At 33.9% G+C, this 72,089-nt stretch overlaps 3 protein-coding genes across 3 annotated transcripts; 2 read left to right on the forward strand and 1 right to left on the reverse strand.

Moving 5' to 3' along the window:
• Positions 1 to 584: 584 nt before the first annotated feature.
• LOC133172132 (uncharacterized) lies at positions 585 to 1,546 on the reverse strand. Its single transcript, XM_061306994.1, has 3 exons — positions 1,430 to 1,546; positions 859 to 985; positions 585 to 630 (listed from the first exon to the last, which is right to left on the reverse strand). Exons 1-3 carry the CDS (start codon positions 1,512 to 1,514, stop codon positions 606 to 608), a joined length of 237 nt encoding a protein of 78 aa, XP_061162978.1. The 5' UTR covers positions 1,515 to 1,546; the 3' UTR covers positions 585 to 605.
• A 20,568-nt stretch (positions 1,547 to 22,114) lies between these two features.
• On the forward strand, positions 22,115 to 23,370 carry LOC133196273 (uncharacterized). The gene is made up of 3 exons (XM_061332197.1): positions 22,115 to 22,601; positions 22,740 to 22,879; positions 22,972 to 23,370. Exons 1-3 carry the CDS (start codon positions 22,115 to 22,117, stop codon positions 23,368 to 23,370), a joined length of 1,026 nt encoding a protein of 341 aa, XP_061188181.1.
• Positions 23,371 to 24,938: 1,568 nt separating this feature from the next.
• Positions 24,939 to 25,424, forward strand: LOC133196298 (uncharacterized protein K02A2.6-like). The gene has a single exon (XM_061332209.1). The coding sequence runs from the start codon at positions 24,939 to 24,941 to the stop codon at positions 25,422 to 25,424; it is 486 nt and encodes a 161-aa protein (XP_061188193.1).
• Positions 25,425 to 72,089: the final 46,665 nt, after the last annotated feature.

The raw sequence follows: 72,089 nt of genomic DNA on the forward strand, positions 1-72,089 counted from the left end.
TTTGACTACGGAATGTTCCATGTGATGATCAATACATAGGTCTCACAGCGAGTGTGACCGGTCAACAGGGGATGCATACTCCTCCTAGGCACCTGATCCCACCTCTGGAATTTCCAGGGATCCGTGTTTATGCCCTGTTCACAGATTGATATTGTTTGCATTCTTAATGAGATCAATCACTTATCGTTATCTTTACCCTTTTGCATTAGATGCAGACCTACACTTATATAATTGATTATGAAATATATCGTTATGCTCCAAGTTATTTCTCGGCAACAAATTTTCAACTGCTTTTCCATACGCGTTGTAAGGACTGGAAAGAACAAGGAAGTATATTACTGAACTTTGTATAAAGATCGCAAGGATTCTCATTTCTCATAGTTGTTGAAACTTTTGTTTGAATAAATTTCGTTGGAATAGGCAGGTTCTGTTCAACAATGTAAGCAATACGATTGTAGTTTCAAGTATATGCATTTAATATGATGTATATGTCTGATTATTTTGGTGCATTTTCAAAATTTATTCTATGCTTTAATTTGTGTTTTACATGGCACCTGTCCAATTAAATAAAAACGAAAAATTCATTTATTTCTGAATTGTTTTATTTAACCGTTCAGAGATGAAATGAGTCTGCAAAAGAAAACAAATAAAATGTTATTCATATTTTCTTTTCAAAAGTCATTTTTAAAACACTGATATTTTACGACCCTGACTCTCAAATGTCAATAATATTCAAATGACATATCATTATGGTTTGATGAATTGAATTTGTTAGAGTATGTCAAATATTTGATGATGATAATACAAGGACAACATTCCCGTATATTCATTTCCCAATAGTAAGATAGAAAAACTCACGTTGAGCAAGCTGTGCCGCAAACGAGGCTTCCAAGACCAGCCACAACGCTCTTACAGAGTGTTTCACAGGCGCCCTGTTCCATGTCTGGGGTCACAAGGTGTTTGATTTGGTCAATCACATGATGTACTGAAGAATTATATTGTATTTGGTTAAACCATATTTCAATGTTCATTGAAGTTCTTTTCATAGGAACATTCATATAATGCTAGTATTTGAATTTTAATTGAAAAAAATACGACCAAGCAGTGCTACACGGTGTTTTTGGTGAAATGACAGTGTACGAACAACGTGCAACTCCATATGCATGGACTGTAACACAGACATCTCGCACCGTGTATTTTTCACCATTTGGTGCAAACATACTTTTAAAACAATAAATGTCAAATTCCTTTTTAGGTACAATATACATGAAATGCAATTCTTTGGATATTCATTGAAAGGTTCTTTCATATACAAAATCGTGTATTGTTTAGATATTCGGTGTCAAGAAATTTTTATTTAGGAATCAGGTATTTTAAATGGTCGGTGTAAAGGTATTTGTAATGTATAAAACAAGATTTTAATGCTTACAATCAAAGATAAATCTTTTGTCAACTTCAGAGGGGGCAGTGAACACCAAAGGGAGCAGACACAAGAGGAAAATAGCGACCTTCATGTTTTCTCTCTAGGGGACAATGCAGAATTGATGACTCTGTAAGCAAAATTATATATATATATATATATATATATATATATATATATATATATATATATATATATATATATATATATATATATATATATATAGCTTTGTGTGTGTGTGTTCATAACTTTCAATTTTAAAATCCATACCTGTAATATTATGAATTACTGATATAGGATCATATCTAGATTTTTAATAGTTTTAATTAATTAAATATATTCCAAGTTATCCAGAATTACAGAATTAGACATAAATATGAATTACTTTCAAGTTAGAAGACATATACTGTTATTTATGCTATTAAATTTTAGAAGACTGGTCTTGATAATAAGAAAATTTATAAATGAAAGTTTTCTTTAATTTTGAATTGATTTAATTAAGATCTTTTTTGAGATTCTTACCTTCGTAGTGAAATTTCTTAAGTTCCATCATACATGTAGTTGAAAAAACATATTTTTCAACTTAATTCGTTTATTATTGTGTTCAATTGGATTTTATCAGTAGATCGATTTTGTAAACATTTTAAGATTTAAAAAAAAAATTAAAGACTTCCAATGTACATTTTATCCAGTAATTGTTCTCAACACAACCAAAAACAAAATAAAACCCTTACCTTCTCTGAAGTCTAGGAATGACCTGATGTAGCCTGGGAGTTGACTGTTATATAATATGCCGGTATCTTATCTCTCTAGGTCAATTCATGAGATAATGAATGCCAATAGGTCAGTGGCCAAATTTACACGTTCCTATTTCCTCCTTTCTAAATAGATTCAATCGGTTTACATTCAGACAAGCCTTGCTCATCTCGTACCTATTGACCTATACTTGTTAGGAGGTGGCATTGAAAAGTTTTAGTTTTTATGTAAATAAATACAAAATTTATTATTTTATAACCGCCTGTCTTGATATATTCAAATCGATGTCAAATACGGGAAAACGGCCATAATGACAATTTTCATAAGTTTTGAGTTTTTCGTGGATTTTGATAAAGCAAATGTTAGGATTTGCAGTACCTCAACGCAAATGGCTATCGTCGACCAGAGCTTGCTAATTTCTTTGCTGTGTTTATGCATAACTCTGAGCATTAATAAACTTCTTTATTGCTTTTTCAATGTTATTTACAAGTCATTGCCATACTTTATGAATAAACCCCATCTTCCTGAAATATATCAAAATGTTTACCCTCAACCGTGGATGTTAATATATATCCCAACCCTTGTAATTAGTATTAGCTCCCTTGTTCACTTTTGTTCTGACATTTCCCTGGTTTTTACATCATTAAGTTCAATCTTCAACAAACTTGGGTAGAAGGTTTTACAAAACTAACATCTGTTAGAACGACACGGGTGGCGATCATGCGTGCTATTGGGTGACAGCCCAAAGCGGAGAAAAGACAAGCAAGGTGAGTTAACTTAAAATTTTCCATATGTAAAGACGCGTTAGTTAAAAAATTATATATAAAGGAAAGGAGCAATTACCAGGCAACCCCCGAAACGACATATAAAACTACTCTGTTTTCTCAAACACTCCTCCTCACTTTTCGGGGTATCAACGTTTTCGACTTTTGTCATAAAATTCTGTATTAAAAATTGATCATCATAGGGTTTCTTTCATTATACCTTAAGGTTTTCCATCCCTAATAAGACCTAATTCTCTATCCTTAAATATTCATCAAGTATATAATACTCTGATATTAGTTCAAAGCATTTTACAGTAGAAAAGGATTTACCAAGAGAAAGTTTCAAAAGTGTAATTAACTAAGCAGTAATTAATTAACAAAAATTGCATTGAAGACTATGGAGACAAGCGATTTTTTTTCCATAAAAATTCAAATAATAAGAATATCAATAAATACTGTGGTGGAAAGATGCATTAAATCATTAGAAATAGAATGACAATTGAAAACAATTTTTTACCGTATAGATTTTTTGAAATTGATTTTTATTACTTAAAAAAAAGAGGACTCTTCAACAAAGGTCAAGGACATAAATAAGGACATGTTCCATTTTTACATGCTAATAGTAATAAATGGGAATAATGTCTGAATATACTGAGTATTCCACCCGTACACATCTGTTGTGTATTCAATTTCATTGAATCTGAGGCTATTAGGGATGGAACACCTTAAATGGTTATGAAGTATTGGAATAGAATTTAGCTTCATTGGTACCTTGTAAGTCAATATATTTTAATTAGGCTTCAAACTCGATGTGCCACTCGGGGTGGCGGTTTCTGAGTCTCACAGGTTGGCAGCATGTCTTAGAAATAAAGATTATTTTCATATGTAGTTCTCGACTGGTCTAATTTCGGGGCAAAAAAGAACTATATCACGTAGTATTCCAAAGATTATGTCAGTGTATGATGTTATTTTGCTGTAAATTAAACAAAGCATGCTTAATGTCAGTTAGTAGGCGCAGTTGGAAGTATTTTCTTTAAACTAGTTTTAAAATCTTCCTCTTTCTCTTTTAATTCAATAGCAGTCGTTTCTTCTTTAAGAAATTTTCCTAAGCATGCACTGCATCTCTTAAGGTAGAGATTGACAGGTTGTCAACAAAAAAACTAACCATTGAAATTTTCTGAATTTTATATATGTTTGTGTTGAGTCTTTGTTCTAAATCTTATTAAAAATTCAAGGTAGGTTATCGGGCTAGTTTAAGAGAAATTTGATAATTTTGATATAGCCTTCATCACCCACTGAAGAGCTGAAAAAGCAGGGTAAAATAATATAAGAAGAAGATATGAAAAGGGCTATAAAATTTTTATTGATATATCAATTATTATTTGTCTTATATGAATTCAAACATCTGTCTATATGAATTAATATTTGACATCAATCTTAAAAGTATCAAGCATTGTAAGTGAAAAACAGAATTACATTCACCAAGATGCATGGTCAAATTACATTAAAATATTGCCTATTCATTGCTCAATGACTCACACTTCTGCTTCCACTGTGAAAAAATTACCCATCAAATTTCTTTTTTTATCGCATATTATAGTTAGTCAATAAGTATCTTAAATTTCAGGAAAAAATCATACTACATAATGGGGTTTAATTTCAACCTGTCACAAGTTTATTATCTTACACCTTACCCTACCCCCTTCCTTTACAAAGGATGCCCTTTTGAAGAATATGGTGACTAAGAGAGATTATCAAAGAATTCATCAAAATATTTTACAGAAAATGAGTAAATTCTTTGTAATATTCTTCTAAATTACATTTTATATCACAAAAGCAAATATTTATACATGTACATCCTATAGCTAGACACATGTTGCCCTGGTGGACCTTTTTGCACTTACATTCAAAAAGATATGAACTTTGAAATTCCTTTATATCGTTAAAATTGACTTTGATAGATTTATTATACATATGATTCTTGGATGAATTATCAATGACAATATCTTTTGACCAATTCTGTGCATAAATAAACTGGTCTTTTAATCTCCCTTTGACAACATTGGTATTAATTTCACTTTCCTTCAACAATTCCTTTTTCATTCCAAATACATGTATAAGAAAACCCAGTGATTATGAAGTTTTGTAAACGGAATCAATCCACAGTATGTTATTCTTGTTTTAAAGATATTCAAATAAAAGCATGAGTTATGTGTGTCACTGTTTAATGAAGACTGCCTGGTCATCAGTAGTCAGATATTAATACACTAAAGCATCACATGGTAAAAAGTACGGGGAAATAGAGAGTGATTCGGGTATCATTACTACATACAAAAATAATGTAATAATTTACATAAGAACACATAATATATTAAAGGTAATAATTTGTAACTTTAAAGTATAGATTTTACACACAGGTTCATAAAAGTTAGAGGAATCCCACCATAAACTGTATCTGATGTACAACTTTTAAACTCGGGATGTAGTTCAACAAAATAAAGTGAATACATTCAATAATATCTAAGTTTTTCTTGAAGTCCAAACTCCTCAAGTAATTTCAAGAAAATTGGAATTTCATTTGATACAACATTATGACCTGCAACTAGAAAAGGATGGTTTGATTTAAGAAAATCTAAGAAATATAACAATGCTTGATGAATGTTGATGCTACATGTACATTTATTACCATTAAGATTCATTTGGAAAAAGTAAGATAAACTTGTTATTTTGCTAGCTATAGCTTTTTGGCTTATTGGCTGACGAAGATCAATGTAAACATGTATGAATCTTTAATTGCCATCATATGCAGCCAGTTGTGTCATGTTTAAGGAACCAGACAATTCCATTGATTCTATGTCAATACAACAAAGGTGTTATTTTCAGAAGGAGCTCCGATGAGCGGAATTCATTCTGTATATTCAGATTTTGAAGCACATATCTAATGGGTGGGATACGTCTGTTCCTCTTTACTGTATCCTTCTGGTAGTTCTTTTTCTGAAATGAATAAATTATTTTAATATTTAAAGAACTAAAATATATGTATTACTTCTTTCTTACACTGCAAACATGGTATGACTATGTTTGTATTATGAATATAAAACATTTCTGTCAGATTATACTGTAGCAATACATTTTTTATATATGTATTCATCAAATTGTCATGAATCGTTTAATCAAATGCATATATAGTCGGAAATTGTTTGGAACAATGAAGTGTCTAAATAAAAAAAAAACTTGGTATATATAGATAAAGATTAAATATTTTAATTTCTCAATGTAGGTCACACTCTAAGGCCAAGATCATGGGGTTAAAAAAAGAAATAAACATGTGAAATACAAAGACCCAGCTCTAATTGTTCAAGAGTTAAGGCCAAAGGATAAAGTTTTTGTGGAAAAAAAAGTACATGTACCTGTCCATGACACATTTTCAATGCGAAACAATACATATAGCAACTAGCAACATACTGTACGTGTACTTAAAAAAGCAGGCTTCATATTTTAATGGCTTTGGTGCAGACAACAATGCGCTAATTCATGAATACTGCTAAGAAATCATTTATAAATACAATATACAGCAGGGACTTATATAGCGCGAATTCATGATTTTGCCAACAATTCCACACCCAGTAATTGCGCAAAATTTTAAATACGCCAATTTATGTACATGTACAGTAACTATTATATGTAGAATTAAAATACACTTTTTACATCATTCTTATTCCATGGTTTTTAATCCAGTTTTGTTCCTAATTACCTTATTGACATAATTCCAATATTCTTTTGTAACACTGCAGATGACGCTTGATTAGCCAAGGATCATGTATGTCCATAAGATCTGTAACATGAAGAAAAGAGGATAAAAATAAAGTAGATAACTTGATCTACATGTATTTAAAAGATATTGAAGAATTTATTAACAATTCTGATTTAATTCGTAAATTTAATTTTTTGTAAATTTAGGTATGATAATGTGAAGAAGTCAGTTCATGTATTGTTAAAAAACCATGTCTCTTATAAGTTTTTTAACAATACTGACTTCTTCAGATTATCATACCAATTCTTTGGTGTTTTAGTTGAAACAATCACATTCAAATTAGAAAACATCTTTACATTTTATAATTCTTAGTTATTCAGTTTTTAATTCAATGTACAATGTTTTTTGTTTTTTTTTTTTGTTTGTCTACACACAAGCATTTACCGGTACATGTATTTAAGTCAATAGAGCACCTGGCTAGTGATGCAGGGGTCCCAGGTTAGATTTTCAGTCCAGCCATACATTTTCCTCCTTTCCTGTCACACATGTATGGTACTTTATGTACAGTTACTGTAGCAGATCTGTCTTGAATTTTCCTGAAATTTGTATATGAACTTTGAAAAATTATTGACTTGAGAAAATGCTTCTACATGACTGTTAAAGTGTATACAATAGTTTGTACATTATGGTGTGTAACTTAAAAATATAAGGACTAAAAATTTGAAATTTAATAGAATTATAATAGTATAAAACACCTCCTTTTTACCCCCCCCCCCCTTATCAGAAAAATTTCTGGATTTTCCCTGATACATGTGCAAGTGTAAATTGGAAGGAAAAAATAAGAGAGGAAACAAATTAAGCTTTAAATACAAACCAATGGCTACTTTGGAGTTAATGGCAAAAGAACCCTTGATATTCCTCTTTCCAGATGACACTTGATTTGAATGCCACATTATTTCTGCAGAGAAGGCTGAATACACTGCCTTAGCCTAGTCCATATCTTGCTTCACCTGTTGTATTTAATATTTCTTTTAGTATTTATGATATATGTTTATAATCAGGGCTCTTTTGAGCATACAACAAATACATAGTTACATAAATTTATTACATGTGCAAAGATATTACATAAACTTGCATAATAATTTAAAAATAAATTTGAATACAGCACCATTGAAACTATAATTCATCATCTATGTATATGGATCATAAGTTAACAAGTAAAATACTTAATATGCAATGTTAAGTATTAAATAGGTCCAGTACAATCAGTACATTTAGCTGCATAGGTAGAATTACCTACAGACGGCTACTGTAACTTTATTTAGCTACTTCGGGTAGCTTTATTTAGCTATTTCAATGCAACTCTTTACAAATTTGCTTTTTATTTCAAAAAGACAAAAGATCTAGAATCGCAAGTTAATGTCCACTATTATTTATACAAGGGATTAATATTTAAAAAGCGATCCAAAGCAGAGAAAGTTTACACATTTCTGCATTTGAACGCTTTAAGCAAAATATGGATTTATATTGTTTGAGTAACTTTACACAACCTCGTGTGCATTTAGGCACAGAAAAGTATGATTACTTCACATTGTGCTAAATAATTACCAATCCAGCCTTTATCATGTTCACCAGAAATATCTGGTCTTGTTATTTCATTCAAGAAGTAATAGTCTGGTCATATAATAAGTTTGACTTTGTAGCTAAATAAAACTACTTTAGGTAGGTAAATAAACCTATGTAGGTAATTCAAGCTACGTAGATAAATCTAGTGTCAGATTGTACCAGACCTGTATACGTTAAACAAACATGCACCGTAGCCGTAAATATTCACCTGATGTATCTGAAACGGACACTGCAAACAAATAATTTGTTCTGCAAAAAATTTACTTCTTCCATCATACCAATTAACATCTGCAGGGTTATGGTCTTTAATGTCTATATTAAACATCAGGCACAGAAACACGTACCGGCACCCACGTGGTGCTGCAGTGGACAAGGAGTAGTTTCACCAAAATTATGTTCATGGTCGGTTTCAATCTCACTTCCATTTCGATTTTTATTAAGGTGCTTCAATTTTGAGGACCGTGAGGATTTACTAGGTATGGAAACTTTGTCTTTTAAACGAGGAAATTTTCTCGACTACTTTCGTCGGCCATCTTGTAGCATAGACAATAATGTGTAAATGAGGACTATTATTTGGCGGCGTTGCGGAATCCGGAAAAACAGCACGTGCTAACATGCGAATTCTATCAATCACGTGATTGCTATCAGTCTCTACCTTAAATGTTATGCCAAGAGCAAACCAGCCAATCACAGCAACACAGTTATTGCATCTTAGTCTTGCCTAGTGGGGCATATCATTAATGGAGATATGCTCCAACTTTATATGTTGAGGTATGCTCTTCTTTTTACTACATGTAGTCAATTCTAATCCATAGCAGATATTTATCCTTAAAAATGTATAGAGTAAGGCCTGTAATTCAATCACATTTGTTTAACCCTAAACTTTCTAAATCGATATTTTTAACCAAACCAAATTCAAGAGACTGTAATTGGTTTTTGGAAAGTCAATGGTTACTTCCTTCAATATTCTATGTCCATTGATGATCATATCAGTCATAATCATTGAATGGACTGCATGTATCTGCATGTTTTTGTAGTAAATAAATGCCGGGGAAGAGAAAGCTTTCAATGTTACATGAATTAATGCTCTGTGACTGTGGGGTTTCAGTACTCCTCAATATTACACCCTTACATATTTCAATTTTCCTGCTAATGAGAACCTCATCGAATTTAATTTCCCTGAATGCTACTGCATTGCTCATAACTAATTTTCCAGCAGTCTTTGCACAAATAAAGCCATCGGAACCTCCAGACTATTTTTTGGCAAATTCATTGTAAAAATTAACTATGGCATTCAAAGGAGGTTCTCCGTCTCTACCTTTAAATTCCTTGCAAACCTACAGCAAATGGAATGCTTGTTTTATCACACTTGACTTATATTTGTGAAAATTTGCAGATTTCAACAAAACCTTTTAAGGAAATTGTTTATGTTTTTCAAAATAATTTTCCGATGAGTAATTAAGCTTCAAAATATTTTAAAGACAAGACGTCTGAGGTTCTAAGCTCAATTGAATAAGGTGACCCATTATACAGTGTACTATGGGTTACCTCAATCAAGTGAGCTTGGTCCACAAGGGAATCCTATCTGCTCTGTTCTCTATGACAAATGTAACAAAGAGAACACAGGAGATACAATACTCCTGCTTTGTGCCTAGGAGCATGGTATTTTTTTGTTGTAAATACTACCGTATCTAACAAACCTCTTTTCAAATTAATTTTGTATTATCATAGAATACGAGGGACAACGATGGACAGTAATTTGTAAGTTAGTCAAAAAAAGTTTATTTGAATTTGTTTGATTCAGCAGAGATGAGGGATGTATAGCTAGAATACAGAGTGAAAGTGAAATTCATTTAAAGACTGAGGCCCCGGTCACTTTAACTGCAAATTGAAATGAGACTTTAGTGAATGGGCTGCAGGGAACCGTAGTGCAGATGCATGAGGATTATGTGAAAATTAATTTTCCTGATATTAGGACAGTTAACATTAGACCTTTTAACTTTACTAAGTATGACTCAAAATTAAAGTATGATGTTGAAAGTCGCATACAACTACCAGTTAAACCATCTTTCGCTATCATTGTTTACAAGTGTCAGGGAATGACTTTGGACCGATTAGAAGTAGACTGCAGGGGTATGGGCAGCTGGCCGTTGCATTGAGCAGAGCCGACAACAAAAAGAAACTTCGAATTTTTAAATGTCACCAACAAACTTATCCTCAGGTCTCCAGAGAGCATTACTACATTTTTCAGTAATGAATGAATAGGAATTTATGAAAATAACCTTTCCTGCTGTAGAAATTCATGTTTTAAAAAAATCCCAATGGAAAGTCCTGTGGATATTGTGGAAAATGATGAAGATGATGATGATGATCGGCTGATGGTGGTAATGATAGAATCTTTGGAGCTGCAAGATATCTCAACCCCCTTGAATCTGGAGGATTGATTTGAAACACCACTTTCAGCTCATTTAAACACCCAAGACCTTGTTTCAATTCTAAAGCATCAAAATCCACAAACAAGTTTTCAAATTCAAGAAAACCAGGCTCTGGAATTTCTCAACAGTCACCCTAGCTGTGTTGAATTTTTCTTGAACTTCATCTGGAACAAATTAAAAAAAAAATCATGCCCATATTTATTGAGACTGCTAATGTTGTAGGCAATAAGACCATGAATGTGTTTTTCAAAAACTTTCAAGAATTGGTCACTTCTGAAACCTACAAGAAACTTATCTGTGAAAAATTGTTTCCTAGCACCACTCTTTCTGATGAACATTAAAATATTGGCTTCCGGTTAGCAACATACATCAAAAAGGAAAATTTGAATGAACAGTCCAAAGCCGTGCAGGCTGAAAGAGATGCACTTTCGAGCCTAGGAAAACAGAAAGTTCGCAGACTAATGACAAATGTTTATAACCCTAAACAAAATTATTTGATTTCAGCTTTCACAGTTGAAAAGGAATTGATAGATTTCTTAACTGCAGTTTCTGAAAGTAAAATCAATGAAAACTCAGCCTTCATTGAGACATTAAGTGAAACAAGCAGAAGACAAAATTTTTGCAAAGGATTGAGACACATCACAAATGCTGCTTTCAAGTTTTTTATTGAGTTTGATATTTTAGAGGACTTCAGAACAAGGCCAATATCACTGTCCATGGAAAAATATTGACACTTGCTTGAGTAAAAGGAATTTAAACCCTGTAGATCTCTACAAGTTGTATGAAAATTCATTCGGATTTTGAAACAAGTACCGGTACAACAAGAAACAGAACATATAAAATTGCTGTTTAAAAAAGTATCTTAAAGTGAGTATATCTGAGACGAGACTTTTTGCAAAAAGGAGCAAAAAGTTTAGAAAGCAGAAGCAACTAAAAAACAAATAAAAATGTGGACACAACACCACACTAAAGGGGTTTTCAATTTCAAAACAATTGAAAGTGATGTTACAGCAAATAAGGTAGCATCACACAAAAGACTGCAGTCTGAAATAATTTCTGAGAAAACTTTTCTGCAGAAATTTATTAAAGTGGAATTGGACAAGCTTTGTATGCAAATATTATCAATTTAAACCAATGTAATCTAAGAAAGAGTTGGTCATAAAACTTGGTGATATCATTAGAGAAGCTGGTGGAATGAAGTTAAATGTCACAGAACATCCATAAAGTACAAAACCTCAGAAGAAAAAAGAAAAGAAAGTGGCCTTGTGGTGTCTGTGGTAAAGATGCCAGTAACAATTCTGTTGGATGTGATAATTGTGAACAATAGTTTCATGGCAAGTGTGTTAACATAAAAGATTTGAGAGATCTTCCTAATACATAATTCTGTAGTTCATGTCAATGAACATGAAAAATCAAGTGGCATTTATCATAAAAAGTACGGCAGAGTTTTGGGAAAATATACATATTAATAATTCAATTGCATTTATCTCCTTTAATTTTTCTGTTCTGATATATATATATATATATATATATATATATATTGGGAGAGGGTGTATGTACATGTATGTGTTGTGAATTTCAATTCTTCAAGTTGATGAAAAGTTATAATAGCTCATCTGTTTCTCAAATGTTGAGCAATGAGTTATGCGAAATCATATTACCTTCATGTAAGCATTAGGATACGACCATTTGATTACGGAGGAGGAGGGGGAGGTTGGCAGTTTTTTAGTTAAGATTTATTTTCATGCCAGTGAATATATGATTAGTTTATTTGTTTTCCTGATTTTTGATGATTTTTACTTATTTCAATAGTGGTTGAGAATGCATTTCAAGAACAACACTATATTGCAACCACTTGAAATAACGACCACTACTGAAATAATTATTTCAATAGCGATTGAGAATAATTTTTTAAACATTTTATTGCAACCACTATACATTTAATAACGCCTTGGCAAATTTCCTCGGAAGTGCTGCTTTCAAGGCAAAAGAGTTGCATTATTATCTATTTTGGTAACAAGTCCATGAATGTTGGCACGAATGTTATATAAGGAGATACGTTGCAGATAAATGTAAGGTTGAGAGCACTGAAATTGTTGGAAAATTAGTGAGAACTGGACCCTTTTAATGCTTGCATTTCAATTGTTTTCACAGACTTTGACGGAGAAAAAAGGAAATGTTCACGTTTCAGTGTAAGAACAATTTTTCGAAATAAAATATACATTTTAGTCTTTTTGTTTTTTTCAACAGGGCAATTTTCTTTTAGAAAGTCTATATAGCTATTGGTCTTCTCAAAATAACTAATAATTTTCATATCTTATTTTTAAAACTACATGTATTTAATTCTTTACTTTCCCCAACTAAAATCAAGGATGAACCGTCTATAACATAATTACTTGAAGATTGCACATATAAAGTTGGCATTAGTTTACTTTGTTTGAGATTTAGGTACTTCGTTTAAATTAAAAGAAAATAGCATATCAATAAGATTTCTTCCAAAGTCAGGAAAAAATAAATTAACATATATATTAAGCTCAATACATACATTTGTTAAAGGTGCTAATCATAGTGAACAATAGATCTTCATATTTATTTCAATAGTCTATGTTATTTCAATAGTGGTTATATAGTGCTGTTGAATTTGAACTTCTCAACCACTATTGAAATAATTATTTTAATAGAGGATGTGATTTCAATAGCGGGTGCAATCTGCGTTTGGTTTTTGAAATGCCTTTTCAACCACTGTTGTAAGTCGTCCGCGTGGCGCAGTAATTAGAGCGTTTGCTCTAGAGTCGCGGAGTAAGGAGTTGATCCTTACGTCGCGGGTTCGAATCCCACTGTGGGACGTGGAGACCGGTCCTTCGGATGAGACCGTATAAACCGAGATCCCGTGTCGCAGGTGCTGTCACAAAAAAGATCCCTCACTGCTCAATGGCCCTGAGTGCCGAGTATAGGTCAAAAATTGCAGCTCTCCACCGGCAAGTGGTGGCGTCTACATGTGAGTGAAAAATTTTCGAGAGGGACATTAAACAATAAAACAAACAAACAGACAGACGTGTATAGCGCTAATTCATGATTACGTAAACCAGAACATACCCAGAAATTGCGCTAAATTTTGAATACGTCAATTTTTGTTTATGTACAGTATTGAGAAATTTCACAAAATGCCTCATAAAAGTCAAAATAATTGTTTACATTAAAATTACAACCTCAGTAGCTCAGAATCACATGGACAGACCCATCATACCCCAATGCACTACTTAAATTAGAGTAGCAATCACAGCCCTTTTCCCAAGTGGCTTATTGTTGACACTGCTTGACTACTGACCTGTTTTTAATAGGGAAATGCTAAGGACCCTTAGGTTTTGATTATTTCCGCGTCGCCTTTTGGAAAATTAGTAATATGGATATTGAAGCTGATATTGCTGCACTGCTAGCGCAGCTGCACGTCGAATAAACCAATTTAGGTTAGATTTGAGCATTTACACAAAGCATTGCTGGGTCAAACAAGAAAATTCAAAGAATTGTAGTCCCCCGCTTTTGGTGTCTTAGTGGATGGGGGATGCCATTATCGGAAATATTTTGACATAGGTAATTAAATGCACTTGTCAAATATGAGCACCATATCATAATTATGTACGATGGCCGATATCAGCCATGTCATTCTACATTTAAATTAAGTGTAGAATGTCAGTGCTATGTACAATTTGCTTTGACAGGTTACTCATTGCTTGAGTAAAGTGTATAATGTGTACACCAAAATTTCAGCACTGTCACGGCACTCACATTGCTCGGAAGATGTGAATTGTATACATGTGTTACATGTATTAATTGACGGTTTACTCCTATCTGCAATTCGTCAAAACCATAAAAAGAAATCCCTGCATTTGGAAACAGCGGTAGGGACACAAAGGGTGCAACAAAATAAAACATCTTGAGTTTTTGTTTTGGTTAACAAAAGTATCTATTAAACTTTACCTATAAGTACATGTATAATTATATAGATCACTTTCTTTAACTTTGCATGATTAACTAATTAATACTTGTCATATACTTGGGTAAGGGCGTATATTAAGTTTTGAGAACTTGTGCATGTGACAGTATTCTATATATAATGACTACTCCCTATCATTATTATGCATGCTACAATGACTGCTCCCTTGTCACATGTTCAATTAAGTTGGAAGCCATGCTAAAGCCATGCTTGTTATTCCTTATCTATCTATGAACTGATTTGTGATCGAGTACATCGTGAAACATGGTGTCAGAAGTGTTTACTGAATCCTTATGGTGAGTCAAACGTCTTGATCGCCTGTCATTTGTTTAAATTGCTCCAAATATTGAAGAATCTACCCGATTTTCCTTTGGACCGAATTTCCTCTGTTCGTAAAAACAATGCCTGAAGAGAATGAGCAAGTTGAAGCAGCTCCTGCTGCAGTACAAAATTTACATGTTTTTCCTATGAACAGGTTGGGAACAATTCCCCTGTAGAGAGATCATCTCGCTAGAGCGCGATTATCCCTCTCTAGCGGAAGAATAAATATTACCATAAACAGGTGTTTTGTTGTTTTGATTACAAAGTAATCAAAAATCTCGTGCTTTTCAAAATTCCGGGAGAAGGCTGCATTGAACCTTGAATTTCCTTCATTAAACTGACATCCCGGGCTAGAAATTTAAGACAATCACTGCTGCATGTGAGAATGGGAGGCGGAAATCAAGTGTAAATCGTGCATTTTTTTGCAAAGGTTTTAAAATTTACAGTTATATATGTTTATGAAGCAATATAAAATATGAATAGATGTCTAAATAATATTCGTTAAGGTTTTAGCTTTCCATTCGTGCACAGAAGGTAATAATTACGCTCTCCAGAAACCCATGACCATTGATTAAATATTTGATCTTTGGTGGGCTAGAAAAAGTACGGAAGCGCAACAGGGTTGTAACATTTGTTTATGATTAAAAAAAAAAACAAAAACAAACTATCAATGAAATATATACAAGCTGGATACCCCATTAAATAATTAAATAAAATATTGAAACCAAATCAATTTAAAAAGTTTAAATTAAGTCTAACCGATAATGACATAGTACAAAATGATGATATATGGTAACCTTGGACTTGCAGTAAGTTGTGATATTCTCGACGCATAATAACCGTCTGTCAAATGGTGATCTAGATTTCCATTGGTTGTCTTAGCTCATCAATATTCATGGCAACATAGTCAAGCATAAGTGATAAACGGCACAAAATATGACTTTTTTTTATAATACAGAGAAAACAAAAATGCAGAATTGTTGAGTGATCATTGCTTTCCACGTGTTGTGTTAGTTTGAAGTAGTAGGCCCTAAGTGTCAATGACATAAATTCTTAACGTTTTTTCCCAGTGGCAATGAACAGTTTCACGTTTGAGTACACTTGCGCTGGAATCATGTTGGGATCCTGCATAACAGGTGTAAATTTTAATTGTGCATCAGATACTTTTCAATGCAGAGGTTGCATAGGAGAACCCAGGCCCGTAGAATTTTTTTTTTCAAAAAGGAGGGGGGGGGGGTGGGCTTCCAAAAAATTTGACTAAAATAATAAATAAAAAGTGCCCAAGGGATTAAACGCTTTTAAAGGTACGCATTTATTTAGAAAGAAGATTTACTAACACTATGTGAAATACTTCGTATTTAACATTTTATTATTCCCACAATGAAAATTATAATTATATTTATATTGAGTTAGCGGTGGTGGGGGGGGGGGGGGTTCACGTATGAGCGACGATTTGCAGGTTATAAATGGCTCCTGTGAGTCGAGTCATACTTGAATGTCACCCATAAGACTTTAAATTAAATTGGCTGTGAATTGAAAATGGTTAATGTTGATAGCTTTTACCATGCATCTGTTTTTGAACTTCGATGTAAATCTAAAGAAATCTAGTCACATAACCTACGTATGTATTTGTTCCTTGCAATTGTCAGCCCCCCCCCCCCCCCCATCTACCGTCTCTCGGCGCCGAAAATTTGTGACTTTTCCAAAATAACATGTACAGTCATATTCTGAGAGCAATACAATAGTATGATCTAATGTTTTTTTTATTGAGTTATTTATGTATATAGGACGAGAAACTGAAATTTACACTGATGGGCTTTTTTTCATTCACGGGTAAAATATACAAAAGAATAAATATATAGAAGATCCTGCAAACATTGACGAGTGTAACAACGAGCTCACGAAATGATACTCCTGCTCTCACATGTGTATAATGATTGAGTCCATTTGTTGCTATGGGAATGTCCAAATATCTAAAAAGATAAATTAGGAGGTCACACTTTTAAAAAAGAATCTGTAAAAGTATCATTACATTTTATTTAGTGGTATAAGAGGAGTTGCTGATAAGAGATGGGTACCCCAAATCGTAATGGACGGACGGACAGCTTTAGAGACAGACCTCATCACTACATACCCCCCGCTTTTCAAACCGGGTTATTAAAAAAATAACGCGAAAGATATATGAGCATCTGCAATAAGCAAGTTTACTCATACTGACATTTATCACTTGTAGTCCTCCGTAGAAAGTCTAAACAATTGTGCATGATCTTATTCAAATTTCCAAGGTATACAGCAACCGTGGCAATATTTCAAAGCAAATATATTGAGAAGAGACAATAAATATTTAACAAGAGGCCCAAGGGCCTTAATGGTCACCTGAGTACAACAATTTAGAGGATCCATAAACTGATAAATGAAGCTTTAATTGTTACCCAAGAAAATTAGTATGATTAAGATCAACAAAATAATTGGTCTAGTATCTTTCTATCTGCCCCCCATTTATCACTATTACCATGCAGACTTTTAACAAAATGTCTACATTATTACCCCTCACATTGGCCTCACTTAAGTTATTTTTGTTTCATTTTTATTTATCTATTATTTCCAAGTCTACCTGATTATTAAAACTATGAAAGTACTTTATATATTATACAATAAATGTTCTTGCATAATTCTCTCAATCTATTAACCTTTCAAATACATTATCTACAGTGATTAATTATCAAAAGTGAATGGCAAAGGGGAATAACTTCACTCAATAGAATACAAATTAATAGAGCTCTGGCCAGGACCAGAACACTTGACTAAATGGTCCAGATGTTGAAAATTTACAAATTTGGAAGGGGTACCCTCATCATCATAACTATGCAATTAGTTGAAGATTTTCAAAGAATTCACACATTTTCACTATATTATCAATAGCCCCCCCCCTCTCAGAGAATCAACAGAACCCCTGGGACCACAAGTTTTAAAAAATTTGTAAAAGCATCCTTGCTCATCATAACTATAAACTTGTTTCTTTGCTTTATATCCAGGAGTAGAAAAAAATATTTTGAAAGAAATTATGAATTTTCACTATATAATCAATAGAGTCCCCCCCCCCCTTCACCAGAACTCCTGACCCAGGGGCCATGAAATTCACAATTTTGGATGAGGCAGCCATGCTCATCATAACAATGTACTAAGTTACTTTATTTCTTACCCATGAGCAGAGAAGAAGATTTTGAAAGATATAATGCATTTTCACTATATAATCAATAGAGCCCCGCCCTTACACTAGAACCCCTGACCCAGGGGACATAAAATTCACAATTCTGGAAGAGACAGCCATGCTCATTATAACTATGTACTAAGTTACTTTATTTCATACCCAGGAGCAGAGGAGAAGATTTTCAAAGATTTAATGCATTTTCACTATATAATCAATAGAGCCCCACCCTAAAGCCAGAACCCCTGACCCAGGGGACATAAAATTCACAATTTTGGAAGAAGCAACTATGTTCATCATAACAATGTACTTAGTTAATTTATTTAATACTCATGAGCAGAGAAGAAGATTTTCAAAGATATAATGCATTTTCACTATATAATCAATAGAGCCCCGCCCTAACACCAGAACCCCTGACCCAGGGGCCATAAAATTCACAATTTTTGAAGAGGCAGCCATGCTCATTATAACTATTACTTAGTTAATTTATTTAATACTCCTGAGCATAGAAGAAAATTTTCAAAGATATATTGCATTTTCACTATATAATCAATAGAGCCCCGTCCTATCACTAGAACCCCTGACCCAGGGGCCATAAAATTCACAATTTTGGAAGAGGCAGCCATGCTCATTATAACTATGTACTTAGTTACTCTATGTCATACCCAGGAGCAGAGGAGAAGATTTTCAAAGATTTAATGCATTTTCACTATATAATCAATAGAGCCCCACCCTAACACCAGAACCCCTGACCCAGGGGCCATGAAATTCACAATTTTGGAAGAGACACTCTTGCTTATCATAACTATGTACTTAGTTAGTTTATTTAATACCCAGGAGCAGAGAAGAAGATTTTCAAAGAATTAATGTATTTTCACTATATAATCAATAGAGAGATAGCTGATTGTTTTCACTTTGTTTTCAGCAGTCACTGAAGAAAATACGTCAACTAATGGTACATGTCTGAGGTGTCTTACTTTAGCTTTTAAAAGAGACCATTGTGATACAATCACTGACTTTTCTTCTTCTGTAAACAAAAATGAAAAGCTTTTATGATTGACAATTAACATCAACTCACTAACTCCAAATTGTTCAGGTATGAGGACTGGCCAGTTTTTCACATTGAAAATGCTAAAGAAAGAGAAAGGAGGTTGGTACAATGTTCCAAACCTTTTTGTCACATAAGTGATAACATCAGACAAAAACTTGGTGGCTTCATGATCATCAGTGTAAGTCAGAGTTTGGGTTTTGTTTGTTAACTTGACACTACTATATGTGCATGTCTCACTATCAAACCTATCTAGGAATTCTTGCATATGAGTTCCTGGATTTGTTTTTAGTGATTCAAGAGCCAATATAACCCCTTCAATAAGTATTGGTACTTCAAACAACAACACAGTCTCAGATTGGAAAGCTTTTGACATATCTGCCACAATAGGTAAAAAAATCAAGCATAAAATGCAAAACCTTCACAAATTTGACAGATTTAATTTTTTTCACATAGCCTAGAGCTTTGCTTGAACTTTCTAAACATTTACTGGACAAATTATTGTGCTCTAGATGAGTAACAACCTGCTCAAAAATTTTTTTTTACAGCAGCAAGAGCTCTAGACTTGCTGGCAAGCCATCTGACTTGCTTTACACTTGAAAAATGCACTAGATCCTTGTCAAGTATCTCTGCAATAGCTTTCAGTTCTCTCCTTTTTGGAGAATAGTGATAAAATTTAAATATTCCTTTAATAGCCTTTTCAAAAACATCACTGAGGTATTTCCAACATTTTACAGCATCTAAAATTGACAATTCTAATTTAAGTGCAACACATTGTAAAGATAACAGATCTGGAAAATCTTGCTTCAGTTTCACAACAACTCCTGACTTTGCCCCAAAGTTAACAGATGCTCCATCAAAATTGGCCATTATAAGAAATGGTGTTCCCTCATGATTTGGATGGAGATCATTCATGTGGATATTCACACCCTTTTCTACAGCCTGGTGCAATGCAGCAAGGATTCCAGAGGCATCTGAAGATTGAACAGCAAATATATCTATTTGTCTACATACAGGAACTCCAGAATATGGCTGAACATACCTAATAAATAATTATAGAATAAAAGAATAATGAATTGATGCAGACTTTTTATATTACCAATTTTTTATTCCATGCAATTTTTTTTTCAATTATTTTGCTATACAATTCCTTAATCCCACTGACAAGAACAGTTTATCATCTGAAAATACTCATACTGAAACACTTACCGCAAGTACACAATTTCCTGTTCCATTACAGCAGCATCAGTTGAACCATCTGCCAGAATACTAACACAGTTTGTCTTCAGAATTTCAGCCTGAATTTTCTCTCGATATGTTTGACTTATGGATTCAACAATACTTTCACAAGCATGAATGTTATTATACTGGCCACCCAAATCCAAACCATTCAACATATTCAGTTCATACAAATAGAGATAATCAGTAAAGGGTTTTCCATTCTTTGCAACTGCATAAGCTGTGTTAAAAAGTATGGTCATCTTTTTCTTTTCTTCCTCTGATAATCTGCACATTGCTTTGCCAATTTCTGTGCTAGAAACGGTAGGTAACAGTTTTTCTTTGTATTTATCAACAGCACCACTACTACAGGGTTCACTTGAATTTCGAATTTCTAAGTTCGAGTCGATTGTTATTTTGGTCACCAGTTTTACTTTTTGTAAAATAGCGTCTGCTTGCAACAAAATGTTCACTAGTTTTATCATGAGAAATCAATGGATCAATTCTAAAATTATTGGTTCCCTTGAATAAAGCACTTGCTTTGTTTGCACATTCAGGAAAGGTCCTACAGTAATTACAATACATCAAGTCACCGTTATCAGTATCACTTGTAGATTGAGACTGGACTTCCAGTTCCACCCACGGGAATCTTTCTCTCCAACTCTCTTGAAACTTTCTTTTTCTTTTGTTATGATCATACTTTTCATCTTTTAATACTTCCGTTATCTGACTCACTACTGACCTTTTTCCTCTCATTCCCGTCAGAACTTTTGGTAAATGCGAACAACGTTGTTTGCTTACTCATTTTTGATTAATGTGATTAAAATGCTTTATCGCGTTAATTTATTTGCTTGCTTTCAAACGCTTTGGTGATAAAAAAAAAATTAAACTACTTCTCAGTAAAAAAAAAAACAGTCTCCAAATTAAGAAAACGAAAGTAAACTGACGAGATTTTTTTCCCGGTCTGCTAGTCCGACGGACTATCTTTACTTATAAATTAGCTAGCCCGAGTCTTAAAATGACTAGCCCCGGGCGTCGGGCTACCGTATATTTCAACCCCTGGGTAGTTAACACGTTTACAGATGGAATCGGAATATAAATCTCGGGTTTCCGAGATGTATTTTCTCCCGCTAGAGAGGGATAACCGCGCTCTAGCGAGATGATCTCTCTACAGGGGAATTGTTCCCAACCTGATGAATATACCATTTCATAAGCCCTTAGATTTGAAAGGTGACCTCTCTACCAGTTGGAAACATTTCAAAAGAGTGTGGGAAAACTATGAGATCGCTATGGGGTTAAGGGAATGAGATACCCAACTCAGATGTGCAACATTCCTCACTTGTGTATGATCAGATGGGTTACATGTTGTAGTTGGACTAAAATTTGATTCAGAGGATGATAAGAAGAATATCGATAAGGTTATTACGGCACTTGACATTACTGCATAGGCCAAACCAACGTCATATATGAGCGTTACACATTTAACTGTAGAAATCAGGAACAGTCTGAAAATATAGATGTTTATGTTGCAGAATTGCGTTCACAACCGAAAACATGCAAATTCGGAGACATGGAGGATGAGATGATAAGGGATCGTATCGTTATCGGATTTCGAGATAACCATACCCGTAAAAAGTTGTTACAGAAGAAACTGGACCTTCAGCGTTGCATAGATATATGCCGGTCGAATGAGAAATCTGAATCTCAACTCAAATCTATTGCAGATGTTCACCATGTCAAGGTCAAACAGAAAGTGAAACAAGATAATCGTGGTAAAAATGAGAAACGTAGAGACAACCACACACAATCCATACTAACTGTTCAGTCTTGTCGTTACTGTGGGAGAACACATCCGCGCAGTCGAGAGAAATGCCCAGCGTTTGGACAGACTTGCAACTTGTGTGGCGAGCAGAGCCATTTTGAGAGGAAATGTCCTAATAAAGAGCCTCCTAGAGCAAAACGTCATGAAAAACGTCGTGGTACATGGAACCGCAGAAAGTCCCAAATTCATGAGATTGAGACTCATGAAAGTGACTCATCAGATGAACTCGTTCTTAGTATTGAACAAGTGCACTCGCTATCATCAAAACGTCATACGGCTGTTATGAATATCCATGACTAATATGTGGAGTTTCAGTTGGACAATGGGTCTACAGCTAATATCTTGTCAGCTCATGTGTATGTGCGTCTCACAGGTGACAAAGAATTACAGAATCTTAAGAAAACTGATGTTACCCTACAGATGTACAACAAATCAGAAACCAAGGCTTTGGGCACCATTAGAATGTCTGTTCGAAATCCGTGTAATGGAAAGAAGTACTACAGTGTATTTTGGGTAAGCGAGCTATTGAAGGAATGGAACTTATTACTGTGGATACTGACAAATTCCTCACAAAGACACAAGTTCAGAATGACGTCATTTCACAGATTGACATTAAAGAAGAAATAAATGAGAAGTATGCAAATGTGTTCAAGGATCTAGGTAAACTGAATGGCAAGCTTCATTTGGAGGTCAAGGACAGTGTGCGACCTGTACAGTTACCGCCTAGGAAAATACCGTTAGCCTTGAAACCAAAAGTGAAAGAAGAGCTAAACCGACAAGAGAAATTAGGTGTCATTAAACCGGTTAACACACCAACCGACTTGGTATCTGCCTTAGTAGTGGCTCCTAAACGCAGCGGTGACATTCGCCTATGTATTGACCCGAAACCACTCAATAAGGCATTAATGCGGAACCATTACCCAACACCTACTATAGAGGATATTCTACCCGAATTGCATCAAGCTCGTATATTCTTCATTGTTGATGCAAAGGATGGATTTTGACATGTTGAGCTTGATAGTGATAGCAGCTATCTAACTACATTTGCTATGCCATGGGGCAAATATCGCTGGTTGAGGGTGTCATTTGGTGTCTCGGTCGCACCTGAGGAGTTCCAGAGGAGAATGGACGACTCCCTAAGTGGCATTCCAGGTATCAGACCTATACATGATGATGTGCTAATTTACGGATGTGGTGAGACAGACGAAGAGGCTGAAAGGGATCATGATGTGAAATTTCGAGCCCTAAGAGATGTATGGAGAGAAACATAAAGCTTAATCAGAGTAAGATGAAACTTAAGCTTACATCTGTCACTTATCTTGGATATGGGATCAGCAAGGATGGGTTGAGTGTTGAACCACAAAAACTCAAGGCGATACATGAAATGCCTACCCCAGAAGACAAGGCAGGAGTTCAGAGATTATTGGGAATGACAAATTTTGTGCAACGTTTTGCACCACAGTTGTCTGAGATCACCAGTCCACTTCGAGATCTTCTGAGAGCAGAGACTCATTTTGCATGGGATCCGGATATCCACGGACAAGCATTTGACAAGGTCAAGGACACATTGTCTCGTGCACCTGTTCTTAAATTCTTTGATGCAAAGAAGAAACTGACTTTGCAATGTGATGCTTCTTCTACTGGACTAGGCGCATGCCTTATGCAAGATAATCATCCCATAGCATATGCTTTATGTTCGCTGACAGCCACAGAACAGAACTCTGCACAGATAGAGAAGGAGACTTTAGCTGCAGTGTTTGGCATGGAACATTTTGAAAATTATACATATGGACGACATGCTACGATACAGTCGGGTCATAAACCCCTAGGAATTATTGTACGTAAAAACCTTCATAATGCACCCAAGCGTCTCCAGAGAATGCTATTAAGACTGCAGAAATTTGACTACAGCATCGAGTACAAAAAGGGAACAGAGATGTATTTTGCTGACACCTTAAGTAGGGCCTATCTTATCACTGACTCTGATTCAGTTGAAGAGAACATGCATGACATACACAGCATCAACCATCGCACCTACTTAGCAATATCTGATGAACGATACTCACAGATAAAGGAAGCTACAGAAAAGGATGAATCTCTACAGTCGCTGAAGAAGATCATACTTGACGGATGGCCTGACTCTTCTAAAGAAGTTCACCCTGATATACAAGCGTATTTTCCGTTTAGAGAGGAGTTAGTCGTTCAAAACGGCGTCATCTACAAGGCCGAGCGAGTTGTTGTTCCTAGATCTATCACACATAGTATAATACAGCGTATACGTAACTCTCATATTGGTATCCAAGGATATATCCGTCGTGCCCAGAACTATGTCTACTGGCCAAATATGTCGAAGGACATTGAATCGTTCACTGGTCAATGTGCTGCATGTAATACTTACCAGGATGATCAACAGAAGGAGCCTATGATCAGCCATGAGATTCCTATTCGTCACAATAGGATGTGATCTGTTTGAATGTGAAAGCAAAGATTACCTCATACTTGCAGACTTCTATTCAGATTACTTTGAGGTGGAGAGACTTCATTGTAAAACAGAAGTTCAATCATTCGCATGATGAAATCGCAGTTCGCACGTCATGGAATCCCAGATAGTGTAATATCGGACAACGGAACGCCATTTGGAAGCGGAGAGTTTGCAGAATTCAGTAAAAGTTATGAATTCGAGCATGTTACATCGTCCCCTAGATATGTACAATCTAATGGCAAGGCCGAGAACTCTGTAAAGATTGCCAAACGGCTTATTCATAAGTGTGCAATGGACGGGAAAGATCCATTTTTGGCGCTCCTGGATCTACGCAATACGCCTACTCAAGTAATAGGCTACTCACCTGCACAACGAATTTTTGGTAGACGCACCAAAACGCAATTACCAGTAGCTGAACATCTACTCAGACCACGTTCTGCTGACCGCACCAGGGAAAAGCTTTATGAACGCAAGGAACGTCAGACATACTACTATAGTCGAGGAGCTAAGGAGCTGAAACCCTTATCAGAAGGAGATACCGTTCGTATTAGACCTACAGGAAATGAAAAGGGATGAAAAAAAAACATTTGTTCAGGAACAGAGTGATATACGTTCGTACAAAGTGAGAACTGAGTATGGTCGTGTATACCGTCGCAATAGACGTCATCTCCGATTTAGTCGAGAACCATTCCATACTGATCATGAAAATTCAGAGCCTGAACCGCTGATTGAACAATCACAGTGCAATCGCATCATCTCGGGTCTTTCCGTAAGAGGTCGGAAAAACAACCTCGAATGTATTAACATCACCGGATGTTAAAATTTTATTCAACTTCCTATTTATTTAAATATAGGAAAGACGGAGTTAAAAGTCCCTTCTATAGTATATTTTAGGTAATATCTTTACAGTCAATAAAGTTAAACTCTATACTCCACAGATAAGAGGTCTTCTCACATTTATTTCAAAGTTTGTGAAAAGGGGGGTTGTCATGGCGTCTACGTAATACATTCGAGGTTGTTTTTCCGCTAGTCGGAAAGGCCCGAGAAGTTGCGATTGATCACAGTGTAATGATGATCCAGTTCCTATAATAGTCAGCAATGAACCAACACCAGCTCCACCAACATCAGAATTACACAAGATTCCGTAACCGTTCAGCGTCCCAAGCAACCAGTATCATCAAGTCCAATGAAAACACGTAGTGGTCGTGTAGTTGTGAAACCAAAGCGTTACCGTGATGTGTAGGGCAAAGGTAGATAGTGAAAGAGGTAATAGTAACTCCTCGTCTACCTATTTCTAAGTTTAACTTAGACTTCATGTCAATAATTACTTGCCTTAGTTAAAACTTACTGTTGTAGTTTAGTTTGCAAAGGAAGACTGTGTTGAGGGCATAATAATCCCTAGTCTCCTTAACAGGGCAAATAGCCTTGTATTTGCTTATTTGCTAGTCAGTCTTGATTGTTATTAAATCTTATTTCTCATTCTAGATCTATGATGTAATATTGCATGTTGAATGTACACACTGTTTTGTTTAATGTTTAATAGTGATTTGATCATAGTTTTCAAACACTCAAATGGACAATCATTCAAGGACAGTAAAGTGTCAGCATTAGCAGAACTTTGTAAAATTAACATTTTGAAGAAAGAGGAATGTAACAGTATTCTATATATAATGACTACTCCCTATCATTATTATGCATGCTACAATGAATGCTCCCTTGTCACATGTTCAATAAAGTGGAAGCCATGCTAAAGCCATGCTTGTTATTCCTTATCCATCTATGAACTGATTTGTGATCGAGTACATCGTGAAACAATGCACACTCCCTTTTTAGTTTTAAAAAACAAAAATGTGATGAAATTAAATCAGATTTGTAGGATTTATACACATTTGTATACTGCAGTACATGTATTTTACCTTAACAAATTTCATAATTGTGTAATATGACAAAGAAACAAAATTAATGTTCACTTTATGTATACGTGTATATACTGAATTATTGAATCTCGCGGACAACCTGTTTAACATCAATGTTATTATATATATACGAAGCAACTAATCAATTGACAAACATTAGTATATTTGAAAGGTACATGACCGTACTTTGTTTTTTTTAGGGGAAAACATATCTTTAAGAGTAGAAACGTCTCATTAAAAAAATGAGATTTATATATTTTTGAGAAATAATCATTCTCAGAAATAACAACAAATGCGAATTCTGGAATTTTTTTTTACGACAGGGGGTGTTACCCAGTCTTTAAGAAATTAATTTCAGTATTTAATTTCAAAGAAGAATGGGGACAGTAGCAAACAAATATTCTTCTAAATATTATTGGTTTGGTCTTATATATCTTTTATCGTACCAAAGGTTTTCTCTTTATGTTAAAGCTTTATTGCCTCCTTGACCATACTTTTTGCCCCTACTGCTGTTTCCAGATGCAGGGATTTGTTTTTATGTTTTTGAAGAATTTTAATTGCAGATAGGACTAGGGGTAACCTGTCAAATAATAACACATGTATACAATCCACATCTTCCGAGCAATGTGAGTGCCGTGACAGTGCTGAAATTTTGGTGTACACATTGTACACTTTACTCAAGCAATGAGTAACCTGACAAAGCAAATTGTACATAGCACTGACATTCTACACTTAATTTAACTGTAGAATGACATGGCTGATATCGGCCATCGTACATATGTCATTCAAAAGCAATCACCAGTGCTGAAATTTCGGTGTACACATTGTACACTTTACTCAAACAATGAGTAACCTGACAAAGCAAATTGTACATAGCACTGACATTCTACACTTAATTTAACTGTAGAATGACATGGCTGATATCGGCCATCGTACATATGTCATTCAAAAGCAATCACCAAAGTTAACATTTTTGAAAATTAGGTCAAACATGAAGGTCAAGGGGTCAAAAATCATAGCATGCTCGGACACATTTTGTCACAGGTGAGTAACATATCAAATATGAAAGGCTATCTTTTTCTCAATCAAAAGTTATAAGCAAAGATAAAATTTTTGAAACGTAGGTTACGGGATAAAATAATATAAACATTTGGAAAGGTCTTCTCACAGGTAGTGTACATATTTAATATGTAAGCCCTGTCTTTTCTAATTCAAATTTTATGCCCAATTCAAAGGCCAAGGTCAAAGTTTTTGTGACGGACAGACGGAAAGACTTGACAGACAAATGAGATTTTAATGTCCCCTCGCTTTTGCGAAAGCGGGGACAGTTAGTTCACCTTCCAAAGCAGTGTGCTTATATGTGGCATATGCACATGTAATGATTATCAAAATACTTAATTGTGATATGGGGCAATTGTGGGTATTACGGATATTGCCAGCTAGGGTTGTGTATTGAAATGAAAATATGCCAATATATACAATTTACATCTACATGTATTCTCAAAATTTTAATACATGTACCATATACATGTATACTGTTCCTTATCTACTGTTCCTTGTTACTAAAATAAACTACCAATTAAACAAAAGAAGGCATTAAGTTATACATGTATTTTGTCAACCTTCGATTCTTTTTAACAAGACTAATATGATTTTATAAATATCACATCCACAAAGTTAAATGGCTAAAACTACTGTGCAGCCCTTATTTTATGTGAGTAGTTAACATCGCAAAATGAAACCAGGACGTCAAATCGCGAAAATTTGAATTTGCGATTGGACTGTTGATTTAGAGTTTTAACATAATATATTTTCATTTTTAAATCGAGGGCTTTTTGAAAACATTGAAAAAATACATTGAAACTACCGTGATTCCATTGAGTCTTTCATTTCATTTTTGATAACCAATACACACCCTAAGTGCCAGGTATATGATATACATGTCCTTGTGAATTACACAAATTATTAAATGGATTTATTGCTCCATAATTGGTATGGTAGTTGTTTGTGACTCAACCCTGTGCCCCCTCCCCTCTCCATTATGTACACTCTTGAGTTAATCGTTGTGTTTGTTCGTGAAAGATGCGAGATAAATGTTTGCAAAATTTAGGAATTCGATTACATAGATCAATCTATCAATTGTTGTGATTTGTAATTTCTATATTTACTTGGAGTAAGCAGCAATAATTTGTCTTTGTGAGTTCATTGACAAAATGGACAACTGGGGTTGCCTACAAAAATGGTGCTCAAATCAACAAATTCACCATTTCCAATTTCTTGTTTAGTTTTATTATCAACATGATATCCTGTTGTTGATGATTTTATGCTAGCAATAACTTAGCAGAATTGCTTCCGTTTGGTTCACTCGACTTTGACACTAATTTAACCGGCTCAATACATATACCATCAATCGTACATGAACCGTATGCCGATTCTTCTACAGTTGTTGAAAAGGGCATAGAGTCTTAGCTGTTGGCATGTATAGATAAATAGCTCATAAAATAACGTATAAAATAATAATCTATGGAGACAAAACTCCAAATATTACAATCGAGCAACGCACATATCCGAAACAGACTTATGCGATATCTTACTTAGATTTTTGATATATCTCCTGACATAACGAGTAACACATTAAGAATTATTCACAGATGTCCGAACTTTTTTTGGTGTGCTTGTAGATAATGAACTGATTTTAGGTATATGTATGGCATTTGGTATAGATAAGTTACAGATCAAGTTTGCGTTTCATGTCGATTGACCCAATTTACAAAATTTATGGCCCTAATACTTATTACGAAGAGTTTACTGTTTTGCTGTTCATGTAGATAATTGCTTTTGGTTTATCTATTAAAATTGGAGGATTTACAGATCAAGTTTGAGTCTCGTGTTAAATGACCCATTTTTACAAACGTTATGGCTCCTACACTTTGAAAATTTTTACCGTGTCCTTCCAAGTCCCCAGATGTAAATATAGAAAATATCTGGCAACTTCAAAAACACAGAGTCAAACGCCAAATAATAGACATTGACACTACTGAGGATCTCAATGTTGTGCTTCAGCATGCTTTATAGTCCAAAGACTATATAGCAAAATACTTAGATTAAAAACAACTCTGCGAAGTTGTAAGTAGGACTTTATTTATACCAAAATGTTTGCTCAAAATCACATTGGCCGACAATTTCCTCACTTTTGTCACCATCCTGTAAAAAACAAAACTACTTTAAGTTTTAAATGGTCAGGTTGAGTTGTAAAAAAATAAATACAAAGAGACATGTCTTTCATCTGTGCATTAAATGTTATTCAAAACCTAAAAGAGGCAAAGGTATTAGTAATTTAATGTGTAATTTTATTTCGTTTTGTAGTGTCTGGTGGTTGTTATAGTGACAGATACACTGTAAATAGTTTTCACTAGCACATACAAGCAAATATTTACATTTCCAACTGTTTTCTCTTTGGTAACTCTTTGAAAGTTAAGTGTGCTCATTTCTCAATATTTACAACTGAAAGTAAATTTCGCCAAGTGAAAGGCCAAGAGCCTAATTTAAACAATAAAATGCTTTGTATTAATGTAATAAGTATTTTGATAGCCCAGTTACCCATTAAATTGCATATTTCTTTCCATAATCCTCTCATCACTAGAACACCATATCTTATCCTCCTTCAATGAATAAAAAGTCTGTAAAACAGTTTGTCGTGTGTTGCCACCTTTGTGACGTTTAATAATTTGATTGAAATTCTCAAAAATATTATTAACAATGGCATATAATTTTAGCGGACACAAAATATAAATATGAGAAATAAACCAATTTTGTAAAGGGAGATAATCCAATTTTCCAGTAATTACAACTTAGAATTAACAGAAAAATCATAAAAATGGGTCAGAAAGCGCTTAAAATATAAAATTACAACCAGACATTTTGGCGGATTAAACAATAAAATGCTTTCTGGCTGTTAGTACGGGAATTAATGTGACAGTCGCAGCTGTTGCAGAAAAAATACATAACCCGCATAAGCGGGTTATGAGGAGTTTTTTTGCAATAGCTGCGATGTTAATCCCCGTATTAACAAAGAAAGAAAGACACTTTATTGTTTATATTTATATCTTTATTTATAAACAATTAAAATTAAATTAAATATGTTAAATATTGTACTATAGATGAGTATGCATAATTGATGGGACAGCCGTTGCTTAAGAGATCTATGCAGGTGGCTTGCTTAGTGTTGTTTACTGACTGATGAACAGCAATGGATTTTTTGTAAGAAATAAAGGAAATAATATTCAGTGGATGGAGATATCGATTCTCGGGCTGTCATTGTGTCTGACGTCAGTGGGCGGAGACTATAGGAATCAACATGGAATGCTTCGTGTATTTCAATTCTATTAGACGGCATTCTTAATTTATATTAACATTTTAATTTCACATATAAATGTAAATATAAGAAATCACTGTGTATTTATTAACGACAGTTTGAAATGAGGGATAATTTATCCTCAGATGACTGTTAAGGTCCTTGGGTCTCGCATATTTTGATTAACGATTGGAAGAAGTTATATTCCATATTTTCCACTATGAAAAATGTACGTGTAATATCGCTTCACTGAGAAACGGCATGCATAAATTTAGATATGTGTGTAGACTAGATTAAATTCATTTGATTCGTTCAACCGCTCCTCTACTGAGGTCACCACCATTTCTGTCCTACAACTGGTACAAAAGTACACAAATAAAGGACTTCCGTTCATGTTGAGCCATGTTATTTACATGTAGTCAACTACTTAGTTTTTTTCTCAGTTTATGATATCTTCAAAAGATGACTCATATTATTTTTTCGGAAAAAAGAAAAGAATTACAGTCCCTTCTTTGCCTTTGTGTTAAATAAAAATACCGTCGTTTATAAATTTGCACCATTGGGATAACATTTTAATAAATCTTGTTCGAAGTCTTGTCATAAGTTACACGCCTTAAACATAAAAAATGAATCAAAATAAATTCAACTGTGAATCTGTTTCTCAATTCTTACAAGGGCAGTTATATTAACCATGATTTTGTAAATAAAAGATCACAGAAGAGAATGTTAATAACTACGACTAGTATTCCATTGTCTAGACTATATATGCTGTACGGAAACATACATGTAAACGAAATTTTTTGTAAAGAAACTATTAATAACTATTTTACCATGGAGTAAACTTTTATGCCTGTTGATAAATTCATGGATTATGTCCACACTACATTATGTGAAGCTTGAAAATTTTTGTGAATATTTCCGATCGATATAAGTCAACGAAGATGTCAAAATTTTCTTGAATTTGTCAAATACAAAATATAGACATGAAAATAGCATGTTCGTCACTAGAACTGAATTTTTAATGCATGGATAACTTTCGGTTTCCATAATTTTTTCCTATTTCTTTCTTGTGAATTTTTTTTATTTTTCAATGAATAAAATTTTGAAGTCAATCCAATAATATTTACATTCACTGAATATTTTTTTCTTTTATTTCTTCTAAAAATCGTATTTCAGTTTATCTTTAGCATTTTATCAACTTGTTTGATAGGTATCTATCTTTAAAGCTATCTGTAACTCCAAATATGAAAGAAGTGTCGAAGGTCATCTTTTCATAGCTCTTCAAACATAGTATCGTGAGGATAGATCACGATATTTTATGTACTTTCATCAACTTATTATGAATAATTTAAAGACAATTGAAAATATAAACAAATTAAAATGACACAATCTTTTATAATACAGGTTATAAAAGTTGTAATCTTTTTTTCTGTAAGAGACTGAAAAAAAGCAGTGTTTTGAAGAGGGTGTGTTTAAGAGAAACGTCACAGCTCATCGCCAAGCTTTAAGTGGTTTTAAATGTAGATAAAAACCCAAGGTACATGTAATCAATGTTGGTACCCAAAGATACATGTAGGTATTCTCACAAGGAAAACACATTTGAAATATGAAAGCCTTTGCACCAACGTTCAAATGTTATGGACAAGTTAAGACTTTTACCAAATGTCAAGAGGTCAAAATTATTGATATTTTAAGAAATGTCGAAGAAATACACATATGAAATGTAAAAGCCCCCGCCTTTCCAATGTTAAGCCTAAGATTGATGTTCGGAAAAGTTTTTTTCAGAAGTAGGTAACCCACAAGGTCAAGAGGTCAAAAATGTTGGTACCCAAAGGAAGTTCATGTCTCAAAGAGCACACATGTGAAATATGAAAGCCCTAGCATCAACCATTAAATAGGCAAGATTAAAGTTGTTGTGGGCAAACCGACAGGCCAAAGCTCTATGCTCCCGAATCTTCGATTACGGAGGCATAAGGGTAATACTGAATTAAATCTTTTCAAAAGCGACAGTGACGCTTTTAGAAATAAATTTAATTACATAATTAAACAACACGGAATTCTTTTTAAACTTCAGCACTTTTACATTCGACATCATAAAATCATAGCAGGGATGTTATACTTCCACTTTTATTTCCTTTTTGTCTTAGTCAGTTTGCAATTGGGCAACGCTTTTTTAGCAAAAATAGCTTGAAATAATACACTCTTGTGAATTCTTGTTAATCATATATTTTATCTTTGTAAGTTAACTGTCCTATCTTACAGTATGGAATTTATCCTTCATATGTGTATTGTATACATGTTTATTTAACAGCTACATGATTTAAGCAAAACGAAATGAAACACTATCTAAAAATGATTATTTATACAGTGCCTGATATCACAAAGTTTACAACACCCCAGTGAAATAAAAACAAAGTTAAAGGTGAGATTTTCTTGGGATTTAAGTATTCTTTTCTTTTTATGCCCCCGTATCGAAGATTCGGGGAGTATATAGCTTTTGCCCTGTCCGTCCGTCTGTTTGTCTGTCCGCAAAAACTTTCACCTTGCCCATAACTTTTGATTGGTTGGAGCTGTGACTTTCGTATTTCACATATGTATTCCCTGTGACAAGACCTTTCTTTGGGTACCATCTTTTTTGACCTTGACCTTGGAGTTTGACCCAATTTTGCAAATATTTTTTGAGAATTTAACCTTGGCCATAACTTTTGAACAGTTGGTGCTTAGGGTTTCAAACTTCACCTGTGTATTTCTTGTGACAAGACCTTCCTTTGGATACCAACAAATTTGACCTTTTGTCCTTGACCTTAGAGTTTGACCTAGTTCTAAAAAACTTTAACCTTGGCCATAACTTTTGAACGGTTGGTGCTAGGGCTTTCATACTTCACATATAAAATTCTTGTGACAAGACCTTCCTTTGGATACTAACCACTTTGATCCTTTGACCCTGACCTAGGAGTTTGACCTACTTTTGAAAAACTTTAATCTTGGTCATATCCTTTAAACCTTTGGTGCTACGGTTTTCATACTTCACATGTGCATTTCTTGGGACAAGACTTTCCTTCGGATACCAGCAATTTTCGCATTGACCTTGACCTTGGAGTTTGACCTACTTTAAAAAAACCTTAACCTTGGCCATAACATGTGAACGTTTGGTTCTACGGCTTTCACATTTCACGAACATGTGTATCACCTTTGACAAGACCTTCCATTGGGGCCCCATTTGACCTTGCACTACTGGCCTTAAAAATTACTGATAGTGTCACTTTTTACTGATAATTTCTGATATTTACTGATATTATACTGTTGGTACTGAGAATTTCTGATATTTGCTGATATTTTTACTGTTGTTACTGATAATTGCTGTTGGTTCTGATAAATACTGATATTTACTGTCGTTTTTACTGTGGGTTCTGATAATTACTGATATTTGCTGAGAGTTACTGTTGGTACTGAGAATTGCTGATAATTACTGAGATTATTTTCTAAGTTCATGAGATGTAAAATTTAAAAGAGACTGGGGGTGGATGGATTAAATAAATTAAAGAAATTAATTTAATTTTATAATTTATTCTTTATATCTTTTTTTACCCGTAGTTATTTAGAATTTGTGACTTGAGTGACAGCAAGGCAAGCATAGTATACATTTTGTCATAAAAATTATTTTTAAAGTAATTATATATATGAAAAAAACTTTAATTTCTCTTTCTGTAAGAAGATTCAACCTGCCAACCCCCCAACCCCAACCCCCCACCCCATTCATCCTGTTCCTTAGTTCCTAAGGACTTACGTGTATTATTTCAATTGATGACTAGTAGGTCTAAAAAGGACTTAAAAAATCAGTTTCTTATTATAAAACCAATTTTAAAAAAAATAATTGTATTCATATTTAATCCATACATATAGTGCGGTGATGTTGGACATGGAGATCGGTCCTTCGGATGGGACTGTATAAACCGCGGTCTTCTGTCAAAGTAGGTGCTAGCACAAAAAAGATTCCTCGGTGATCAAATAGTGCAGAGTCACGAAAAAGATCCCTCTCTGCTCTTTGTTTATAAGTGCAGAGTACAGATCGAAAGATTTCTCATAAGTAAAAATATACATGTCAAAAGTTGAACACGGAAGGTCCTGCCACTGATTTATGGACATACACATGCACATGTAAGTGCAGCGTACAGGTCGAAATTCGCAGCTTTTAATAGGTAAATAATAGCGTCCCAATATGAGTGAAATGTTATCTAAAGAACACATGAAAAAAAAAATTAAACCCTTCATTTTTAATGCCATATAAAGTACTGTTACAGTAGTTATTTGTTTCAGAAAATTCTTGATCCGCCGCTCCTAAGTATAATAAGAGATTGGATCAAAGTAAGTCAAGATCAATACACCACCAACCCGTTCACACATTGTAATGTTTTGAACATTTTCTACAGCATTTCAGATTTTCATCGGAAACATGTAACAAGTAGTTCAAAACCTTTACTTGTTAAAACACATACCGTATAATAATGTTTCTCGAATACATTGATCATGATTCCATTTGTGTCGTCAAAAATATTTTTTTAAAAATAGAGATTTTTCATGTACTGTCAGTAAAAACAATCAATGGGGAAAAAATAAATGTTTGATACACATAAAACCTCAGCGTAATTATTTCATATCCTTAGATAAATTAACACAATTCATATATAATTTTTACTGAACATGTCCAGAGACATGTGTTGTCCTTAAAATAAATAAAATTAATCTTAATGCTAATATTTTGTATGTTTTAATTGTTGGATATCTTAAAACGGGCTAATTACACGAAGAAACTTAACCTTAAGTTTGTAGCAAATAAGTTTTGAAGGGGGGGGGGCACACGCGATCTACATGTATAATCATCCTGAAAATGACATATTAGAACTTTTCCAACAGAATTTGTTTCTGCAAATAGCGCTTCCTTAATCAATAATGTGTCTTATTTAGGACTGAGTCTCTGAACAGTGGAAAAAATATTTCGAAGATTTTTGCAGAAAGGTAGACATTTACATGTACTGTACAAGTAGAATGCACACGGAAGTTACACTGTGTATAGTTGATTTGTAAAGGAAAACAACAGATCTGAAATATTTTTATACAAAGTTTAGCGTCCTGTTGGAGTTAATTGAAACAAGCCAAAGATTATGCAAGGATTTGGCATCAAATAAAGTTTATTCATTAAACGTGAAAATGAAATCGTATTTTCACAATGTCATGTAACAGAGAATCAGCATGTTTTATATCAGTATGAATTATTTCTAACTTAATTCACAATCTATCCCTCATTAACAGTTACTGTGACTTATTTTCCTGTTGCACTTAGCTCATTAAATTCATCAGAATATTAAAATAAGATTTGGTTTACATGAAAAAAGTTCAAAATGCTGTTCAATTTACCACAAAAATATTATTATTCATCCCACATGTTACAAGTATATTTTATCTGATTACTGTTGAACACAGTGACGGGGTCCTAGGACTTCTATGGGTATTGTACACAAACGGAAGCGCTGTGATGTACACTGTACGGTAGCGAGAAAATAACAATAGTTGTCCCTGCTGTATATATACATGTATGACACGTGCGGCGAGTGAGAGAGAAGGGCACTCGGCGGCCGGGACTCGCCGGATATATCACAAACAGTCAGTTACGCAACAATGAAGTGACAGGTGGATTAAAAAAATGTATCTCTCTCTGTTATACATGTATATCTCACATTTCGTTCATTTGCGTAAAAAGAACAGAAAGACAACACTTACTGTACATGAAAAATAAAGAATTTAAATGTATCAATGTTTCAACACGAATACTTGTAAACCAGAATGTTTAAGCTAAAATTGTGGGGTGGGGGAGGGATTACTTCTATTTTTATATTTCCGGCTAAGATTGATGAGTGATGAGTAAAACTCATAATTAAGAATGCCTCTTTCCAAAAGAAATAAATTCATTACATATAAACAGATAAATGAATGAAAAAAAATGTTTATCCGTGTAACAGTCTACTTCGTGGTATAGGGGAAATAATTTAATTTTAACCAAACAAGGGTCCGGTATGTATAAAAAAAAAAATGCAGTGTCCAACATCATATTTCAGCAGTTCTAATCCTTTTAATTTCTTCGAGGTTGGGTACATGTTATTGTGCATTCTACATTTAAGGCAGAAAAAAAAGGGGGGGGGGATAAAATAAGCAGGTTCTTAACATGAATATTATTATAGGGTGACATTTTTTCGGTTTTAAAATACTTATCAAATAATATAATTTAACATTACATCTCAGAAATGTTCTATTATTTAGATATATTTACTTAAAATCAAGGTATAGACTCAATGAAGACGTAGTTTAAGAATAATGCCGGGACCAGCACACATCTGTTGCATGTTAATGGACTACATGTAATTGCAAGGAAATTTTAGAATTCTGTTTTGAAAACAGTTTACATCAGGCACCGTTGTGATTAGTGAAAATAAATACCGAGTCTTGCAAGTAGTCTTGAAAATTTTCAAAATGAAAAAAAAAATAGATCAGGATATTGTCTTTTTCTCTAAATTAATTCTGTTATCATAGTTCTTTCAATAGTAAGCTTTAGATATAAATAACATCATCTGTTCTTTGTTGTTTGAATTTAAATTAAAAAATTGTTTAACACGCCCGTGGGAAGCGAGAAAGAGGGAGTGATGTCCAAATAATTTTACTGCAATACTTCCGTCAGGTTCATTTATACAGTAATGTGTGTGTCTCAAAAATGTCCTTTTTTTTTCATTTTGTATTTATTGTTTTGCATTTTTTTAAATTAAGTAATCCTTTATTTATTTCATTTTGTGTGTGTGTGTGGGGGGGGGGGGGTCCTCAAGAAATTCTGAAACCGCATTCAACAGAACTTTTTTTTATGTACAACAACTACTGTCAGTATTGAAAAAAAAAATGAGTAAAAGCTTTAAAGGATTAGTTTTTAATTACATGTATAACCATTACTGAAACAGCTTGAGTTTAAAAAAAGTCTTTATAAAGTTTCATATACCAGTTGTTTTTTTTTCTAAAATCATGTTTTAAAATAAGAACGATTCCTAACGATTTTTGACGGATTTTCTTTCCTCATTCTTCCTTTCAACCAATCCCCCCCCCCTTTCCAATCAGTGTTAGGCTTGTTTTTACATCTTCTGGGTTCAGAAAAATATTCTCAGTAATTATCAGCAATTCTCAGTACCAACAGTAACTCTCAGCAAATATCAGTAATTATCAGAACCCACAGTAAAAACGACAGTAAATATCAGTAATTATCAGAACCAACAGCAATTATCAGTAACTACAGTAAAAATATCAGCAAATATCAGAAATTCTCAGTACCAACAGTATAATATCAGAAATTATCAGTAAAAAGTGACACTATCAGTAATTTTTATGGCCAGTAGTGTTGACGTTTTACTTACTTTAAAAAAAAAACTTTAACCTTTGCCATAACTTATGAACAGTTGGAGCTAGGGCTTTCAAATTTCAGAGGTATATTTCTCGAGACAAGACCTTTCGTTGAGTACCAACATTTTTGATCTCTTGACCTGCAGTTTGACTTGCATTTGAGAAACTTTAACCCTCGCCATAAGCTGCCATACGGGCGCATCAGTGTTTCACAAACACATCTTGTTACATTTATTCAAGTCTGTAAAACCCTTATTAACCCTAAGTAATTGCAGAAGTATTTCTATTTTCCGATATGTAATGTAGGAAGTTTAAACAGGCATGTAAATATCTAAAGCTAGACCCATAAGACATGTTAATTGAAAAAAATGTCTTTAGAATATAATGCTTGGGTCAATACATTATTTTAGCTATAAAAAAAAGCAAACATACAATCACAGCAAATAGATTCACAACAGAATTACATGTATGAAATTTGAATATTTAATAGCTATAGTGGTGAAAAGAAAAGCACCAACCTTTTTTCACTTGAATGAGTATAACGTTGATTTTTTTTCGATACCAATTATTACAAATAATTATCATAAAAAAAAAACAAGGGCACTGCAAAGCGGAGCATCCCCTCGCAAAAGGGCACCCACTCACTCACCCCCTCCCTCTATCCCCCTCCCACACTAACGAGCGTTACTATGTCCTCTCCAACTTCGTTGCGAGGGGATAAAATGATTTTTTTGCAAGGGAAAACCAATTTTACTTTTTTATTTTCTTTGGAAAATACTATTATAATTCTAAGTAAATAAAAAGTTGACACTAGGTTTTGAATATTGAGCATGTTGAGTTTTGATATGCTCCATGTCATGAGGTATGTGGACCGCTGCTACAGTTTGATTTATTAATCAGTGTAAATTTATTTGAGCAGTGATCATTCTGACAGATTTCACTAGGCACTTGGGGCCATTAAGCAGTGAGGGTTACTTAACTGTAGCATGCCAACGCCTGCCGTAACACGGAAGTTTTTGAGGTCTCATCCGAAAGACTAGCAACTATTACTTCAAAGTGCCGAGCACTTGGCGAAGGAACAGGTATTAGCTATTAACTATGATGTCACGGCCTCCCTTCAGTCTTCCTGCATTATTCTCGGCATTTCGAGCACAGACACTTGTTTCTGTGATAATTTCATATTTTCGGGGTATTTTTCAGTAAGACCGTTTGTTTCCTCATTACACCATCCCTCCATCAAACGTTCAGTAAATTTGCTTGCATATCGGTTCAGTTTAAAGCCCTGGTGCCAGGAACAACTTTGCTTATTTGGACATCCCATCCCAACACAACTCAGTGATCATTGAGGGCATCCCAACGCAATTCAGTGATTCAATTTGAAAAAAGAATAATGCAACTATGACCCTTACAATGTAACCTTTGGGGTTACAGATTCTCTGGAATCAGGCAGGAAAATATGGCAATGATTGCTGAATTCAATGAAGAAAAAAGCTATTACCCAACATGGTGCTTAAAAAGTTCAAGACTCGCATCTATAATAATTTTATTATGGCAAAGTCTAAAAAGACATGATCTTAATTTATGGGGATTATATTTGATCCCAGGGTTCATGTATTCTCTTTAGAGAAGTGGACAGGCTTTCGCCTACATCCATAAAAAACCCCGACCTTTACGTATTGTTAATCCATTTACACAAGTTCTTCATCCCGGATATAAATTATGAGCAAGTAACTCTTGAAGGATTAAAAAATCTCTAATTCGGATAAAACTGGAAATTATTTTTACAAAATAATGAAATCGTCTACTCTGTTTAAACTAACGAGGCAGTATTTCCTCATGTTTTGTTCAATTCTTTTGATCTTTGTTTAAAATCTTTTCCTCCTTTCTCGGGAAAGATAGATTTTATAATATCGTTGAAGAATAAAAGAAAAGATTTTTATATTGACAGAGAGGAAGTAATGAAGTATTTTAAGGATATCCGATCCTCAGCCAGGAAGGATAACTCTTAAAATTATTATTTTATTTAAAACGTCTCAAAATGAAGCTTGAAACTGAGATCTTTTCGTGCAACAATTTTCATTTTATGCATCTTTATATGATTCAAGGTTCTTTGAAGTCTTACAAACGGTCATGTAAAAAGTTGACATTTGTACCCCATAAAAGAAAAAAATGAATTCTTTTTTAGAGAAATCGAATTTCCTTTAGTCTAGCATTAGATATCACTGCTTATTAGCATGAAATGAAATCAGATGTGATATGTGATGTCTAGCAATGATAGCACAAGCTTTTTACACTATGTATTATATAACAATTGAAGTTAAAAGAAGAACTAAACTACTGTATAAGCATAAAAAAAGATGCAATTTTCTCCAAATACCTGGATACCTATATTTTTCTAACCTAAATTATATTTGTTGATCAATTTTAGATTAGAAAATGCATAGCTTGTGTTTTTATTCGCATTTCCTGAAAATATATTTGAGATTTGATAATTTTCCCTATATAATATGATTAACTATAATGATGAATTTTGAAGAAATTCCATGGGTAAATTCACGTTACTATGTGAAATCAGAGACATTTTTGTGAGCATTTTCAATTACTTAAAAGCTGATTTTCATAATCTGAGGATCGGACTACCTTAAAGCTCAAATTTACATTCTAATTGTTATAAATTATAAAAATAAGTATAAGTAGTAATATTAATTTTGAATAATATGTTAAATCAAAAGTAAATTGTCAAAAACTTTTTTAGCATCAAAATGCGTCTTCGCTAATTTTTCCAAATTATCCGACTCAAAATTTTCATTTTTTTCTAATAAGCTGTGGTAGATAAACATTAGTTTAAATCCGGGATGGAGAACTTGTGAAAAAGATTAACAATATGTAAAGGTTAGGTTTCTTGTGACAGTTGTGTTTATTTATGTTGAAATTGTTAATAAAACACGTCTGTTACGTACATTCGGATGTTTTAGACGAAATGTCAGTTGAAGTGTATGCCGTCACCGGTTCGAAATTTACACGTTTTCCAGAATCAAAACATGAAGGCTTGCGAAGAGAAGTGGATGTAGGCGAAAGCCTGTCCACTTCTCTAAAGAGAATAGGGTTCATGCACCTCGGAACTGTTTTTTTTTTCTTGTTCTTGATTAATAAATGCAGCCGTGGCCATAACCGTCATACGTTTATTATAAAAACATTTCCTTTTAAATTACATGTATTTAGGGTATTGTACCCTTGGTAATCAATATTTTGTCTTTCATAACAGAAGTTATCCAATTGAAGTTAAGTAGGAGTATCTAAGCTACAGAGGAATATTGAAATTTTCACGGTTTATCAACTAAAATTTCCCCGATTATAGCCATTCCTAGCTTTCATTTGTGGGCATTCGTGTGACGTCACGGCCTCCCTTCGGGCATTCAACACGGAGATTCACCCACCCATTCCTCCCATTAGAGCACTGTTATCGTATTAAATTTTGGGTTCTTTTAAGTCGTAGTGTGGTAGGCAACAGGATTTGGGTAATGCTAAATGTAATGGTAAATGCATTGCAATGAACTCGAAGTAATGCTAGTAATGTGTAATGCCAAAAAATTTGCATTACATGTAATTGTAGTGTAATGCTTTAATTTCTCAAACTAGAGTAATGCTGGCATTAGATAGCATTACAAAGCATTATTTTGTATATACCTTTTTTAAAAAAATTAAAAATGGACATGGAAAGGATTTGTTAACCCTTTCTCTACAGGTGCATTTTAAGCGACTTTGGAGACCTTTTGACATATCATTATAAATTAATTTTTAACTTTCTTATCCAAAGGGAAAGGTAGGCATAATGCACACCATTTTGTAGGGAATTTTCCAGAGATGATATTCCATAGCTATTCAGATACCTCACGACTGACCTTACTACTGGAAATATAGGTCAAAGGTCAAATAAGTGCAGAATTTTATTGAATTTTTGTACACTTTTTAATCTTTAAGCTAAAATTTTTCAATGATGTATGTTGAAATAGGAAATTTAGAATTAACTCACAAAAGGGCATTATACTGAACTACATTAATCACATAAACTTTTTTTTTAATTCTGCAAAATAAAGATTTTAAAGAGGTTGCTAAGCAACGGGTATTTTGTATTTTTCGGGCAGTATTTCTTGTTTTTTGCTCATCCAAATCACATTTATGCATTCCATTACCTTTTAAAGTCAGATATGGGGCCATAATATTAAGAGGGATGTACAGTAATATTTGTCTTAAAGTTTGACCTCAGTACGCTTATTTTTAGGAGGTCAAAGGTCAAAGAAGAGCAGAATTTTATGCTTTTTTCAACACTTTTCAATATTCTAGCTTAAATTTTACAACAATGAATGCTGAAATAGGCAGTTCTGAATAAACTCTTTAAAAGGCATCATGCTGAACTACAACATCCATATACCACTTATGTTCAAATATGTGTTCAATGACCTCTAAGTGATTGCTAAGCAACAACAAAAATTTCAATTTTTCGGTTGTATAAGTTTGTTATCGCTCATTCATTGAAAGCTACTTTTATGCTTTTCATGATGTTGTAAGTAAGATATGGGGCAAAAATAATGTATAGAACATACATGTACATCAGATAATTGTCTTAAGCATTGACCTTGACATTTCTTTTCTTAGGGGGTCAAGGTCATATCAATACAGAATTCTGCCTTAAATTGCAAGAACATATCCATTTTGAAATGCTGCAATCATTATGGACATATTGTCTAATAATTGACATATAACACTGTGAATGACAGAATCCACAGAGATATTACACGAATGAATTGTTCTTTTTTTTTAAAATTTTGCATATCTTGACTGCCATTCAAAAAATATATCTATAACTTAAGTGAACTGACATAAAATTTGTAAGATGTGTTTACATGTATATCAACCTTAGTGACACAAACTATTAAAATAATATGGTAAAAAAGTAATGCAACCAGTTATCAACAAATTTTCATAAATTATACAGTTAATTAAGTACTTATTTCATCATTTTCAAAAACCATCACAATTGTCTTTGTCTATTGGAATATAAGAAAATACTTACAATTTTCTTTTCTTACAAGAACTATCTTATATTTTCTAGTTTTTAACAGATTCCATGGCTTTATTGTGTCACTTGTTAAAACAATTTTTGTAATTTGATAAGTATGAAGAAACCTCACAAGATGGACAATTCATGGAACTTAGAATCTCTTTTCAAATAAGTGGCTTTTTCATTACAATCCTTTCATTCATCTAATTTATGTGGCATGCATTTGCTCATCTTTGGTAGCCAAGGATTTCTGATTTGCTACTCTTCTCACAAATCCTTGGCCTATTATGCTATCAAAAGTCAGAATTGTTTAGGTCACATGATCTCGAATCACAGATTGCATTATTGATAGAAATAAAGAGCATTTTTAAAAATGAAGTATCTCAAGAATAATAAACAAGCATATAGGTTTATTTGTTAGTATATTTGCAAGTCTATTTCTGCAATATAAATTCCAGATTACATGATGTACACATCATCTTCAAGTTGGATGATGCCACAGCTATTTAAAGAATTGAATTCTAGTATCTTATGAATCATTGTTTACATGAGTTTTTTCATTATCGAGAGTCCAGAAATATCCTGAATGAAGATAATGTCATTTAGCACTTGCTGTCTGGTCAAATGATGTCTATAAACTGTAATCATGACTTGAGAAAGAAAAATCCTGACTAATGATAGCAAGATAGGCTAAGAATTTCTGAGAAGAATAGCGATATTCAATGGCCATGTTTGATGAGAAACATTTGACTTGGTCTTTTAATGTAATAATTGACAATGCAAGTAAATAAAAAAAAATCAAGCTCTCTAAAATTTGAAGAACAATTTGTGAATTGGTTTTGTTTTGTTCCAATTTCTTTATAAAAGAGTTCACAATCATAATATCAAGTAAATAAAAAAAAAGTACTTTCCACCAGTGCAACTATGTTCCAATGTGTGATGGATATTTACAAGCAAACTGAACTGACAAACCCACAACTCCCATACATTTACTGTAAGATTGGCTAATAAAGGTTTTTAAATTTCTTTCCTCACTCAATTTAACCTGAATTTCAAGGAAAAATAACAAACAGGTCTGGCTGAACAGTGATGCGAAAATTACATAACAGTAACTATTATACAATCTTTCTGTTAAACAAAAATAAATCAATTTACTTGATACAATAAAAAATCATATATATTTATTATCATGAATTTTACCCCAACTTTTAATTCAGCAAGACAATATAAACTAACTGACTTCATCACAAGATTTTTAAAATATACAAATCCAGAAATATTGCTAACTGAATTCCTAATCAAACATCAATCACAAAATGCTGAATACCAGAGCACTTTTGCTTTCATCAACTGCCATCTCTCTGAAAGACTGGAGGAACTCCTTTGAATTGTCCAAGGCATAATCAGTTCTGGTTGAATTTGCGCAATTAGCTTCGATCCTATAAAAGATTAAGTTTTTATAATTAAATAGGTATTATAAAGTTTATGTAAATTTACATATATAAAAGTAAGAAAGCTAGAATTAACACTGTACACTGATTATGTTGAAATAAATTTCCCTTTCAAATTAAAAGTATTTATTTATAAAGTTTATTTATTATGTGATACATGTAGTTACATGTATATGTTATGGGGACTATGTACTATGACTAAAAACTTACCAGCCTAGTAGTAAACCATCATTTCAGTCAATTATTGAGCTAAAAGAAATAACATACCCATTAATTCTATCAAAATTTAAAAAAATACCTTTTAAGTTTCGGCTGTCAGGGTTTTTAAGAGAAAGGACACAGTGGACTGAAAACTGTTTCTCCAGGGCAAAATTCTTCAAACAAGATTGTTCGTGTACATGGGAGTGTTGACGAATAGCCATCCATTGAATGAAGTTTGACCACCCATGTATATGTGACAATTCAAAAGAAACTGAAAATTGAGAAACTGAAATTGTAACCACATACATCATGCAGATTGAAAATACCACAGCAGTCTATAAAAGAAAGCTGGCTCCATATTTGAGCATAATGGGTGGTAAAATGGCGAGTTTACATGAATAATCATGCATTATAAATATCATCTGTATCTATTCTGCCACAATAAAAAGTCTCTCAGTTCCTTTAGAAAGTTTTATTTGACAGATAGTTAACCCTCACTTGCATGTGCAAGTGCGCATGTGAACGTGCGTCTGGTAAAAAGCTACAATAAAACAAAACTAAAGTAAGTAATGACAGGTACTGCTTTCCATAGAAAAATTTCTCAAAACTAGATTCACATAATGTGAACAAATTACACAGACAAGTAATATCTCTAGTAAATCATAAACTAACTATACTCTGATCAACTGTATCAAATTCCATTCATAAAACATATTTTTAAGAGAAATACAGACTTAATTACTATCGACTATAAATGATGACATGAATAGCACGCCATACTTTAAGCACATGGCACAAACATTATCTAAAATTATGCAGAACTGCAATAATTAGCATAGCTGACATTAGAGATATAGATAAGCGATAACACAATCTGAAGAATAAACAATGTGTAAAAACTTTAAACTACTTACACCGTGGATTACGAACATTCAACCGGGAGTAAAAACTCGCCGTGACAGTATGGCGGCACAAACACAAAAAATTAACTCGTACTTAAACACATTCAATAAAAATTCGTATTGCACTCAGTCTAACTGACGTAATAGTACAACATAAATTCGAAAGACATGAAAATATTAGAAAATAGACAGAACACTCCCAGTCTGAAATCTCAAGATTTCACTATCAAAATTACAAACTTTTAAGAGCATTACAAAAATTATAATCTCTCGACAATAATCTCAGTCTGTCAACACATTCTCAGACTTATACGATTTCACTTTCAACGAGAAGTATCATGTCAACGACTGGTCTGATGTACACTGTAGGCTTTCCATTCACAATGGTACGAATTTCAGCTTTTCGCACATGATCATCAGAACTCTTGAAGGCTTTCAAGACTAAGCCAATAGGCCAGCAGTTCTGTTCAACAGTCTTGTCTTTTATAAGAACTACATCTCCTTCGGCTATGCCACGTTGATTCTTGGTCCACTTTCTACGACTCTGAAGTAGCGGAAGATACTCCTTCTTCCATCGAGACCAGAATACACTAGCTAAAGCTTGAACACGTCTCCATTCAGCCTTGAACATGTCTCGACCACCAAATTCTCCTAGTGAATTGGCCTTGAACTCATACTCGGTCTTCTGTGTCAATAGCATTGCTGGGGTCAGAATCAATGGGGAATCTGGGTCAGTGGATATCGGAACAAGAGGTCTTGAATTAATGATTGCACAGACCTCCGCCATAAATGTGTTCAGCACATCATGCGTTAAGGTCTTTCCACTGGCATCAGTCAGCATTGAATTGAGGATCTTACGGGTAATACCGATCATTCTTTCCCATGCCCCACCCATGTGGGATGCATGGGGTGAATTGAGGATCCATACAGTACCAGAATTGTGTAGATACTTCTTCAAGGGTGCATCGTTGACGTATATGGCATCAATGCGCAAGTCATCTACGGCCCAAACAAAGTTAGTGCCTTGGTCAGAACGGAAAGTCTTTACCTGACCCCTTATGGCGGTGAATCTTCTGACAGCATTGATAAATGCAGATGAACTCATTTCCTCAACTAGTTCAATATGAACCGCCCTTGTAGTTAAGCATGTGAACAATATTCCCCAGCGCTTGGAGTTGGCACTACCTCCTCTAGTTTTAGGTGAAACTACAGCCCAAGGTCCGAATGCATCTACACCTACGTTTGTGAAAGGTGGCGATGGGTCAAGGCGGTCTGCAGGTAGATCAGCCATGATCTGATACTGCGTCTTCCCTCTGAGTTTTCTGCACGTGATACATTTATGAATAATCGATGAGACAAGTCGTTTGGCCCCTGTTATCCAAAGTCCAGCAGCCCTAATTGCTCCTTCGGGGAAGTGACGCCCTTGGTGCTTGACATTCTCATGATAGTGTCGAACCAGTAAGGTTGCTATGTGATGGCGTCCAGGTATAATCAACGGTTTCTTCTCTTGCAAGGTCAATTTTGAATTGACTATCCGACCTCCTACACGGAGAAGTCCCTGATCATCTAAAAATGGATTAAGGTTGGGGATTGGGCTTCGTCGAGGTAGAGGCTGGTATCGTCGGATACAGTCAATCTTGTCACAGTACACCTCAGACTGCACCATTCGGATCACAAAGTGCTCTGCGTCTTGGTATGTTTCAGTTACTGTGTTAGAATCAACGTCTTTGCCTTGAAACTTGAAAAGCATGTATCTGAGAAAGTTCATGGCCAACACAAGTTTCCTCCAGTCAGAAAATCGCTGGAATCGTCGAGTCATTGCAGTGTATGGTTGTCCACCATCTTCGTCTGCAGTGCAGATTTTCATTGCTGAAACAATAGGGCGAATCTCTTTATCTTCATCTGGCTTAATGAGTGAATGTTCATTCTCATTTTGCTCCTCCTGTTTAATAACAAGAAGTTGTTTTGGTCCTTGTAACCAAGCGCTGTCTTGAAGCTCATGTGCAGGTAGACATCTTGTTGCTAAATCTGCAGGGTTATGATCAGTAGACACGTAATTCCACTGGCTTGGAGTTGTAAACTTCCTTATGCGGTCTACTCTGTTGGCAACATAGATATAGAATCTCCTAGACTCATTACAGATGTAGCCGAGGACTACTTTGCTGTCAGTGTAATACTTCACAGAGTCTAAGGTGATTTAGAACACACTGTGCAATCTCCACTGCCAACACAGATGCACACAATTCCAATCGTGGGATAGTGTGTCCACTCATGGGTGCAACTTTAACCTTACCCAACACGAATCCAACTTTGCACTGTCCGTCACTATCAGTCGTGGGCAAATAAACGACAGCCGCTAAGGCCTTTTCAGATGCGTCACTGTACACATGAAGTTCTTTCGTCACTGCTTTGCTGAGATTTGTCACATATGTCCGTGGAATACGCAGGGCTTCAAGTGCGCCTAAGGTATCCTTCCAAGAATTCCATAGAGATGTTAGTTCCTCAGAGAGGGGCTCGTCCCAGTCTCGAGTCTGTGCTATCAGTTGCCTGAGTAGGAGTTTACCAAAGATAGTCACTGGTGCTAAAAAGCCTAGAGGGTCATAAATCCCATTGACGGTTGAAAGTAGACCTCTTCGTGTGGCAGGTTTATTGTCTTTTGATAGTTGGAACAGAAAGGTGTCATTGTTTACATCCCAGCTTAGACCAAGGCTTCGCTGCAGAGGCATGTCCTCCCTTTGTAAATCTAAGTCTTTAAGATTTGATGCTAGGTCTTCAACTGGAAAGGCTGACATGACTTCAGGACTGTTGGAGGCAAATTTATGAAGCCGGAGATCACCAAATTCCTTCAAAGCGCTCTGAGTATCCTTGAGAATGCGAACAGCTTCTGCAGTGGTTGGACAGGAAGTCAACCCATCATCAACGTAAAAGTCATTTTTTACGAAATTGGTTACGTGATCTCCATAGTTCGGTTTTGCCGCTTCAGCTGCCTTTCTGAGTCCGAGTGTTGCTACAGCAGGTGAGGGCCGGTTACCAAAGACATGGACCCTCATCCTATACTCAATGATTTCTTTGTCAAGGTCGTTATCCTTGTGCCACAAAAATCTTAAGAAGTTGCGATGATCCTCTCTTACTAAGAAACAGTGAAACATATGTTGCACATCGGCAGTCACAGCAACCATTTCCTTGCGAAATCTTAGAAGAATGCCAAGCAGGCTGTTTGATAAATCTGGTCCTGAAAGAAGGACTTCATTTAGGGAAACTCCTTTAAATTTAGCCGACGAATCGAACACGCCCTTGATTTGATCGGGTTTTCTGGGATGGTAAACACCAAATAGGGCAGAAACCAACATTCATCTCCATCAGACAACTTTGGGGCAACTTCTGCATGGCGATTGTCCAGAATCTTAGCCATGAATGTAAAAAAGTGCCCTTTTTTCACAGGGTTCTTCTTAAGGCTTATCTCGCTGAATGGCTTGCTCCTTGTTGTTCGGTAACCGTTGTCGATTCTCCCGAAAGGGCAGTGGGGCCACCCAACTTCCTGAAGAGTCTCTGATAAATTCACTATCCATCTGCTGCAAGAACATTTTATCCTCTATTGACATGCCTTGTTCATCGTCGTCCTTCGTCCTGATAAATAGCTGCGACTCATCAGACAAAGACTGACCTACAAGTTCTCGTACCTCAAACTTGTTGCTGCATGGCTTCATAGTTGAAGGCTGACCAGTTGGTAGAAGGTAAGTTTTCTTAACACTTAGATCACGTGAGGCATGTTGCATGTTGAGACAAGTTTCTCCGATGACAACCCAGCCAAGTTTGAGTTGTTGTGCATAAGGAGCTTTCGGTGGACCGAAGATCTGATGTAGAACATGATGGGCTTCTATTAAATCGCGTCCTATCATCAAAAGAATGTAACATTCTTCATCAAGTGATTGAAGGTGCCCAGCAATTTTTGTGAGATGTTCATGATGGAGTGTGACTTCAGGTGTTGGTATTTCATCTCGATTGTTTGGTATATGGTCGCACTCAATCAGGGTTGGTAGCTCAAAGTTTACATTGCCTTCTATCGATCTAACAATGAACCCCTTTCCTCTTCTTCCAGAAGTTACAAATTTGCCAGAACAGGTTGATATGGTGTAGTTCTGTGGTTTATCCTTCACACAAAACAACTCAAAGAATTCTGGGGAGGCTAATGAGCGGTTGCTCTGATCATCAATTACTGCGGACATCTTCACCGACTTGTGTGGATTGTCACGATGAAACACATGAACGGGCAAGATCTTGGCACACGACTTTCCACTGTAAGGTTCTCTGCATATCTTGGTGCAGCTTGAGTTGACCTCTGACACAGTGTTGGACCTCATGTTACTCCTCGACTCCCCGCCGTTCTCCTTTAATGATGAATTAGGAGTGCATTTGGTTTCCTCCCCGCCATTCGCTTGATGAGTTGCCTTAGAATCCATAGAAACCACTTTGTCATTTCTGGTAAGGTGCAGAGCGGTTGTATGATGCTTGCTTCCACATTCCTTGCATGAGATAACAGCATTGCATTCGCGACTTTCGTGAGTGTTAGAAGCACAACATCTGAAGCATATGTTGTTTTCTTTCAAGAGTCTCTTCCTTTCCTCTACCGACTTGGACCGGAATCCTCTACAGTCGTCTAGAGTATGTTTGGTTTTGTGGATGACACAACGTTCAAGTGGAGCAGTTACGTCGACACCTGTCTTGTTCACATTGACTTTGTTTCTTGCGTAACTTAATAGTTTTGGAGCAGCAAATTTGTTGGTGCTGTTTGTGTCTGGCTCATAGTTGAATCCTGGGTCATTTTTTACCTTGCTTACATCCTTTATGAATTCTACGAAGACTTGAAATGGAGGAAATATAGCACTTGTTCCTTCTTGTATTTCACAGCTCTATTAGTCTATTTTTCTTGTTAAATGTATGGTAGTTTGGATATAATTGTCTTATCCCTAATGATGAATCAAGATATGGTAGCATAGCACTGTATTTGGGGTCTTCTTTTAAGAACTGCATTTCCATGAGAATGTCTGAAAGATCATAGAGCTTCTGATAATCCTTATTACCGAGCTTTGGAAAGTTTTGCCCTTATCGATGCTTCAATATGCTCTGGCGCACCATAGCGTTCATCTAACCTTTCCCACAGCCTCTGTAGTCCTCTAGGAATGTTGGTTATGTTTGATGTCCTGATACTGATAGCATGCTTCTTTGATTCAGGTCCCAAATACTTGATAAGGAGATCCATCTGCTCCGAGTCCATCACTTGAAGTTCATTTGTGACACACAAAAAACTGTGTTTCCATGCACTATAGGATTCAGGCTTATCGTTAAAAGTTGTTAGTCGAGAGAACAGTAGATCCTTTCTTAGTAAGAAACGAGTGACATCGGTCACATGTGTCTCTTGCTGTGTCATGTAAGGTGATTGAAGGCACGAGGTAGGCCTGTATGATTGTGCATACGGATTCAGTGTAGAAGGAATGTGGTCCAACGTAGGTCCTGAAGGGACATGTCCAAGTGTAGGTTGACCAGAATAAATATTTTGGCAGGTACTTGAATAGTGTTCAGTTTTTGGTAGTTGAGGCTATCCGGTGAAACTGGTCGACTGGAGACCTGTGAGATATGGTTGATTGTTGATTCAAACGCCTGACACTCTGCTTCTGCCTCTGCTGCTTCCCTTTTGAGATTTATCATTTCTAGTTCTGCTTCAAGTTCCATTTGCTGTTTGCGTAATGTCATTTCTTTAGCTGCATACAACATCCTGGCTTTCACTTTACCTACTTCAGCCCTCTTCTTAGCAAGAATGTCTGAAGTTAAAACACTGGATGAAGAATGTACACTTAGATGCTCACTTTCTGTGTTCTCCTCTTCATATCCTCGATAATCTAGAAAATCATCCCCCTTTTCACTGTTGCTGGATGTAGATTTCTTTTTAGTGTTTCTTGTGTCTGTAACAGAATCTGGTATTAACATAGTTTTGGCGTGCTGAATGTCCAAAATTGAATCTGGAACAGATGACGACTTAACCTGCTCAGTGTTCACAGTAGAGTCTGGAATGGACAATGACTTAGCCTGCTGAGAGTCCATAGAAGAGTCTGGAATGAATGCTGTTTTGGCTTGTTGAGTGGAGTCTGGACTTGTTGTCCCGGCCTGTACTGCTGTAGTAGACATGGTCTTTTTACTATTCTGCCACAATAAAAAGTCTCTCAGTTCCTTTAGAAAGTTTTATTTGACAGATAGTTAACCCTCACTTGCATGTGCAAGTGCGCATGTGAACGTGCGTCAGGTAAAAAGCTACAATAAAACAAAACTAAAGTAAGTAATGACAGGTACTGCTTTCCATAGAAAAATTTCTCAAAACTAGATTCACATAATGTGAACAAATTACACAGACAAGTAATATCTCTAGTAAATCATAAACTAACTATACTCTGATCAACTGTATCAAATTCCATTCATAAAACATATTTTTAAGAGAAATACAGACTTAATTACTATCGACTATAAATGATGACATGAATAGCACGCCATACTTTAAGCACATGGCACAAACATTATCTAAAATTATGCAGAACTGCAATAATTAGCATAGCTGACATTAGAGATATAGATAAGCGATAACACAATCTGAAGAATAAACAATGTGTAAAAACTTTAAACTACTTACACCGTGGATTACGAACATTCAACCGGGAGTAAAAACTCGCCGTGACAGTATGGCGGCACAAACACAAAAAATTAACTCGTACTTAAACACATTCAATAAAAATTCGTATTGCACTCAGTCTAACTGACGTAATAGTACAACATAAATTCTAAAGACATGAAAATATTAGAAAATAGACAGAACAGTATCACATATTTTTTTCAAAATATTAGTCAATGTGTGAATGCATTATCAAGGAAATACAATTAAAAGTTCACTTTAGTTTAGAATTAGTGTTCAGAGATACAGGAATTTTCGCCACAAAAAGAAAGAAAAAATGATTTACCTGTTCATTGGTTATAATAAGCATCTGTGTCCTCCACATCATGGTCTTTCCAGTGCATGGTAGGGTTAGCAAGTGGATCTTCACAGCTGAACGTTCCGAAGCCAGCACCCTAAACATGTTAAAAAATTCGATGTGTTTGTGTTAGACGACAACTCTCAAGAACTATGCCAAATATGGCATGTCAAACGTTGCAATATTCGATCTTTTCCATTTGCATTGTATAATTTTTATTTGTATTGTATAATTTTTATTTGTATTGTATAATTTTCTATTTGTATTGTATAATTTTTCATTTGTATTGTATAATTTTTATTTGTATTCTATATTTTTCTATTTGTATTGTATAATTTTCATTTGTATTGTATAATTTTTATTTGTATTGTATAATTTTCCATTTGCATTGTATAATTTCTTATTTGTATTGTAAAATTTCTTATTTGTATGCGATAATTTTTCATTTGTATTGTATCCGCGGACTGTTTATTTGTTTCGTTACGAAGGATTTCATTGGTCAAGTTTCAGCCTGTATCGGGTTGAAGATGTTGCTCAAAGCAAACTGGGCTCATATGTATTTGCTTGATTGATTGATTGATTATTGTTTAACGCCGAGTCGGCAATATTTCAGCCATATTTCGGCGGCATATGTATTTGCGTGCATGTTAGACGGTCATTGGATTCTAAAAAGGGAGCGCTGGTAGACGGCAAATAAATAATCTGTCCTTTAGGAATGCTGACTGAGAAAATAAATAAATTGACCTTGAGTGGTGGTAACTACCCCCACCCCCAAAAAACTGAGTTTTCGGGTTTGGGCGGATTTTCTTCTTTTTGTTTTTCTCCTTGTCTCTGGTCATATTGGAAATAAATATTCTCTCCTGCGAGAGAATGAAAATAAATAATCGGATTCGACACCCCCGAGAATCAAATGGTCGTCCCTTAGCATGCACCGCAAATAGAGGAGTCGAGTTTGTGTTTGTAGAGAGTGCGCGATCGGAATTGTGGGAAGGGTACCAGACTAAGTTTGTGATGGGCACCTGAGACCTTTATACAGACTAAATTTTATGACCAATGACATCCTTCGTAACGAAATAAATAAACAATCCTCGGATACAATACAAATGAAAAATTATCGCATACAAATAAGAAATTATACAATACAAATAAGAAATTATACAATGCAAATGGAAAATATAGAATACAAATGAAAAATTATACAATACAAATGAAAAATTATACAATACAAATAAAAATTATACAATACAAATGGAAAGTTATACAATACAAATGGAAAAGATCGAATATTGCAACGTTTGACATGCCATAGCCAAACTTGATTTTACTTTAAATGGTACTTGGGGTGGCCATCAAAACTTATACACTACTAAAACAACACAAAGTTAGCTGAACAAGTATCAATCTAATAATGCAAGTTCATACCGGCTAACGCCTATGCATGTACATGTATCAGTGTGCTTAGTGTACGACTTGTTTTCATTTGAACATGAATAAATGCACTCTCAAAACAGTTTTAAACTCTTCAACCAATATTTACTCACCTGTAATACCAATGGAATGACCGTCTTATCTGATGAATTGATGTGATGTTCTCCATCATAAAATAATCATGAAAATTGATGTTCACATCATGTTGTTTACTGCTACAGCGGAAACACGTGGTAATCTCGATTCGTATCAACTCTTACAGTGATGAGTCGTGTGAAATTTATGCTAGATTTTGTGCTTGTTTAAAAATGGTTTAAATTTAAATTTCATGTTAGTATAGGTCTAATTATATTTTATATAAAGAATATATGACACATACAGCAATATAAATTCTGACTTTTTCGACGTAAAGACTCTTAGGGAATGTACAGGTACATGTACATTTTTTTTAAAACTCAACATTATTGTATGTATAAAAATAGATAAATAAATTCATTATATGAAAAAAAAAATACCACACTTCACTAAAGGTTTAAAGATATTTTTTGTATTTTTTAAAAATTATTTAATAAAAAGCATTTATTTCAATAAAATATATATAATAAAATAGTACTAAACAATATGTTGTTCCGAGTGAGGCGCAACGAAATCGACCTTGACGTTAAATATTGATCAGCCCCGATTTTTCAATAAATATTACGCGAAGGTCCAAAATTCAAACTATCGTAATTCAGAAAATACTGAGAGTTAGAAGACCAGTAAATGCTTGTTGAAATGGAAATTTTCCTCACTTTTACCAGCTGTATTTTGTTTTCCCTATTTCAATATAGAAATACAAGTAAAAATGAGCTTTGTTAAAATATTATGAATAAAAACGAGAAAAAACACAAACGTGGAAGAAAATGCTTGTTTTTACAAAATATTTTAAAGTAAAAACAATTTTTACATATTTTAAAAGCAGAGAAAATATGCTTTTTAAATATATCAAACTTTCTTTATGCAATTAATCAGGAAAAAATATGCCAATCGTCGGGAAAATCGTCCTTGCTTGGAAATATGCGCCATTTTCAAAAAGTCATGAATGTCTTCAAAACGAAAAATCTATTCATTACCGACGTATAAGCTATAAAATTTTTACAGGATTTAAAAGTAGAGAAAATTTCCTAAAAGATGATATATATATTATAAACCTTAATGCTATCATAAAAAAGATACGGAGATCCTGTTTTCGCGAAGTCTTGTTTTAACGCGCTATCGGTCATATTGACCGATGCGGTAGAGAAGGGGTTAAATATTTTTTTAAATAATAGAAATGAATGAAGTTAACCTATTTAAATAAACTCTCTGATTCTTTTTTTTATATACTTTTTATTCTGTTGAAAGTACAATTACCACACATTTAAATGTTCATACTTATTTTAGATTAGATTTATTTTTAAAGAATATTTTAAAGATTTTTTTGTTTCAAATATCCTTTAAAAGATAGTTCTGATACGAGGTACACTAATTAATGTACACTGTAAACTGATAATTGACACCTTTTAAATAGAGGGTCATCAAAACACACTGCCGCTAAGTTTATGTAACAATTAAAACAATGTATTGTTTTGAGAAGTACTCTCTTTCTTCTGACTTTGTTTCTGAAACATAATTTGAGCTAGTCTAGCTTGAGCTGACCATAACAAATCCATTGCACCAACAGGAATAGGAATAGAATACTCAGTCTGGCATTCTACTTTTAACAGAGCAAAATGTACATATTATCCAACCTTTTTAACAAGTTTGTCAATGCATTTAATTTTTGTCATCATTTAAGGTACTAGATCTACATAATCTTTAAATGTCTTATGAAGTTTAGTTTTAGTTTTGGGGAGGGAGTAAATTGCTCCAAAAGTTACACTGTAATTGCTTTAATATAACATCAATAGTTACACAAAAAGTGCATATATATCTTATTGGTAATTGAAAAGTTTGAACTTCCTATGAATAATAAAAAGATATGTAAATTATTTACAATGTAATAAATACAAGTTCTTGAAATAAAATTGAATTATTATTCATCATGTTTAGATTTGAAGGGGCAGGATCGATGCATGTTTATGAAAATAGTTGCAAAGTTTTGTGTTTTTATTTTTGAAAACCTCCAAAAGTAATGGTAATGCATTACTTCGCTGAAGTAGTGGTAATGCACATGTAATGCATTTCTTTAAGAAATTAGAGTAATGGTAATTCAATGCCCAAATTCTTGAAGTAATGGTAATGTAATGCATTACTTTTCAATGTAATTCGCCCCAAGTCTTGTAGACAGTAATTCAAACTTAAGCTACCGTAGCTTCATTTGGAATAATCATACGATGAGAGCTTAACTCTCTCTTCACGGCTGCTGATTCCTAAAGTGAGTGGATATTTAGTTTACCAGTTGTGCTCTCTTGAACTTTTCAATTATTTTATATGGCAAAATCTAAAAAGGGTTAAATGAGCCCCTTCCCTCTGGCCACCATGATATTAAAATATTAATAAGATATTTGCGTCCTTTTCGTAAAACATGATATTGAAAGTCCCCCACACTCGCAATTCACGCATAAGAAATGATATTGAAAATAAAGCCTGCTTGTGTAACTGTATAGGGTGTGACAAAGGAGCGAGGGAAAAAAGAAGAAAGAGGCGAATCATCCAGAGCTTTTAATGTAATTTACCATGCATAAGACATGACGACTTTTGTAACAACTTCATCCAAACATGGAGGGAGGAGTAAGATCAAGTATTTGATTAAGTTATATATATTTGTTAATTAAATATTTTCGGCTTCTTATCTTAAAGCCTTGCAAAACGAAGAATATCACGGTCTTGTATATACTATTATTTCGTTTATTGTAAGAAATTGTCCGATATTTATCTCCATAAATGACATAATTCCAAAATTATGTACAAGGAAAATGTTATCTTCAGTGCTGAGTGGTAAAGGTATCGCAATACTGACTACATGTTTGCTGAATCCTCAACATATGACTAAGAAAACATCCAAGTTCCGTCCAGTACACTGTTTTCAAATACTCATCCTGTAATTCTCCGTGTAACATTCAAACATTAGTTTTAAGATCTTCAGTCTCTACAAGGAAGAATACAGTAAAGTCAACATGGACTTCGACTCAGACTCCCTTTACACTCATAAGAGAGCGAATAGTCCTCAGTCTCCTACACCGGAAACGATGACACAATATCGAAGGCAACATTATTTTTCCGTTTGTCAAAGGTAACATAAATGAAACTACGTGGCACGGCTGTTATGTTTGAATACTGGGACACTGAACTGAGCGGCAAATATTTATTTTACTTTTAAATTAATGTTGTTCATTATCTGACCGCTGCACTATACAGAGTCACAGTTGAATATCGTGTAACAAGACTACGTTTACAGCATTCCGCACCTTCCAGGGTCATACGCGTCGAAAAATCTTCAGACCAATAATTTACATTCACTGAGAATATTTAATTTCTTTATTCTGCAAACTGCGGTGCTGTTCATCTTTTCAACTAACACAATTTCTTATTAAACAGTTAGATCTTTTTTTGCTATCTGTAAGTCCACATATGAAAGAGGTTTCAAAGGTCAACTGTTTCATGACCCTGCCAACAATGTATCTTACGTAAAGTGGGTGAAAGTACAAAAACTAAAAAAGACATGCAAATATGAACAATAAAATATTTTGTTTTGTTATGCGGGATATAACGGTTGCAATCTTTGCAGAAAAAGGTTACAAAACCTGCTTACGCGGTTCTGCAACGTTTCAACCGTTACTTATGCTCGTATGTATCTAACGTATAAAAGCCATTTTATTGTTCAATTAAATCTGACACAAGTGTACCTGACTTTTGAGGGGAAAAAAGGCTTACATCTTTTACAAGTAAAAGGGATATATTGTTGTTTTTAACTTCTTCATTTTTCCATCTAAATGTATAAAATCATAAACAAGGCTCCCTGGTCATATTTCCGCTTTCCTTCCTTTTTTTGTCTGACTCGGTGGGGACAAAATTTACCAACTAAAGTTACAATAAGAGAAAGAAGCATTTGAAAATGTTGCTATTCTGGCGATATCTTTTAATGTTTTATCTTTGTAAGTTTATTGTCCTATCTGAGATGAGTAAGGAACTTAACAATCTTTTCTGTATTGAATGTATATCAAATACAAAGACAAATGTATCAAAACAAACTGGATTCTCTTTACAGTGACAGAAACTTCAAAGGCAGCATCAAAGTCCCAGTGGAATGAAAACAGAGTAAAAAGTAAGGTTTACTGGGGATTAAAGTGATTTTTTTGTTTAATTTACGTATATGATCTAGATATTCCTTATTGACAATTAATATAGACACGTTTTTTACCAAGTACAAATATAATTGCAACAGTAATCCTGCTTTTCAAGATATAGGAAGTTAACAGACAAACTGAGATCTGTAGCGAAAAACGATGAAAAAAAAATCTAAGGAATATCTTAATTCAATGGATTTTTTGAGATCTTAAAAAGGTAAAACAAAACAAAACAAACAAACACACACATAAAACAACCCCCCCCCCCACACACACACACAAACGAAAACAAAAGTATGACATTTAATAGTCGATATGAAAAGTATTAAGCTTTTTCCATTTCAATAAGGTAAAAAAAAATTTTAAAACAAAATATCATTCGTGTCATAATGTTAAATATGTATTCTGAAGAAGAAACTGTTTAAATGTAGTCGAGATGTATGTCCCCCTAATATTCAAAGGTTACTTGAATTCATACAGGTGTTTCGATCTGATCCAGTTTACAGTGGTAAATCCAGGTTTATGCTCTCTCTCTCTAACTATATAATGAATTGACGCTTTCAGCGAAGTGCTTTTCATTCCTCGTGACTAAAACATATTGTGAATCTAACAGATATAACGAATAACGCTTATAACGAAGCAAAATCATCCGTCCCTGGCTCTTCGTTTTTCTTTCTCTCTCTCTCTCTTTATATATATAGCGAGAGAGAGCTAAATTAATCAATCTGTTGGAAAACAATTCTTGTAGATCCCATATCCTATAGGCATAAGGACAATTTTCGACTTAATACGAACAAAAAATTAATTACATCTTTATACTGCATGAGCCCATGCTGCCCCAACCCCCATTATATTAATGTTTATTAATTCATAAGATATCAGGTTAACAAAAACATAATTTTGAATGTTCCCAAAACTCACACTTAATGAAATCATAGTTTAAGTTATTAAACTTTTCTGATAAGAAATATAAATTGTGTCGCTTGCTTATTTTTGAAATATCATTCGAAATTTTAAAATAAAGCCTTCTTGTGTACATGTACATGTAACTGTATAGGTTGTGACAAAGGAGCTCGAGGAAATTGCAAAGATACAGGAAGAAAGAAAGGAAACATCCAGAGCTGTCGATGTGATTTACCGTGCATAAGACTTGACGACTGTTGTAACGACTTCATCCAAACATGCGGGGAAAGTAAGATCAAGTAGTTGATGAATTGTACTACATTCATGTCTGTATATTAAAAACTTTTAACTTCTTACCCTTAATCCTAACAAAATGAAAAATATGAAGGTCTTGCATATATATTTTTTTTGCTCTTTCGTGTATTTTGAAAGATGATGGTAGAACAATCCGAGAAAAAATGCCTATGGTTCGACAAATAAAGCGAAAATTAAATCTAAATTAAAACTCAATTTCCTTTGGTATTTCAGTCAACATTCATGTATTTTTTTATATAAAATCTCCAAAATTTGCAACAATATCACACGTGATAAAAATTATTTGCCTATAAAATAGCATGCACATATAGCCACTACTTATAATGAGGTGCGTGGTGTAATGTGGATTCAAATACAACAACAATCATTAATTTTTAACCATCGAGTAATCTTTGCCCAGAGAATTTTCCTGCAGAAAACTTTTGTTTGTCATAATTTTATATATTTCAATAATTAATAGAACTTTGCTGTAAATAGTTAGTTCACAAATTTTATTTCATTTTAAATATTATGATGTTGTAGGCATTTTGCTAGCCTTGTTTAGCCAACTTTTTGTTTTACTCATGTATGAATTTATATGTACAAAAAAGTATAAATTTCCTCAATTAAGGTTTCACTCCTCCTCACTTCAGTACTTACCAGTAATAGTAGTGATTTACTGACCACTGGTTTGCTGAAACCTCAACGAACAACTAAGACAAAAGTCAAGGATTTGGCCAGTACAAAACTTTTGAATACTCAACCTGCAACTCATTCTACAACTTTCAAAGTGGTTTCAACATCTCCAGTCTCTACAACAAAGAATATAGTAGAGTCAACATGGAATGCGACTATAACTTCGACCCACCCTCAAATACATGTACATCACACTAGAGCGCATAGTCCCCAGTCTACTACACCGGAAATGATAATACAACCTGTTACAATACAGAAGAGAACGTCGTTGACGCCTTTTTCCACCGTTAAAGACAATTTAAATGAAACTACCACAATTTTTAAAAATTTACCATCAGCTTCCCATGACGTCATAAAACATGTGGCTATTACAAGGTTTTGGTCAACACGAGGTATTTTTCAAATTCACTTACAGTACTTTTCATTTATATAAACAATGTAACAGGTAAAGTGTATAGAAAGTGGCAAAATATAACTGGAAAAAAGCATATGATTTTTTTTTATTTTCCCATATATATTACACACATCACTGATGGTCCATCCACTTTTTCCCCTTTTTTCTCTATTTTACTCTTTTTCGAGAAATCATTCATGTTGGCACATCCTGTTACCGACACCACTGTTCTTATCTTACAAACTTTGTTACAGGGAAAATTATGATAAGTTAATGGATAAACGTTGCTTAAAATAGAATTAAAAATCTTTAGTTATAGTCCAGTAATCACTCTAATAATATGTACATGTACAATGTATCTATATACTGATATAAGCTCTAAGTTACAATATTATTCCTTTCCAAACCATTATTTCCATACCAGTGATGTTACATTTAGTTACACATGAATAATTTATATTCTGACTCCTTAAATAACAGGTAAAATGTACTTATTAATCATTCAGAAATATCCTTTATTCATAAACAATACGGTATTTACCTTTACTTTCATATGAAATCCTTTGAATATGATTTATTATTTCTTTTACTTAATTTACATAACAAATACATGTATCAACCTGGCATAAACCAGCTTATGTTGTGGTGATATGTCAAAGAAAAAAGAATTAAAATATTAAATGTAAAAAAAGAAAAAAAATGACTGGTTACAATGAATTATGATTTTAGGTGTTCCGTTGTGATAAAAAAAATTTTCATTTAAAAGTATCTATACATGAATTCAACTTTTCTTTCAGGAATAACAACAGACACAGTACAACAAGAACAAAACATAACGTCGAAAAAAGAAATCTCACGAAATAGGATAATTTCTAACGGCTCAGAGTTTGGCAATGCAGGGACTACAGGCATTTATCTTTTTCTTCCTTTTGCTCTAAAATGGTATTCAGTACATACAGGTGATGCATGTTGCATTCATTTTATATTACCTATTAATTAAAATAACGGACTTTTTTTCTACTTCTTTTAATATTTTGACAGGACTAGAGGCCAGACACATCCTACTTATAGGCGTATTTTCCGCAGCTGCTGCGACTAGCTCAGCATTACTTGTCTGTCTAGTGTGTTGTGTCGTCCGGAGAAGAAAAAGACGAAGAAGGCAGAAGAATTACAGAGAATCAGAATACTAAACAAAATACAGCATTTACATCTCTATAATAATCAGTTTTGTTATGGTTTTTGTTATACTGTACTTCAAAAAAGAAACGAAAAGCTATTTTTGTCTTTTGATCGATTGAAAATAATTGATTCAATATATTCGTTGTCCTGCATAATTTTTATTTCATCGATTGGATCAGGGCATCAAATGTATTACATTTGTGTTAAATATTTATACAATGTCATGTATATAGATAAATAATTTGTTTCGTAATTCAATTTATAAAACGCTAAAGCCACGAGCTATCAAACTATACTATGCGTTAAATTTTAGACATAGCCTGTGTTTAATTGTAGTGCATATTGTCATACTACTCTACATTCATTTTTTTTTTTTTTTGATTTAAATGAAAATGGACGAGACGTGTTTGAATAAATTGTTTCTGATGAAGAAACAGACCGAAAAAAGTCCTTCCATCTTACTAGTTCCTCTTCTCTTAGACTAATAATTCTACTTTAATTTATTTAAAAATGAGACATTTGATAGACTACGATACTTGTAACTAAAACAATCTAACAATACAACATTGAAATTAGCTTTCCATTTTAATAAAGAATTTTTTTCCAGTGACATCTTATTCCAGTCGGAATAAGCTCTTCGGAAACATCATTTCAGAGCAAAATAGTCGTCTTGATATGTCATATATTGTGTATGATTAACAACGGTGAAGGAGAAACTTCAGGAGTACTGTACAACAGTATATTCGAGAAGTGGTGTAAATCAGATGTGGATATTTAAAAACTCCAAGGAACTTTTAGCTCACCTGTGTCGAAGGCTCAAGTGAGCTTTTCTGATCAGTGTCCGGCGTCCATCTGTCGTCTGTAAACTTTTCACATTTTCGACTTCTTCTCAAGGACCACTGGTCTAATTTCGACCAAATTTGCCAGAAATCATCCTTGGGTGAAGGGAATTAAAGCTTCTTAACAGGACGTGCTACGCCTTTTTTCAAGGGGAGATAATTAAGAATTCGTGAAAATTTGGTGGCATCTTTTAAAAATCTTCTTTTCAAGAACCACTGGGCAAGGGATGAAACATGTGAAAGCTTCCTTACATACTCTAGATTCAAGTTTATTCATATTATAACCCCCGGGGATAGGGCGGGGCCACAAGAGAGGGTCAAAGTTTTACATAAAAATATATGGGAAATGTCTTTAAAAATCTTCTTCTGGAGAACAGCAAAACCATAACTAGTCATATTATAATTAAAGTATCCTCAGTGTAGATTCAAGTTTGTTCCAATCATGACCCCTGTTGGTAGGGCAGGGCCACAACGGGGGGGGGGTCAAAGTTTTACATAGGAATCTATAGGAAATATCTTTAAAAATCTTCTCAAGAACAGCCAAGCCATTATTAGTCATATTGATATAGAAGTATCCTCAGGTAGTGTAGATACAAGTTTGTTCAAATCATGACCCCTGGGGGTAGAGCTGGGCCACAACAGTGGGTTAAGGTTTATATAGGAATATAATGGTGTAATGGTTAAAGAGCATTTGAGTAAAACTCATTGAAGACTTCAGATAGTGGAATGACGTAACAACCCTTGGAATGGACTAGCCAAAGGGTATATAAGGCAAAGCTTTGGGAAAGTCAGGCATTCGGAGACTAGCAGAAGAAGTTGGACGTTGAATCAGCAATAAAGAAGTTAAGGTATTCCATCCCTAATAGCAAAAGATTCAATGAAATTGAATACATAACAGATGTGTATATTAAGACATAATTCCCATTTGTTACTATTATCATGTAAGGGTGGGATGTGTCTTGATTTATGACTTTACATTTGGTAAGAGTTATCTCCCGTTACAGTGAAGAAAAAAAAATGACAGGAAATAAAAAAAGTCAACTATAACTTAATGGCTACAGCATCGAGACAATTCACACAATATACCCTGTATGTGAAATGTTATATCGAGCTCAAAGTTAAAAATATGGTCCAGTTTTAATCAGTGTTGTTGTCCTAGACATGGAAGATATTTCTGTTAAGGAAAGGAGAAATCTCAGAGTTTTTAAAAAGGCTTGTCCCATAGAAACCCCGATCTTAGCAGGTAAATATTATTTATACCATATAAATACTTAACTAGAGAAGAATATTATTATTTTATTTACTAGTTAAGATATATGTACTGTGCATTGCATACAAGAGCAGATTCTGATATAGGATAAGCTAAAATAAGTTTACAATGCACAGAATTTAAGAGAGATTTTAAGGATTAGGGAGATTTTATTCGAAAAAAGCGAATCAATCCTTGGGCAGGTTGTCCTAGGAGCAAACTGCATGTCAAGCATTCTGAGGCATGAGCAATCTTACTTTTGCCCAGAGCATCAGGTCTAATCTCGCTTACTTATTTTCTGCAATGACCTCAGGGTCCACTCAATAAGTACATTTTTTACGATTTATTCATCGGCGCGAAGAGACGTTAAATAAACAAACGAACGAACAAATAAGAAACTTTGACCATATAGTTAGTGATAGTGCAGTCATGACCCAAACTCCCCCTTTGCTGGTGAAACTTTAAGTCGAGGTTTGAAAGCAAAGCTTGTAAACGTTTTTGTAACCTATACAAAAAAGTCTGAAAGGTGAACGTTGTCATTTAAAAACATATGCGTATTATCTGCTTGTGTTTTAGGGAACCTAATATATGTATATTTCCCCCTGCCTTATTAAAGATGTTGCAACCCGCTATTAAGGTTCTTTCTTATATTATCCATCCAATGTAGGCGAAGCAATATTTGAGACCAAACAATAATCGTTGAGGGCAACTGTTGTACCAGCTTCTGCAAGGTCATATTTATCTGAAGACCTAAATCTTTGGACTTATCCTCTTCGGTAACATGTATGTTGTTACCCCTCAACTCAAGATTAGCATAAAAACTAGATTACCTTGCGTGACAAAAGCCCTCTCCAATATAGATGAGTAACCATCCATAATCTACATTTCAGTAAAATGAATTGGCAAATGCAAATCGCAAGATATTCTCCGATCTAGAAAAAAGAGGAAACAAATGCAAATTACAGGATAAGTTTTTTAAAGCTTGTGACCTAAGAAAAAGAATGCTTAAGTATGCACTTACAGATATAAGCACAAAAAATCCATAGGCATTTGGGTCAAGGATAATGTATATTTTCTATATAATATTTTGTCGAAGGAATTCGAACTATATTCTTAACATTTTTTTTTACCGAACAGTTATTATTTTTAGTTTGTTGTAATTTTTTTTGCTTGATATACACTAGACTGCCACAGAAATTTGATACAAAAACGTTTACAAGCTTTGCTTTCAATCCTTGACTTAAAGTTTCACCAGCAACGGGGAAGTTTTAACCTACAGTTATAATCTGATTTCAATATTACTTGGCACACAAGTACACTACACTCAGATACATGTACATTATTTAGTGCATCCGTTTTTGATTTTCATGAAAGGTGTTGCCATGGTTATAAAAATATAAATTTCTGTGAAATTCCTTTAAAACGCTACTCCTCCTACAGTTTTCATTTGATTTCAATATATCTGGGCACACAAATAGACCACACTAAGATACATAATTCAGTGCATCGGTTTTTGAATTTGTTGAATAGCGTTGCCATGGTTACCAAGAATTGAAAATTCTGTGGAATTCTTTTAAAACGTTACTCCTCTTACAGTTTTAATCTGATTTCAATATTACTTGATTACACAAGTAGACTACACTAAGATATATAATTTAGTGCATCGGTTTTTGATTTTGGTGAGCGGTGTTGCCATAGATACTAAAAATAGAAATTTCTGTGAAATTCCTTTAAAACGCTACTCCTCCTACAGTTTTGGTCTGATTTAAGTTCAACTTGGGACACAAGTAGACTACATTGAGATACATAACTTTGTGCATCGGTTGTTGCCATGGTTACTAAAAATAGAAATTTCTGTGAAATTCCTTTAAAATGCTACTCCTATAGTTTTGGTCTGATTTCATAAGTACTTGGCATGCAAGTAGACTACACTGAGATACATAATTCTGTTAATCGTTTTTTTGATTTTGGTGAAGTGTTGTCATGGGTACTAAAAATACAAATTTCTGTGAAATACATTCAAAAATGCTACTCCTTCTATATTTTTACTTCAATTTCAATGTAACTTGGCATGCAAATAGACTATACTGAGATACATAATTTTCTTTATCAGTTCTTTTTTTTATTTTGATGAATGATGTTGCCGTGGTTACTAAAATAAAAATTTCTGTTAAAATCTATTAAGGTAATGATCCAAACCACGTTAAATAACGCTATATGACGTTATTCACGTCAGTGACGTTATTACGTCAGTACGTGCCCGACGCTTATTCTATCAAAATGGCAGACGCCAATATCACTTATCGTGATAAGAAAGGTAAATTCATTTCCAAAATAAAAGGCAGAAAAACTACGATGTACGGTTATTTCCGGAATGCATGATCGAAGGAGAGTTTAATTTTAGATGTTTTGTCAAACCGAAAGTTGATTATAACAACAAAAATGACATGGGAAGATAAACTCGAGTACAAGATAACAAAAAGACTTCTATAATCAGGTCGCTTTTTTGTCTCTGTAAGTTGAAGAAATACAGAGTAACAAATAAATGGTTCACTTGTCGAATGTCAATATCGTTTGCTTATGCTCTACATAGTACATAACCAACCACGGCTAAGTATTCAGTATTGACGTATACTTTGCTTCAATATTCCGACTTTAAAATTTCTATTTTTCTCTTCTTGATTGTTGGAATTATAACATCGTCCTCGAAAATCGTCCTCAGAGATAGACTCAGGTTTTGAAAAAATTTGAGTAATGGAAAACTTAATTTGCAATATACATGTATAAAAGTGCACAAATATAAATGTTCTGTTATTTGGTATCCTTGCACTGAAACATTGAATATTTCTTGATAAAAACAGAATATTTCATCTAAAGTAGGAAAGGACATTGATGAATTTTTTTTACATACATTGTATATATTGTTTCCTTAATAGACACAACATACTGAAGATTTTGAAAAATACTTTTTAAAGCTAGTGCACATTAGCCTTACCAGTTTATTGTGCTGTGGGTAGTGTATAAGTGCACCTGACTAGTAAAACAGGTGTCCTGGGTTCGATTCCTGGTCCAGCTATGCAATTTCTCCATTGTTAATTTGATATTTAATTATAGGTATATTAAACAATAATGTTTCATAAGTGATATTAACTGACTTGGCAAACCTGTCTGAGAGTCTTAAATATTTCATGAATTGTATACATATTTCCTTATAAATTCATCTCTTACTCCACTAGGTATATCTAAGCAAATTTTAAAAAAGTTTCTGTATTGATGACCCAGGGTCTATATCGGAAAGGAGGGGGGGGGGGTTTCGTGTCCTCAAGCACATGTGAATGGTATAATTTATTACAGTAGATACTAGTAGCTAATAAGACAATGGGGATCCCTAGTGGACTATTCTAGATCATAATTATGTTCCCCAAACGAAGTTTGGGAACATATTGTTTTTACTTTTTTTTCAAAATGTCTTCTCCGGTACTTTTTTGTCCGCGAGTGTTCTCGGAAACTACTCATCCAATTGAGATGAAACCTTTTTAGGGTAAACAGGCATGTTATGTAGATGTGCGGAACGAAGGTCATTTTGCGCGCACATGCATGCACGTTCGCGCAAGTTCAATTAGTGAAATGACTCATATACTTAATTTAGCCATAACTTTTCTGATGAAATGCTTTGAAACTCAAAACATAAAGATATATTAGTAGTGTAGACAAGATGACTTGGTCAAGTTAGCATGAACTCACGCGCATGCACATGCGCTTCGCTCTGAATGGCTGAAACAAAAATCTGAATATCTCCCTTGTTTCTTGACAAAATTCTTTGAAATTAAAGATATAGGTATATATTATAAGGCTCTACAATATGTTTATATACAGAAATTCTTGAAAGCACGTTCAAGCACGTGTGCTGCAATTTGATTGGCTGAACTTTAAATGCCTATAACTTCCATAGTTTTCAACAAAACAGGATGAAATTTAGAATATAGATAGATATACTGGATTCGTACATAATGCCACTATCAAAATTGAATGCATGGACATGCATGCACATGTGCTGAAATCTGATTGGCTAATAGTTATTGGCTGTATCTCTCTTACTGTTCAATATAATGCTTTGAAAACTTAAGCATAGTCAAACATTAGGAAGTTCTACAATATGATATATATGAAATTTCGTGAAAACATGGGCATGCACGTGTGCTGCAATTTGATTGGCTGAAACTTTAAATGGCCGTAACTTTCTTGGTTATCAACAAAACAAGATGAAATTTAGAATATTGATAAGTATTATGAATTCCAACATTATGCTTCTATAAAAACAAAATGCAAGAACATGCATGCACGTGTGATGGATTCTGATTGGATAATAATTATATGACTGTATCTCTTATAGTTTTCAATGAAAATCTTTGAGATTTTACACATAGATATTTATTGTTACTCTATTTACGAGGAAGATATGAGACATCTAGAAAACATAGACAATACTCAAAAGACTATACTGGTGTTGTTATTCGCTAAAATACTTTTGAAAATAAAATGTAGATGTATTAAACAAAAGAATTGCCCAATAAAATGAAGCTGTTAAGGAATGGGGCCCAAAGTGGAGTAGGGGAGCGTTTGGGGAACATCTGTAACAGTTCCCGTTACAATTAAAACTAGTTTTATGTATAATTATAAGTGTGGTCGGACTTGAACCCACAAATCTCAATATATGATAGTAAAAAGAAGAGATTAGATAATAAATAGGAATGCCTAGGAGATAATAGTGGGTAATTTAAAAAAGAATAAGTAAAAAGTGTGATGAAGAGATAAAATTTCAATCGGATAAATTTAACTCTCTTTGACATTCTGAGGGCTTATAATGTTATAATTATATAATTAGGTTGTTCATGCATGGTTCTTAATCATTAAAAAAAAAAAGACTTCAATTTTGATTTCATGGATTTATGTCAAGAGTGTGATTTTTTATTTGAATGAAAAATTATTAATAATATCTCATAAAAGTTATTTCAAAAGAATAAAAATGCTTTATTTAAGGCAGAATTTATGACAGTTTTTGTTTCTCGGAAGCAACTTTCATCAATTTTCATTTTATTAAGTAAAAAGCCATTTAGTTTCATAATTTTTTTAAAAAATTATTTTTGAATATACAAGTATCTGCACTTATTATTATAATAAGATGTCATGCAGCATACAAATTAAAATAATTTTTTTTTATCACTATAAGTGCATGTGTTTTTAATGAACCCTATATACCTCAGACTAAAGAGTTCATATTCCATGGTACCATCATACAAGAAGAGTGATCTGCCGTCAGTTCTAAACTTAAATCGAAATCTACATCATATTACTCTATATGAACTCAAGCATTTTTAACAATTTATTAAGCTAAGAATAATTATTTGCATGTATTTTCCATCGTTAAAATAGGCAACAGTGATTTGTGTTCATTAATACTGCACTGTCTTTGATTTTTTTTATGCCCACGTATGCCTGTAAGATCTGGGGGTATATAGTTTTTGCCCTGTCTGTCTGTTAATTTGTTTGTCCACAAAAACTTTAACCTTGCCTTTAACTTTTGATTGGTTGGAGCCAAAATGGCTGTAATATTTCACGTGTATTCCTTATAACAAAACTTTTCTTTTGGTTTAAATATATTTGACCTCTTGACCTTGTCCTTAGAGTTTGACCCCCTTTGGAAAAAAATATAAACAGGACACCTTAAGAGGGATGGGCAGAGCATAGGGAGTTACGGTATAAAATTTCATTATAAAGGCCCGAAAGCTTCTTGGAATATTGCCCAGAAATGAAATTTTTACACACAATCAGAATGTATGGCCTTGACCTTTGCACCTCAAAATCAATAGAGTTCTTCCTTAGGCCATAGGGAGTTCTGGGGTAAAATTTCAATGCAAAATCTCAAAGGCTTCTTGAGGTATCGCGCAGAAACAAAATACCTTGACCTTTTGACCTCAAAATCAATAAGGGTTTTCCTTGGGCCACAGAGAGTTATTAAGTAAAATTTCATTGTAAAAGCTCAAAGTCTTCTCGAAAGTGTTACAGACAGACAGAAAGTCAGACGGACGGATGCACAGACCCAAATTAATATCCCCACTTTCAGTGAAAGCAGGGGACAATTATATCAGGTTTATTTTGTGCATGTTAAACTTGGTTTTAGATACTTGTAGAAAAATAACATAACCTACCCAGTGATTACCCAGATCTTTCTTTTCCTATACAAATATTTTTTGATATATTAAGCTAAATATTATATACACCTATTCTGCACTGTGCAACACAGTTCCAAAAAGCCAGATAATGTATTAAACCAGCATGCAAAATTCATATCTAACCAATCTTTTTTCCCCAAATGTATAAAGAGTCCTTTCCAAACTTGTAAATTTTGTCATGTGAAGGCAGATTTTTTTGTGCCATGTGTGATTAAAGTGGTCATATCCTCCAAAATTCATGACACTCAGGTGACTGTCAAGGCCCAGAGGCCTCTTGTTGGTGTAATTGTTCAATAGGGTTTAAGAAAACAATATTATGCAGGAAATGGATACTCAGGAAGACTTGCACAAAACAAGCTGAATTCTAAACTACATAATTTTTATTCTAAAAATTACTCTATAAAGTTTAAACGTTAATGAACTTGATTTAATGATCATCACTACAATGAGATACATGTACATGTACTACATGTACATAATTGGACAAAAAAATACTTTGATATTTCATTTTCTCTTTCTTGAGAATGCATGTAGATATTTATCCATAAAGTTTAAAAGATTTTTTAAGAGAGGCTGTCTGTAATCATCGAGAATTTTTTGGAAAGTGCAAAATTTTTTTTATTTAAAAATCCTATCATTATACATAGCGTTATTGATAAAATTAATAAAAACACGTGGGTAAGATACTTAAACTCAGTTTATTAAATTTTATTGATCACTTTGTTGTTACCATGGTAACAAGCAACAAGGCCTTTAAAAAACTGAATAATATACAACTTTAAGTGCAAAACAAATACAATTAAGATTGTGAGATACCCTTTTTTTTAGTTTCAGGTAAATTAACAATGCTTAAATAAAATTTTTATGACATACAATTTTTTTTATATCTTACTAAACATGGTTGCCATGGCAACCAAAATAACTTGCATTTTATACAATCAAAAATTCAATAAAACAACAGATTTTTGAGCTACCATTTTTCAGGGGCACAACACAGTATGGTAAAGTCTTTCATATAGAAAGAAATAACAAATGTTAGATTTCTATTTTAAAAAATAAAATCAGTTAAACAACTTTTTGTTTTTTGTTCCTAACCTGACCAAAATGACCATTTTTTTTTTCAAATTCAGCAACATTTTCAAAAATCTGTTTAAGAGCCACTCATTGTAAGCAGTTTTTTGGCATGCATGATCACCAATTTTGATGAAACTCTGCTCATTAATACATGGCTTCATACCTGAAACAAATATGAAAAAAATTGGTCGTTAAATGTCTTGGTTGCCATGGTAACAGATGAAAAAAAAAATTGAAAAAAATTGAGATTTTTTTATACTATGAATCTTTAAGGCTTGCGAATACTCTGTTTCTTGACAATACCTGTAT

Source organism: Saccostrea echinata, unplaced genomic scaffold, assembly GCF_033153115.1.
Source record: "Saccostrea echinata isolate AGI-Se365-2 ecotype Australia unplaced genomic scaffold, CSIRO_AGI_Sech_v1 ptg000001l, whole genome shotgun sequence".
NCBI classification, from domain to species: Eukaryota; Metazoa; Mollusca; class Bivalvia; order Ostreida; family Ostreidae; genus Saccostrea; species Saccostrea echinata.

Bases quoted from the DNA above. Each gene is read 5' to 3' on its own strand.
- LOC133172132 (XM_061306994.1), bottom strand. From the start codon at position 1,514: ATGAAGGTCGCTATTTTCCTCTTGTGTCTGCTCCCTTTGGTGTTCACT. The intron at 986-1,429 runs GTAAGCATTAAA...ATAATTCTTCAG, and splicing joins CAAAAGATTTATCTTTGATT to TACATCATGTGATTGACCAA. The intron at 631-858 runs GTGAGTTTTTCT...TTTCTTTTGCAG, and splicing joins TGCGGCACAGCTTGCTCAAC to ACTCATTTCATCTCTGAACG.
- LOC133196273 (XM_061332197.1), top strand. From the start codon at position 22,115: ATGGAGGATGAGATGATAAGGGATCGTATCGTTATCGGATTTCGAGAT. The intron at 22,602-22,739 runs GTATTGAACAAG...TGCGTCTCACAG, and splicing joins ATCAGATGAACTCGTTCTTA to GTGACAAAGAATTACAGAAT. The intron at 22,880-22,971 runs GTAAGCGAGCTA...GTCATTTCACAG, and splicing joins AGTACTACAGTGTATTTTGG to ATTGACATTAAAGAAGAAAT.
- LOC133196298 (XM_061332209.1), top strand. From the start codon at position 24,939: ATGAAATCGCAGTTCGCACGTCATGGAATCCCAGATAGTGTAATATCG.